This window comes from Melitaea cinxia, chromosome 19 (genome assembly GCF_905220565.1).
Source record: "Melitaea cinxia chromosome 19, ilMelCinx1.1, whole genome shotgun sequence".
NCBI classification, from domain to species: Eukaryota; Metazoa; Arthropoda; class Insecta; order Lepidoptera; family Nymphalidae; genus Melitaea; species Melitaea cinxia.
Genome location: NC_059412.1, coordinates 9,397,696 through 9,469,784, shown reverse-complemented (window position 1 = coordinate 9,469,784; position 72,089 = coordinate 9,397,696). Strand labels below are relative to the sequence as shown.

General features: G+C 34.6%; 1 protein-coding gene across 1 annotated transcript; it reads left to right on the top strand.

Moving 5' to 3' along the window:
- The first annotated feature begins 32,016 nt into the window (after positions 1–32,016).
- On the top strand, positions 32,017–70,537 carry LOC123662730 (protein mini spindles). Its single transcript, XM_045597533.1, has 37 exons — positions 32,017–32,232; positions 33,360–33,573; positions 35,917–36,047; positions 36,437–36,681; positions 37,433–37,593; positions 38,127–38,365; positions 40,000–40,194; positions 42,254–42,434; positions 43,258–43,391; positions 43,589–43,724; positions 43,957–44,088; positions 44,276–44,477; positions 44,716–44,937; positions 45,614–45,851; positions 46,257–46,415; positions 46,819–47,038; positions 47,656–47,835; positions 48,276–48,445; positions 49,295–49,462; positions 53,796–53,913; positions 54,048–54,165; positions 54,934–55,171; positions 55,711–55,846; positions 56,733–56,920; positions 57,535–57,666; positions 58,202–58,287; positions 58,499–58,681; positions 60,626–60,755; positions 61,138–61,317; positions 62,501–62,694; positions 64,169–64,396; positions 65,025–65,148; positions 65,687–65,881; positions 67,011–67,164; positions 67,638–67,702; positions 68,461–68,589; positions 70,184–70,537. The coding sequence occupies exons 2-37, from the start codon at positions 33,372–33,374 to the stop codon at positions 70,277–70,279; spliced, it is 6,009 nt and encodes a 2,002-aa protein (XP_045453489.1). The 5' UTR covers positions 32,017–32,232; positions 33,360–33,371; the 3' UTR covers positions 70,280–70,537.
- The last annotated feature ends 1,552 nt before the right edge of the window (positions 70,538–72,089 follow it).

Genomic DNA, 72,089 nt, shown 5'->3' with positions numbered 1-72,089 from the left:
CAATAGTGGGCTATAAATAGACAGCAGAGACAATGTTAACCACAAAATCTGACTCATAATCTTTATAATTGTTACGGGCGACTTATATAGATATACAGGAATATTAATTAATAAATAACTCTGACTGACCGTTGCGTAATTATTAGTAACATTGCCATTGGCTTCGGAGATATTTATGCTGTAAGTGTATTTCATGGGTTCGAATCCAAACCTCGAGTGTGTGTTTAATAGGTATGAATTTTTATGTGCGTTTATATATATAAAAAATATATTATTAATCTATGTTTACGTCGGCTGTTACCTAAAACACAGACATTAACTTGTTTCCTAACTAACTACCACCCTTAAAAATAGTTTACTGTGTGAAAATAAAAAATATTTCTTAATTGAAATTTTTTATATGACTTTATTTTACATATTCAGACAACGTATGTTACGTTGTCTAACCTATTGTCTTTTTAATAGACAGAGCGTACGGCTCACCTGATGGTAAGCGATTTAGCGTAGCCTATAGATGCCTTCAAAAACAGAAACATCGCAAGCGCGTTGCCGACCCAACTCCCGACGCTCCCCAGGAGCTCCTGGTCGCCTTATTCACCAACAGGAACACAACACTGCTTGAAAGCAGCATTATTTAGCGGTGTACTTCTGTAAGGTGACCCATGCGGGATACCCACCCCAGATTTCCTGCTGTGCCCCCCCTACCTTAGTTAAATATATATAACTCTAAAGAATGGCTCACAAAATCAAACTACTTTTCGCAGTCTAAGGTAGCTTTAAATAAGCCGTTAGGAACAGTACAACTTAAAGTTTATAAAGAGCAGTTGGTTAACAACTATCAGCAGTATTAAGTTACAAGAACAATGTTTCGCAAAGAAAGCTTGGTAGCGAGAAAGTAAAGTGTAAAGTTTCGACGACACAACAGAAACGGGCCAAGTCACTCCCTTTGTCCTTTGTGCCCCCATTCATATTATATTCCGTTATATTAGCGAACACAAGAGGAAACTATTTCAGTGTTTTGTATGTCTAAGTTATTTCATTGTGATGGTTGATAATTTATTTTTATATTAGTACTAGAATAGTAACTGTTTAGGAGCTTTTGTAAAAAACTAGCTAGGTGCTGCTGACCGATAATAGTTAGTCATATATTGTGTTAATTACCCTTAACATACATATTAATATGATAAAAATAAACATGGTACCAGGAAGTTAACACGAAGGCCGCGGGTTCAAATGCAGGCGAACATAATTTATATTTCTTCTCACGCTCGATGGGTAAGGAAAATAATGAGGAAACGTGCTTACATTCATTTGAGTGATTCGAGATTATTGACCAATGTCAAATATACTACATATGATACTATAGATGATTAATTTTTATATATTACATATATAAAAATTAATCATCGAAATGTATGTATGCGCTCAACTTCCGGACTACTGCACCAAACCGGGAAACTCTTTTTGGTTTAAAAAAAACTATATATACTTTTATGAAAAAAAAATATATATATAAGGGTACGAACTTATCCGGGTCAGTGACTTTCAAATACACTTATTTTTTAATATATCTAGATCTCTCTCTAGCTATATATGGCGGTTTGTCGACCTAGTTATATAAAAAAAAAGCAAAATCAAAAATAACTTTATTTAAATAGGCTTCAAAGCACCTTCGAATCGTCATTTTATAAAGGGTCCAGATTTTGAGCAGCATATTTCCTGCTGTGCCTGTGCCTCAGTAAGAAAAAATCTTTATACCTAATGCACTAGCATTTTTATAACCCAAGTGTTAGTTTCCAAATATTTCCTCGTCTTTTTCCGCTATTAGAAAAATGTAAGTCATCGTGAGTGTAACAATTAGTCATTAGAATGTGTTATGTACAAAGAAAATTAACTTTCAGCGTCATTTAAAATTAAATTATTCTAATGTATTTACAGTCCATTATAAATATATTTGTGTGATGTAGTGAGGTTTGGTATACAAAACATGGTGAGTCATTACTAAGGAATATATTATACTGGATAATATATTATACTGGATAATATATTATACTGGATCCCGACTACGGTCCCGATGTTTTGGGACTGAGAGACATTAATGTCGGTAATTAAAAGATGTTGAGCACTAAAATATACTTGGTACTATAATTAGATTAAAAATGTGTTTACGTTTTTATTCGGATATTTGAAAATGCCCAATGAACAAAAAATAATTTACATATAGCTAAAATTATTATATTTACATACGTACTAAAGCTGAATCAATATAACAAATAATTCCGTGTAGCCAAATTATCCAAACGAGAAATAGATTTAAAACGTATTGTTATAATCGTTGTAATATGTAATATCTTCTTAACGAATAAAACAAAAAATTGTAATAAATTCGAGAAAAATTTAATCACGTTTATATTAAATTACTAGCTGTGCTGCGACTTCGTCCGCGTGGAATAGTGACTTTACATGTTCAACGTGATTCTTTAAATTGGCATAACTTTTTTTACTTATGAACCGATTGACACCACATCTACATCGGATAAGCCGTTTTTGAGATTAGCGTGTACAAATTCACAGACAAACAGACAAAAATTTTGACAATCATTGTTTTGGGTGCTTTTTGCGTTGACAAAAGTCCCAATAATATTTTTTCTCAAATATCTTAAATGTACAGACAGCAACGCTTTACATTTTTATTATATGTATTGATATCATATTTCAAGATCCTGTCAAAATCACATAAAAAGAACTAAAATTTGCAGAACCAAATTATTACACATATTTTGAAGAAAATATAGATAAATATATATATATATATATATATATATATATATATATATATATAACAAGGAATTCTCTCTACTACTCGTAACTAGTACTTATCGCTTCATTAAATATAAACAGATTATTTATTGGAAACAATGGCTGAATGTAATCATATTGGCAAAAAAAAAATTGTCTATCGTAATTGTAAAAAAAAAATTGGCGCCATTTATAGATAACGATATAAAACAAAAAAGTGAGTTAAAACCATTGTTAAAGTTATTTTTAATTGAAAAATAACATTAACGGGCTCTAACTTGCGTAAGACTTATAACAAATATAATGGCATTACGTTTATCCTACAAACCATTTATTACTTAAGATATCGACAGTCCTGTGACTGGCTAGTAAAGCTAGGACATGGTCCGACACTGACAGTATTTCTCTATTACGTCCTAATTATTTTTATTACTATCGTTAAGATAGTTTGGTTCAAACCGCTTCACATGACCAATTCATTAGTTACACGAATTTGTAAAATTTCAATATCCTTGTTTACTTACAAAGTTAGCTTTATTTCTAACAAAGAAGACAAGGAATAAATTTTAACACGTAAATGGATTAGCCAATACTGACATTGAGTTGAAGCATACCACTTACTATATTGCAATAGTTAAGTAGTTCCTGCTTTATTGACAACTGATATTTCTGACGCACGCTAAATAGGTGACACGCATTGATCAAAGGGTTTTTATAGATCAATCAAAAAAAAAACGTACGAAAACACAGGCTATACACATAAAGCCTTCCTCGGTAAATGATCTATAAAAAACAAAAAAATAATTTTTAATTTGAACTAGTAATTTCTCGGATTAGCGCATTCAAAGAAACATCATAATATTAGTAACAGACATAGATACATAGAGTAAAATTGTAACTAACCGATGTTTATTCATATATCTAGGTATAATAATAATATAACTCTTTATTGTACACCAAAATAAAGAATCACTTCAGCCTATTGCAGTCAACTGCTGGACATAGGCCTCCACAAGTTCGCGCCAAAAAAATGGCCTGAACTCATGTGTGTTGCCCATAGGCACTACGCTGGGCATGCGGGTTGGTGACCCCAGGGCTGGCTTTGTCGCACCGAAGACGCTGCTGCCCGTCTTCGGCCTGTGTATTTCAAAGCCAGCAGTTGGATGGTTATCCCGCCATCGGTCGGCTTTATAAGTTCCAATTTGATAGTAGAACTGTGTTATGACTTAGTCGCCTCATACGACACCCACGGGAAGAGAGGGGGTGGCCATATTCTTTATTGCCGTAGCCACACAGCTTAAAAAATAAAGAATATAAATTCAAAATTTAAACGCACTTAATTTTGTAATTATTAATTTGTTGGAGATGATGAACCCTGAAACCAAACTGTGTCCTGAATGTAAGTCAATTAACTTTAAATAAAAATAAAAAAAAAATAAACAACAAACAGAGACTTGCTCCATTCAATTTTCTTGGTTTCTCTACCTAGTAACCTCTCTATAATACCTTAATTATTAAAATAAATTTACAATAGATGATTTTATGTAATATGTATACCTAACTGACAACTATCTTTTCAAAGTATTAAATCTAAGTGTAATCATCATAATATCAGTATTTTCATACCACCTTCTGCCTTCTAGAAATATTTATTATACCTTCTAAATTTAAAACCGGGAATAGTTAATGAGTTTATGAGTGCGTTTATTAGTGCATTACTTTACTGCTAAGGAAGTCATAAAACAATATCAATGTCAATAACACGTCAATAAATTGTAAGCACACAAGACATAATAATATATACATAGTTGTACATTATGTTTTAATAATGACGAATATGAACCAATGTTGGACGGTTTACATCCAACATTGGTATGTATGGGGATGTCTAAAACACAGTATATCTTATCTTGTTTTAAATAAAATAGTCCTCGTTTACAAAAATAATATAAATGTTTAGTTTATCATTTACCAGATCATTATAAAACAATACCCTAATTGCTTTATTGCAAACTTTGTATTAAGTAATCAATAAAGATAGTGTTTTAGATACATAATTTTTTGTTCTCAAATATAGAAAACCGATATTAATTTATATCGACAAGTAAACGACACATATGTATTATAAAGTATAAGTCAAAAACTAATCGTTACATCACACTTAAATAATCGCGACAAGTACCATCTTTATAATACAAAAAAAAAAAACATGAAAATCGGTATACCCAGTTTAAAGCTATGAGGCACATACATAAAAATCACAGTCGAATTGAGAACCTTCTTTTTTTGAAGTCGATTGCTTTTTATGTGGTCCCATTTTGACCGAGATAAGACGAGTACTTTTATGAGTTATCAATAAATAATGCGTATTTAATTGATAAATAATCAACTTTCGACTACCTACATCGTATTACTTGTCGGTGTAAATTACTACAATTATTTGAAGTCATTTAAAAATAAATGAAAATATAGTACCTATATGTAATAAAAATATAATACAAATGTAATAAACCTACGTTCGTATCCGTTAAGGAAACAAGCAGGATATAAAGACGATATTATTTGAACTCCAGCGTGACACGCCCTTGTGCATGACATCTACATATTCACAATAAATTCACAAGCACAGTTCAACGAACATAGCTTCCGTATCAACAAGGATCTTCCTCTACAATGTTTACATCATAAAGATGTGTTTAATGTAAAGAGTTTAAAAGATTATAGTGCGATGTACGTACATTTTTTAATTTGTAACGAACCTGTCAAACTATTATAAAGAAATTGTCTGACTGGAATGTTGGCCTTTTTGTCAGTAATGAATCACTCGAACCACGCAGCCACACGGACATAGGCCTCCATAAGTTCGTGCCAAAAATGGCGTGAACACCATGCTGGACAGGCGGGTTGGTGACCGCACAGCTGGCCATGTCGCACCGAAGACGCCGCTGCCTGTGTTCGGCTGTGTATTTCAAAGCCAGCAGTTACCCAACCATCGATCGACTTTTTAAGTTCCGGAACTGTGCTATCCCTTAGTCGCCTCTTACGACACGCACGGGAAGAGAGGGGGAGGCTATATTCTTACTGCCGTAGCCACACAGCGTATTATTATTTGATATACATATAATGTAATATTTATGTATTACCTATACCTAAAGGACGTAATTATCTATACAAAGTACAAACCGCATTCATATACTTATAAATTGGAGTCCTGTGTACGGAAATGAGTAATTAGTCAAAATGTATATTTGTCAAGAATCTGGTGGAGTTTGAATAATAACAACTGTTCAAAACCAGTTTAGTGTGAGTTAAATTTGCAAAGAAAAGATCCCGTACCGCAATACTAATAATAAATAATTTTTAGTTTTATAGGGCAAAAAAATGCAAAAATATTTTTTTTGTACACCTTTCATTCTTGTATTATTTCTGGTAAGTTCAATGAACTTTTTAAGTGTCTATCTATTATTATAGTTACAGATATTTAACACAGAAAAATGGATGACAGCATCTTAATACCAGGGCTCTGTAAGTACCCTATGTACGGAATTCCAAAAATTATAAAGATATTTAATGAATAACAGGAAACCGTTTGATTAATTAAAACGCAAATTGAGTTTTTTCTTAACATCAAGAGATTCGTAGCGGCATTTAAGACTATTTAATTATAAAAATTAAAAGGTAAAAATGTGCTTTTAGTAAAATATAGTGCATAATATGGATATTGTATTACAAATATTTCGGCAGATTCATAAAGTATATAAAAAAGTAAAATAGAGTGCATAATATGGATATTGTATTACAAATATTTCGGCGGATTCATAAAGTATATAAATTAAATTTCAATTAATATAAACATTTTTTTGACATTTTTTTTTTGTGATTTTCGTAGTCGGTTGTGGTGTGCCCGGAAGCCAACTGGTACAAAATATGAAATTGTGAATTTAATTTATGTTCCTCTAATACGTCTTAAAAAATTTAACTATAATTCCAACCATTTAAATTATTATACAGTAGGTTAATATTATTAGTCTTTATAAATAAATTATCTGCTGCCATTGTATCCTTTAAGTAAATAATGGATATCACTAATGTAAAACTTTAATCCCATTAATGATTGATTTTAGGTATCAAAGTTGTAGGTGTTGTTATAGTGTCATGAGGTAGCAGTCATATTTGGATGTACACAGTCCATATCCCAAACGTAGTACTTAAAAAATTAGTGACAAGTTATCTTCATCAACCCGTTTGTACTTTGCTGGATATAGAAATGATAATACTATATAGATGTATAGACAATGATATGCACTGGAGATGTCTCCAGTGTATATCACTGGTTCATCACGTGATGGGCTGCAAATTCATTCGTGCAAGAAGTTATGCCCTGCGATCTGGTGATTCCCTCTGCACAATTTGGTGATTTACTGGCTAATCGTGCTGGATTAAGCTCTGACCCTTTTCCTACATGGGGAAAGAGGCCTATGCCCAGCAGTGGGATATTACAGGCTGAAGCGAGTGCTACTCTAGTCATGAAATACCTTATTCCAACAATATATACAACTCTTTCATGAAATTTTAGCTGAGGTTAGGGCACAGCAGGAATTTCCTGCTCAAAATATGGAGCAGCCCGACTGGGGTAGTACCTCGACTTTACAGAAGACCACAGCTAAATAATACTGTTTTCAAGCAGTATTGTGTTCCTGTTGGTGAGTAAGGTGACCAGAGCTCCTGGGGGGATTGGGGATTAGGTCAGTAGCTCGCTTTCGATGCTTCTGGTATTGTAGGCGTCTATAAGCTACGGCTCTCTTACCATCAGGTGAGCCGTACGCTTGTTTGCCGACCTAGTGATATAAAAAAAAAGAAAAAGAAATAGTCGAACGCAACATAAAGCAATCAATTCTAGCTACTAATAAGGATTAATTATTTTCATACAAAGACATGTTATCTGAATTACATGTTTTCAACAATTATAATTAATATTAAAGCTGCACGTGACATTTATCAAACACATAGTACTTATCGTTTAATCGTCGAATTACGAACAATATGCTTAGGAATTACGTGTCAGCAGTTTTCAAAATGTACTGTGTGGCTACGGTACTAAAGAATTTAGCCACCCCCTCTCTTCCCGTGGGTGTCGTAAGAGGCGACTAAGGGATATCACAGTTTCACTACCACCTTGGAACTTAAAAAGCCGACCGGTGGCGGGATAACCATCCAACTGCTGGCTTTGAAATACACAGGCCGAAGCGGGCAGCAGCGTCTTAGGTGCGACAAAGCCAGTACTGCGGTCACCAACCCGCATGCCCAGCGTGGTGACTATGGGCAAAACACATGAGTTCACGTTATTTTTGGCGTAAACTTGTGGAGGCCTATGTCCAGCAGTGGACTGTATAGGCTGTAATGAGTTTTCAAAATGCATCAGTATCCTTAGGCAAGTCTCGGTATTTTTCGGGATGCTGATCCAAAGGCAACGTTAGATTAGAGAAAAGAATGACATGAGTAGAAGAAAATAGCGATGGTTTACACAGGATGGCTTCTACACAGAAGCTTCTTAGCCTCTATCCGACCATAAACACCAATATCCGCTAGCATGTAGGAATATACAAGAGTGAAGTGGACGCTGGTCCCCATCCTATCTATCAAGAATCATACTTCCGACATCATTCAAAAATAAAATGTGAATTTTACTAATACTCAATTTTGCACACCTACAAACGTCTGCTCTTGTACGTCCTAAGGTTGGCTGGTAGAGAATGCTTTTAGCATAAAGCCCGCCTTTTTTTACAGTTCTCTAATGTATTGTGAGTGCGTCGGTTTTCTGGAAACACACGAACAAGCTCTGACCACCAAATATCAATATAAATCAAACATCATGGTCAATATAAATGTTCGCCATAAACAGAGATTGAACTAGTGAACACCAGGCCACAGCCAGTGCTTGACCTATGACCGCTACGCCAACGCGTCGTCACTATAATAAAGTAACAAAAGTACAAAGTAAGCATTATATATGAAAGTTTACATAACATTTAATGCAGCAGGCAACAATATAGCTACGTGGCAGTACTATCTAGGAGATAGTGTTACATGGTCATAGGTCAGGCAAGTAAACAAAGATAGGGACGTGAGACTATGTCACTGAATTCGATGGGATCACAGGATGTGCTTTACTTGAGAACTAGGATGACGATCATAGACAATAATAGAGACATTTTTTGTTTTAAAGTGATTTTAATTAATTACTAGGACCTTTTTATATTTCCATCAAGAACTTGAACTTTTTTAAAGCGGTTACTAAGGCTCGCAAAGAGACTGTCAAGTATTTGCTATCAGCGTGCGAAGGCGGCCTGACAGCTTAGACAAGCTGATGGTGCTTGGCAAAGTAGAGGGGAAACGACCAAGTGGCCGCTGCCCCACACAGTGGTCGGACCAAGTTACCAACCTCACTGGTCTCCAAGTTATCGCAACCCTGAGGAAGCAGAGGACAGGACGGACTGGAGAAAATTAACAGAGATCGTGACCCAGACCCTGGATCAGAGTGGACACGACCTTCAGCAATGAAGCAAACAACCGAGGAGAGAGAAGGGTGAGAGGAAGGCATCTTTATATCTTTATTCAATAAGCCTTACAAAGTAATCGAGGCCTCAGTGCTTATAGTTACAAACAGTTAATTAAAAACCAGAAATGCTACAATTTTGCTACAAATGAAGAATATTTTATGTATTTACAACTCGGCATACCAAATATACAAAACTGGTTTTTTTTTAGAACACAAAATGCAGAAGTCCACCAATGCACAATGTGCATGGTTACCCCATCTAGAATTGTTTATTGTATAATTATAAAATATTCTTCACACTGTCCTGCTAAACTACAAATAAATAAACTGATTGGATAAGTATAATAATTATATTAATAATGTTGAAGATTCAATCAAAGTTAATCCGAAAAGATTTTGGTCTCATATAAAAAATAGAAACAAGTCTATGCAGATACCTAATGTGCTTCGATATAATGGACAAGAGGTTAATAACGGTGAGACAATATGTAACGCTTTTTCCGATTTTTTCATGTCATCCTTCCTTCATGCGGGAAGTGGATCTCATCGAGTGTCTCGGGAAGCTTCTAACTGCACTTCTTACATCTCGTCTATCACAGTAGATGAGAAGATTATACATGATATTTTGATACGTCTTGATCCTGGTAAGTCAGCGGGGCCCGATAATTTACCAACCTGCTTTCTAATCAATTGCTCTGCATTAATTTCAAAACCAATTGCATTATTATTTAAGCTTTCTCTTTCTCAATGCCGTGTCCCCGATATATGGAAACGGGCATATATCACTCCTGTCCACAAAAAAGGTTCCAAGTCTGAGGTATCAAATTACAGACCTATTTCTAAATTATGTATTATTGCAAAGGTTTTTGAGAAATTGATTTATGGACAGACTTACTCGGCTTTATGTCACTCCATCAGTCTTTCGCAACACGGCTTTATTAAGGGACGTTCAACGGTGTCTAATCTGGTCTTACTTGGTGACTACATTACTAATGCTATGGATGATGGCTGTCAGGTGGACGTAGTTTATACCGATTATAGCAAAGCTTTTGACCGAATACCACATGAAATCCTTTTGGATAAGCTGGAAATGATCGGTATCCACGGTGACTTGTTGCGTTGGTTTGCTTCCTATGTCGAAAATCGTTCTCAGGCAGTAGTTATTAATAATTATATCTCTAGTTGGGTTGAAATCCCTAGTGGCGTGCCACAAGGCTCACTACTTGGCCCACTACTGTTCATTATCTTCGTGAACGACATCGAGAAGTGCTTAAAAACATCTAAACTTCTTTGCTTTGCTGACGACATGAAGATCTTCGCAAGGATACGCACATACGCTGACACCATCTTGTTGCAGGAAGATCTTAATCTACTCCAATCGTATTGTCTTAAAAATAAACTCGACCTGAATCCAGAAAAATGTACAGTAATGTCATTTAGTCGTAGAGTCAACACAATATCGTACGAATACTCACTCCAACAAAGGGTTCTTCGGCGGGTGTGTTCTATGCGTGATCTTGGTGTTACGCACGACTCCAAACTTCTGTTTGACAAGCATGTTGACGGTATAGTGTCCAAAGCATCGAAAGCTCTGGGATTTTTAATTCGTAATACGCAAGATTTCGTTAATGCTAAGACGCTGAAGATATTATATTGTTCACTGGTCCGGAGTGGCTTAGAATATGCCTCACAAGTTTGGAGTCCGAGGTACTCTGTTTATATCGATAGGATCGAAAACATACAAAAAAGATTTTTAAAATACTTATGTTATCGTACTGGAGAAACATATAAGTCCGACCAATACGATCACATTTGTCGGAAGCACCATCTTTTACCGTTGGCATATCGTCGCAAAATAGCCGACACAGCATTCTGGATTAAAATAATTTCTAATGATGTTGATTGCCCCGACCTTCTGTCTCTGTTACAGTTTAATGTTCCTACTGGTAATCTCAGAAATTTTAAACCTATACATGTGCCTTTGGCAAAAAGCAATTATAGGCAGAATTCATTTTTATTAAGAGCTGGTAAACACTTCAATGACTTGTGTATGACTATTGATTTCGATCTGTCCAATGTAAGTCATATCTCTGCAAGACGCAAGCTTTCCAACATCTATTTTGAATTAGAATAAAACCATCCTAGTATTATTATAAGTACATAAATATTTACTTAAATATTTACAAACAGTTACATAAATATTTACTAATATAATGTGTATAAGTTGTTTCTATTGCAAGCTCAACATCTGCCTTAATTACTATTTTATGTCTATCTGTGTGAATTTGTAATTGGTTTCTTTAATTTTCTAATATGTATAAACTATAATTGTGTATTATCATAACTGTAAATTCACCTTAAATAAATAAATAAATAAAAAAAATAAATAAAAAAAATAAATAAAATTTAATACAACGTAATCGCTGTAATCACATATTAATTACTGACATTATGAAAACAGTTAGAATACTCGTAAATTATTCAGAAAAATCCGTACACTAATTTACGTATTTGCTGGTTTTGACGTTTCAAATTGAAATATAAACCTTTGGAAAATTAGAAATTAGAAGGTTATCTAAGCTACCTTCTATATCGACATAGTTTTTAATTTATCCCTACGTTATTAATTGTAAAGCCTTGTAAATCCTTTACCTTGGATAAATCCATGCCAAATGACACCGTATATCATACATAATTAAGATTATAATTACTCAAATATCACCTTGACCGAATTCTATAATAGCCTTTTATTGCCGTCAATTAAAATACTACGCTTAGGAAAATACTGTAAACACGGTAACTTAGGGTAAATTGATATCTTAATTTACCCTAAGTTACCGTGTTTATTTTTAAGGTCGAAACTGCAAATGATTTAAAAATTACTCGACACATTGACAGCTCGACATTTTTTGATGAAAAGAAATTTTTAATTTAAATATTTTTACACTTACTCTGTTTTTTTAAATAATAATTTTAATGAACTTGCTAATTTAGCTTCAAAAATTCTAAAAAGACGGTCGAAAAAATTTATTAAAAGTTACTGTTTACTTTCAACCCTTGTCAAATTTGTGCTTCTAATCTGGTCTGTATGTTGACATGAAAGGTTTTTGGTTATGACATTTTAGAATTTGATAATTAACAGGATTTTAGAACAAGTACTGTAATATATAAAATAAAGGATTAGATTATATTATTTTAACATACACACGTACCCACATACCCATAATGAAATCGACAGATATTAAATGTTTTTTTTTTCATATAAATAATAACCAATAATGCAGTTCATCATTATAACACGCATTACTTTTCATTAGATATAAACGTATGCAAGATGTGTGGTTACGGCAGCAAAGAATATAGCGACCCTCTCTTCCCGTGGGTGTCGTAAAAGGCGACTAAGGGATAACACAATTCCACTATCATCTTGGAACTTAAAAGGCTGAGTGATGGCGGAATATCCATCCAACTGAATGGCTTTGAAATACACAGAACTAAGATGCGCAGCAGCGTCTTCGGTGCGACAAAGCCAGCTCTGCGGTCACCAACCCGCCTACCCAGCGTGGTGACTATGGGCAAAACAAATAAGTTACGCCATTTTTGGCGCGAACTTGTGAAGGCCTATGTCATGCAGTGGACTGCGATGGGCTGATTTGTGTGTGTTGTGTGTAAGGATGTAAACGTCATTTATACGCGTTATATTTGGCGCAGTGGTCACACTGAGCAACTGGCTGATGCGATTCCCTCAAATGACTTTTTTTTCTATAAGCCATATAATTGTCGTGTTCTTGGCATAGATGTTTGAGTTTTTCATGTTTTGCAACCTTCGACAAAGGAATCTCGTATCATCTCTAGTTGTAATCTAGGGATTGTTAGTGTAAAGCACTTGTCGGATCATTTTTACTTATAGATTCATTGATCATTTTAGGATATATTATAGTACTGACCTACGCTTTGAAACGTAGCGAAACATTTGAAACAGTATGAAACATCTATTCCAATAAAAAAATCTTAATATTACAACTAAACATAACCTTTAACAAATAAATTACATACATAATAACAAATACAAAAAATACTGCTTCGATATGGCATCACGTCGTCAATTTATTTTTTATTTTTTTATTTAGTTAAAACATTACACTAAATTGCAACCCTCAGCAAGTTCACGAAACGCAAGGTCAATGAAGGTTATGAGTTAGTATTACATTACATAATGTTATGAACAAAGTATTATGTCACGAAAACATAAATAAAGTCACGTACATAGTGAATGCAATGTCACGAACTCAAACGTGTAGATTTGGGGGTCCGACTCAAGACCGTTAAATTGTAGGTTCGATTGCATCGATGGAATTTTAATACAATCTATTAAAAATAACAGTTAAACAGTAAAATGAGTGCATTGCATTTCAATATAGTACGGTTTCACGCGTACGATATAAAATCTATAATATATATAAAAGCGAAAGGTCACTCACTCATCACGAAATCTCCGAAACTATAACACCTACAAACTTGAAATTTGGCAGGTAGGCTCTTTATAAGACGTAGGCATCCGCTAAGAACGGATTTTACGAAACTCGACCCCTAAGGGGATAAAACGGGGTTTGGAAGTTTGTATGAAAGTCCAATGTTTTTGAAGTAAGAAACTTGAAGTTTAAAATGTGTGCTCTATAGATGGCGAGAAGGTATCCAAATAATGTATCTTTAGAAAGCAACTCCCTTTTGGGGTTAAAACGGGGGATGGTAGATTGATTCACTCATCACGAAATCTCTAGAACTATAATAGCTACAAACTTGAAAAGCAGGTAGGTTCCTTATAGAGCGTAGACATCCGCTAAGAAGAAGAAATTTTATGAAACTCGACCCCTAAGGGGGTAAAACGGGGGTTGCAAGTTTGTATGAAAGTCCTATGGTTTTGAAGTAAGATACTTGAAATTTAAAATGTGTGCTCTATAAATGGTGAGGAGGTGTCCAAATAATGCATTGTAATCTATACATATAAAAGAGAAAGGTCACTGACTCACTCATCACGAGAACTCAAAAACCGCTGGACGGTCCATCCATCCAGGATGTACAAAGATGAAATTTGGCAGGGAGGTAGATTATAGTTAGTCGACGTCCGCTAAGAACGGACTGCGATATTCCACCGCTAAGGTGGTTTAATTGGGGTTGATAGTTTGTATGAAACATATACAGCAGCTATAAGTTCGCCTGATAGGTTATTTATGCTGCAGCCTAAAAATAAAACTAAAAATGTGGTGTATAGAGAGGTATTATAAAATAACTATTAAATTATACTAAATTGTGTCTTTTAAAAAGTTACTCAGTCTGATAAGCATTTCAAGTGACAGAAATAAAAAAATAATTTGCGTTAAGCATCTTAATAGTAATACATATCTTCATAACCACGCGGACGTAGTCGCGGACAACAGTTAGTGTATTATAAAACAAAGTTCCCAAAAGCATTTGTGATCTTTCACCAATGGAGAGAGGGCTTCAAGAGAAAGGTTTACGGAACGGCTAAGCCGATTTTGATGAGAGTTTACTGGAAGTTTTCCGGGAAAACTTTGTGACACACTAAAATTCAACGCGGGCGAAGCCGCGGGCACAGCTAGTTATATATATATGTGTATAATATATAATATTTCATATGTATGATGTGTGGACTCTAAGTCTTCTAACTAATTAGCATTTGTTATTGAAAATTTTATTAGACCTATTTTAAATCAAAGTAAAATTTACCGACTAAAGAGAACTCGAGAAAACTATGAAGAATATTTATTTTTATAGCTTGAAACTTTTACGCGTATTTTAGTAGTTAGAACTTTGTATATAAACAATAAAATGATATATATATATATATATATATATATATATATATATATATATATATATATATAATAAAAATTAACATACTTTGCTTGAATTAAATCGCGTGTTCTTTTAGGGCAATTTTAAGTCATTACGCCAAATGGTTGAAGCTAAAATTAGAAAAATATAAAAACTTAAGAAAAAAATACTGCATGTAATTTTTATTTTTTGTTTGTATTTATACGAACTACAAAAAATATAATGTAATACAATATTTTACAATCATTATTTAGTTATTTTATATACTTTGATGAAAACTGTTACCTTGTGTATCATCTGGTAACCTAATTATAAACTCGTGCACTTTGTTAGATATCTCAAAAATAACTTAAGTTTTGTAACATCACGGGGTTATCCAGTTTTATAAATAATAAGTAATAATGCTTTAAATAATAAGTAATAATGCTTTATTCATAAAAATATTTACATACAATAATGAGTTTCCTGGTTCTTGTGATAGGCAAAGCCTGTGCCATAATGAACCAAGTTACAAAATATATCTTTACCAAAGTTTTCCACTTTTCATTACTTTAGCAACGAATTTCTACTCATTAATATTCATACGAGACGCGTACTAACTCGATAATGTTTCTTATGAATATATAAAACGATTCAAACGTGTAGAAATAAAATTTATTTCCAGTAAAGTCATTAACTGCACCTCACTATCAGCTGAGTTCATTTGATGAGGATTTTAAACTCATTATCATTCGCAATACATATGCAATTGTTTTTGCGATAAGCAATTTCGACGCGATATGTAAATAATCGAATTACCATTGTTTTGTCGAAGTGGTCAGCCTTGCCCTTTGCTGTTCTCGGTTGTCCATGACTGCAGTTATTAACTTAACATGAGGTCATATCGTGTTATTGTTGACTCGTTTTAAGAAAGTGCTTTGTAAAATTACAATGCATCGCATATAAAGAGTTTTATCGAATAGCAAATAATCGCTAAATATTAAATTACTGTAAGATGGGGAATTATTTTATCTACGCTTCAATTCTATTTTAGGCTTTATGCTTTCAGAAGTATTAAGACGTTACAGATAATTTTATCAATGTAGTATCTGGTGGATTACTAATTGATTGTAAATTCTCGATTAAAAATATTACTTACAGTATTAGAGGCATGAAAATATTTCACATGAACGAGTATTTGCGTTTGATTTAATGATTTCATAACAACAACAAATAAAACAAGTTAACAATAATCAAGATAATATAAAAACGCGCTATTCACGATATTTTGCATGTTAGCCAGTCGAGTACAGTATTTAACTGGTTGGTGGCATTTTGTAGAAAACCCAGCCGTGTACGACGAGCTGATTCTGTTTGTCCTTTTTTTTAAACATAGTAAATAAAAGCGTGTTTATTTATTTATTTATTTATTTCATTTGGACAAACAGTAGTTGCTACATTATAATTTTTTACATAAAAACTCTAGGTACTACAATTAAGCTTAAATGAGCAACATTTTAAGTTGTCACAACATGCACAAAAAAATGTAACACTAGTATTATTAAAATATTATATATTGAAATACAGATGAGTATAATTAAAAATAGATTTAGTAAGTTAAAAAACAAACATAAACAGCAAACACAAAAATCACTTATAATTATTTAATCCCTCAGCAGGTAATTTATCATTAAAAACATCCACTTTCTCACATATACTATTATATATCTTCGATATACGGGATATGGCAGAGAATTTTATGTGTTCTTATTTATTATGTTTATATTTTATGTGTTCTTTGTTATACATGATATACCTATTGTAATATATTTATTTATGTAATTAATAATCTGTTCTCGATTGCTAGAATGCAGATATTTGAATTTTTTTAGTAAGATCATTAATGCAATCAATCATTAATTTGCATTATTATTATTTGTTAGGTATTTACTTATTCATACAATAATATTATGTATGAATAAGATTATTATTTCTAAATAGGTTTACTAGTCTATCACACAAAAAATAAATGTTTTCGTTCCTAAAAGCTAGGTACGTTCACCTAGTTTACAATTTCAAAGTAATACGGTCAAGCGTTGTAGATCTGCCAATAATAATTGGCACAAGAGACGAATGAACTGCTTCTAAGGCAGCCGAATGCGAACGTTTTTGATTTGAGACTTGCCATCAGCTGATATACCAGAACTCATGATACAGACCTATATATATATATATGGAAGTCGTAATCGATATGGATAAATATGAGTAGCCGCGATGTATATAATAGACACACGATATCTTAATAATCATTTTTTTACAGAGTTTGTATTAAAATATAGTTTTTGATAAAGTTATAGTATCACGCCAAGGGTATGGGCAAAGGTGTATGAAGGTTCATCTGCAAGAACATTTTTTAAATAGAACAAATGTGGTTGATCACACTCTAAATCTATACTGCTACACCACTGTGTGGTTACGGCAATAAGGAATATAGCCACCACCCTCTCTTTCCGTGGGTGTCGTAAGAGGCGACTAAGGGATAACACAGTTCCATCAGCGTCTTCGGTGCAACAAAGCCAGCCCTTGGGTCACCAACCCTGCCCAGTGTGGTGACTATGGGTTCATGCCATTTTTGGAGCGAACTTATTAGGCCTATGTCCAGCAGTGGACTGCGATATGCTGAAGTGATGAGAGAAATACTGTCAGTGTCGGACTATGTCCTAGCTTTACTAGGCAGTCACAGGACTGTCGTTGTCTTATGTTTGTGACATTAGGCAATTTAGAGCCCGTTAATATTAGCAGTAGCAGAAGGCCAGAAGGCCTATGTATAGCAGGAGACTGCGATAGGCTGAAGTGAAATCTATACTAATATTATTAGGTTGAAAAGTTTATTTGTTTATTTAAACGCGCTAATCTCACGAACTACTCGTTTGTATTGAAAAATTATTTTCGTGTTGGATAGCCTATTTACCGACGAGGGCTATTTTTCCTCAAATTAACGCATGTAAAACCGCAGGTCACAGCTAGTTAAATATAAAAATATATCGTAAAATTTACCGTGTTGTTTACCAAAGGGGAGGGTATAATTTAATAATTTTCATTATTTTACCTTGTCTTGAGCAGATGAACCGTTAATAATGTATTCAAACAGCTAACGTTGAAAATTTCGTCATGTTGTAGGTATAATGTTAGGAGAGTGACATTGCAAAAATTATGTATGTAATATGTTATTGTTTATTTTGCAACACTTATTTATGTTTTAAGTTTAGCTATTTTAATTTTGTGATGTTAAACATAATTACTTTTCAATTTTTATATTTATCTTTAATTTAAAATGTATAAGTCTATGTCTAAATGTTTAAGTCATACTATTTGTATAGTATAGGCATAATTGTCGGTAAATCATAAAAAAAAATACAAAAAAGAAAAAAAAACCTTATTACATTTCTATCTTGAAAATAATTAATTAGTTAGTATATTATATATGTACATATCATCGCATGTGTGTACATATATCTGCTCTATATTTTAGCCGTATGTAAAAATAGAAGCAGTTTATAAACATAGTTCTATATTTAAAATTAGAATAAATAAAAAGGTTTTACTATTTATTTATTTATTTTACGTTTTCCTTTTTTAAGATATTTTCCTTAAATATAAATACAAACCACGTTTTTTTTTTAAATTAATTTTGCACTTTATTAAATCAGCGTTTTATGTAATACCTACGTAACTTAAATTTATTTAAGTTACTGTCAGCAAATTTAAAGCATTTTTTTTTAAATTTATAACATATGTACAAGTTTGAATTCCATAAACTATGTAACTACCAATTTTTTTTTTGTAACCCAGCTGTAAAGTTCACTAAGATTGCCTTTCAAAGTCGTTAGGATTGTAAAGGCAATAAAAAAATTAGGTTAAATACGCTATTAGCGATGTATCTTTATATTTTTATGATCAAATTCTCACTCGTATCTTTAGAGAGATGATTGTAAGAATATGGATTAAAATTATACTTAACCAATCCAATAATAAAAAAAGACTAAATACTAAGCTCCATATGGCACATTAATTTCTGAGTTTTGTGTCTGGTGAGTGCAAAGTTCTTATGATAAACTTGTTTAAGTTTTCTGGAGTGTGTAGTAGTGTAGCAATGAATGTTATAAAGAACAAATGTTTCGGCCACATTACGAGAGCCATAGTCACTGACGTACTCTATACTCATTCACACATATTCTATAATGAATGACAAATATGGTCAATATCCCGTTCTACGTCTTGAAATTACTTACTAAAATAGTATAATTAATCAGGTCGTCGTCGTTTACCAATGTTTAAAATCTTGTATAATAAGTTTAGCCGGTTCTGAGCTTGTAGAATAGTTAGCCTCCAACCTCTTTCAAATTTTGAGTTATTTGCAGCATATCATTTCTAATATCTTCATAAGAGTGTTTTTTTATAATCATTTATTCATACACTAAATACGTCTTACTTGTGTTACATACAAAACTACGAAATAGACAAACAACTCCATACATGTATCATACAAACAAAACCTTGTCTTGTAAACATACACTATATAAGATTTGCGTCAAAAGGCCTCGTAACAGCTTCTAAGTAAATAATAGGTAAACTGTGTCTATTTTTCACAATGCATGTGATAGATGAAAAATCTATAATATGCGACAATGTTGAATGACTGGTATTTTGTATTCAAGGCTTTGGAGCAGGCTGTTTACTGACTATGTCTCCTAAATTACAAATCATGTTTCTGTCATCGTAGTTAGAGCTACTTTGAATTAAGAATTCGATATTAGAAATTCATGTTTGAGAGTATTATATATATATATATATATATATATATATATATATATATAAAATGTGTAGCCTATGAAAAAGTTAGCCCAAAAATTCGTGGGCGACAACTTAAAATTGGCCCAGGGCGGTGATTCTTAAAATACGCCACTGAACGGACCGATTCGGTTAATTTTGTTAGATTGTTTCTACTACGAACATTTGTAGAAAGTTCTATAAGGAATAAAAAAAGTGAGGAAATTGCGCGGTATATCAGAGAAAACTTCAGAATACCTAACAATCATCAAAACTACATTTATTTGGCAGTTCGCAGGACAGTACATTTATTTGTAGAGTCAAGTAGGTAGTATACATATAACGAAATAAACAATTATATATTTTTTATTAATTACTTATATTATTATTATTGTATGATGTTTTTAAGAATCAATTTAATAATCAAGCAAAAAGGTTAGCTGCTACGTCGCGTACGCAAACCGACTTCTGATTTCCTTTTTCGTAATCAACAAGACAATTAAAAAGGTAAAGTATTCTGAGCACGATCACAACAGATACTTAATATGACGCCAGAGTCTTGTATAGTTTATCGATTCCTTTCCGAAAACAAAGAAAACCCTTGTAGTAAACATTTTTTTTCAGTCACTCAATAAAAATAATTTGATCGGTTCATCGAGTTGCAAGAGAAGAATTAATCGAGGTCACTGCACATCAACAATGTTTTACGTACTTACATTCTTTGCGAACTGCGTGCTGTGTGGCTACGGCACTAAAGAATTTAGCCACCCCCTCTCTTCCCGTGGCTGTCGTAAGAGGCGACTAAGGGATAACAAGGTTCCACAACCACCTTGGAACTTAAGAAGCCGACCGATGGCGGGATAACCATCCAACTGCTGGCTTTGAAATACACAGGCCGAAGACGGGCAGCAGCGTCTTCGGTGCGACAAAGCCAAGTACTGCGGTCACCAACCCGCCTGCCCAGCGTGGTGACTAAGGGCAAAACACATGAGTTCACGTTATTTTTGGCGTAAACTTGTGGAGGCCTATGTCCAGCAGTGGACTGTATAGGCTGTAATGATGATTCTTTGTGATGCATTTGAATAATTTTACAAATTTGTCTAAGCATTTGTTAATAGAAAAATCAAGGCGATTGCGTTTGGGAAGATAATTTCATGTTAATATAACAAATGTAAGTTAATATGGATCTTTTTTACTCTTCTATACAAAGCCTATTGAACTGAATACAATAAAACCTGGTCACTAGTAAAGCTGGAGATCTATAGAATAAAGGCTTTTTATCCCGATAGTCCTAGGAGTCCGGAAGTAACACGAGGAGCAGCTTGTAACAAATAACTTTTACGGATTTCAATACTGTTACTATTTTTAACAAGCCCTTAAATCTAAGAACCTATTATACCCCGTTAACACACCGGGTCTTACCGTATCATAACCAAAGGGTTTTATTTAGGGACAACCCTAAAAAAGTTTTAAACGTGACAGTTTTCCGACTACTACACTGATTCCTACCCCCCGTCTTTGATATATTAATAAATCCTCAACATATGGTGATAAAAAAATAAGTAGCTACATGTTATTAGATTTAATCCAACGTGCGGTACCACATGCCGAGTACAAAAATATATTCTATATGTGGGTCATAAACAAAAGATGTGTTCATTGATCTTCCTATAATATAACTGTATTTATGCGTGTTACTAACTCCATAAATGTATTTATTATTTTTCCCACACATGTGTATTTTTTTGGTCGTGATTCTTGTAAGTGGTATGTTTATTACTTCGAATTTGTGGTAGCTTTTTATTGTAGTAATAATTTTTATTTTTATAGTTCCCAATCTGGTGGGAATCTGGGGATAAAGATTATTTTGTGTGTTATTTTGCTAGTTCTTTAGCTATGGTTTTTAACAATAGAAGCCCTTCGCATAATTATACAAAATCAAACGTCCATCAATATCCAGAAACTTTCACATTTTTTTTTTATAAAAGTTTCTTAAATTTCTGCAATTAATGTTTATTTTAAATATTATTGAAGTAGCTCATACTGTTAAGCGAGGTTATGAAAGAACTAGATATGACCAAAATCGAGTCACAAATTTTAGCAACTATCGTGGAACAAAACACAATTATAAAGATAAATCCTCACAACTATACAGCGAACGAACAAAACGAAGACACACTGCACCACACAACCGCTTCGGCTAAGAGCACAGTATAAGCCTATCTTAATATATATAAATTACACGTCACGTTGTTTGTCCGCGATGGACTCCTAAACTACTTAACTGATTTCAATCAGATTTGTACACCGTGCCCAGTTTTATCCAACTTAAAAGTTAGGCTATATTTTATTTTGATATATATTATATTAAGGAAAAAAATAAGGTGGTACCAAGTTCACCATGTCAGCTAGTAAGCTATAAAAAATCACACTAATAGGTACCTATAAGGACAAACAGATAACGGAAATAACTAAATAAAAAAGGAAATTGTGTTAATTTTTATCGAAATAAGAGAAGCAAATTTTCTAATTAATTAAACAACCTTTACCTATTGTATTGACACAACTAATGTCGTTTGGATTCCATTAAATTACTATAAAGTGCATCTTTTGTTCTTTACTGTGCAAATTAACTTCTATTTATATTACGCATCAAAGGCCAGACGCCTACACCATAAAGTGTAGAGGGAAAACCAACACGGAGGTAGCATAGCTTCCGCAAAACCATATCAGTATATTTATAGTCTTTGGTCGAAGAGGCATAGGTTATTTCTTTAAACTTTTTACCTTCGACTATACTTCCTTTGTTTTGTAATTGCTTTAAAGATGAGTTGTTGCGAAAGATAAGGAAATGACTACATATTATTTTATTAAAATAACAAAGACCTTGCAGAACAACTATTTCACCATCTGAATATTTGTTTAAATTTATCGTCATGTTACAAGTTACAAGTTACACGTTAATTAGCCTATCTTTTGATATGACAAATTCTGAGTCTGCAAATAAAAACGTTTGGTCCAAATGTCGCTTTCATCTTTCGAATGGTTATTTAGTCGCTATTGTTCGAATGATTATATATTTATGTTCTTTGTAATTTTGTAAACAAGTAATCCTTGGTTCATTGGTTCACGAGCATTACGGAGATCATATAAGCCCTTTGAATTTCACATCAAAGTTTCGCTCGATTGAAACAGAAATAGGTAAGGTTCTAAAACGTACTAATATTGTTTCTTTGATATAAAACCTCTTTGAGTTCTATTAATGGAGTAATCCTCATGTATGGTACAAAAGTTAAATCTTCATTAATTAAATTCTACGTTTAATTTTTTATTCTGATTTATGCCTACATCTATACTAAGATTATAGTTTATAAAGAGGAAAGATTTGATTGTTTGTTTGTTTGCATTGAATAGGCTCCGCAACTACTGAGCCGATTTGAAAATTCTTTCACTGTTGAAGCTACACTATCCGCGAGTGACATATAGGCTACATTATAATTAAAAAAAAAGTAGGGGAAAAATGTATTTTGGATTTTTTGTCAAATACCCATGCGAAAACGGGGAAGGATGCTAGTAAATAATAAATAAATGCTTCACACTTAACCTCCTAATCTGAGAGGTTTGTTTATTAATCTGAGCTCCTAATAGGAAATGAATACTGTGTCGGGGGCCGAAACAAAAGTCTTACATAACGACGACAAGCATCTGTATGGCCAATACAAACATTTGCCATATGCCTAGTTGTTGTGACCACTAAACAAACCCATCGATTTATTTATCACTTACTGTCTTATTGTTCCTATATGAAACTAGGTAATTATAAAAACAATCAGTCTCAAATTTCATTATAGTATTATTGTGGTCGTTAACCCGTTGATCGGGTACCAATGACCTGTGCGAGATAAATACAAGAAATGGGTTTAATATAACCGTTTATTTGCGTTATCTGCCACTCAACTTTATAGGTTGCATTGCGAAGAAACATACCTAAACATAGCTACGATCGACCTAAATTAAAAAAACGCATCCGTAAGGCTCGTACACATTAAATTTGTGTCGTCATTTTATCACTCAATTTTTCTACCTTATTTTATTCTTTATTTGTCATGACTTTTCATGACTAATGAATTACAAAAGTGAAATTTTTATCTTCTTATCTCTTTATAGTATACATATGTATAAAATAATTACATACATGCAGTTGTCGTGAACCGTGAACGGTATACGTGATTCACAAAAAACAAATCTTTAGGTGTGATTAAACATAAATGATTCATAAATAGGACGATAAGAGTTGACAAGTTGTTCCTTTTTTAAATTATAACGTTATAACTTCAAAATAAATACATACTTAGAAAATATTACTAATTTTCAAGTTATGAAATTCTAGTATTAAAGGCCATTATCGCACTTATACTGAAGCACTAGGCTATTGATAATTCAATTTAAAATAATAAACCATACGTAATAGGTGTAGAATACAATATTAATAATAAGCACTTTATTTACAGCCACTTAACTAATATAATAAGACTTATTGTTACATAAACACATTTCCCGTTTAAGATAATCTCTAAGAATAATAATTGTATTATTTCTCAAGAAAAAAATCGACTTCTCAGATAGAAATAAAAATGAGAACATCATCAACGTAAACAAGGTTAATTTAATAACTTATTAATAATAAGCATTATTAGGGATTACTCAATAATTACTCGTTAAATCTTGATCAAATTTTAATAGAACCAAAAAAAAAAAACGAAATAAAAAAAGAATCATCAAAATTTTTCAGCCAGTAAAAATTTATTAGATAATAAAATCTATCAATTCACTACATCTTACGTACGGTTTTTTATCAAAATACCCACTATAATGAAGTATTCCTTCACAATGTTTTTTATTTAACATAGTTTACAGTAATAATATTTTAATTTAATATCGTAAAACGCACATGTAATCGATGTGTTATTTATTATAACTATGACCATATAACGTAACAAGACTTCAAAACAGCACGTATCTATCATATCTTTCAATACTGCTTTCTAAATTATAAATGTTTTAAAAATATACAACTACATCAATGTTTATTTAGTCATGAATCAATTATGTATATATTTTATTGCGTGTTATGTATTCTATACACACATTCTAATACAAGCTATATATGTATGACTTCCAGTATTGACGCTAGATGTCGCTAACAAATAGTATTGCATAAAATGTCATATAAAAAGAGAATAGGATAGAAATACTCTCAACATGACGAGTTAAATGGGAAGCAATAATATCTATTTATAAGTTACTGTGTCTTAAGTTTTATAGATATCAAAGCTGGTGGTCCATCTTATCATAAATAGTCGTTCCCTTTTTCCTTTAGATAACGATGTACCTACTTAATATTTTTATACACCTACTTATGTATTTTAGTTTATCTGTGTTCGTATTGCGAATGTCGGTATTAGTCTTCTTCTTATCAAAAATAAAATTCTACGCTAGTGTTATATCTTCTAGTCTTGCTTGATCATGTTGTATATTAAAACAAAGGTTAAACCAACTAAAAACACGCTTGGATAGCAAATTGAACTAAACAAGTGGATTATTTCTTTTTGAAGTTATAATTCTTTTGACGCGTTAGGGAAAAATGATGAAAGTTTTTACGATGCGCGCGCACACCGTCACAAAAAACCGACACCTGTAGTTAGCTAGCCAACGAAGAAGTTAGCAAAATGAAGTTAGCTAGCCAATGAAGTATAACTTCTTACGTATACTATAACTACACACATATATACACACTTTTTTTCTGAATATCCGTATCCTTTGTTCGAAAATATTAAATAATTGTATTGTCATCAGCCACCGACCCCTGTGCGATTTTTTTTGTACATTTTATGCAATTTCTTTTACGGTCTATGACCAGCTGTGTGTAACATACAGACAGTATGACATGGGCATAGACCGTAAAAGACATACCGTAACATACTGTCTGTAGGTTACACACAGGGCATAGACCTCTTTCTACATGTAGGAGAAGCGTTTGATAATTTTCGAGTAAATCAGAGTTATTAAAATTGATTTAAATGAAATTTAAAGATGTTGCTTACAGGTAAAACTAATAAAAGCGTGTTAAAATACTCTATTTCTTTGAGACACGTGTATTCAAACTTTTACCAGTAAAACACATCAGAAAATATACCAACCGAATACCTATTATTTGCGAGTGAAAGTATTTGCCTTTCATTCCGTTAATTGGTGTTGCTTTCTACAGAAACTGTTTTTTCGCTACTTGAATTTTTCACTAATTAAATAAAGTAATGATATCGTTATATGAACAAAATGAAAATTACAATAAATGTGAGACAGAACGTAAAGTTACGTTATTATGTCTATAAACATCAGAAGGATAAATAAATTGAGGGTTTATTTTTTTATTTTATATTTGTAAATATCCTCCTGTAGCCATGGTTGCTGTAAAGTATCCGAAACGTCAGGTACCCAAAGAATTGATAAGCCGTGATAAAATCCGAAAAAGTTGTTTCATTATAATGAGTAACATTCGCGTAAACATTAGAAAACAAAAATAAATATTTTAAGATTCAGTAAAAATGGCCAAACACAAAGTGTTACTTGTTTTAGAATTAAGTACTTTAATTTATATTATTTTATTTTATTTTTACAGTTTTTGTAGCAGTCATAGCAATACAAATACTGTAAAAATTTGTAATGATTAGCTATTTAGGTTTTAAGGGTACAACACTGCGACAAAAGGGTGTTGAAGTTTTATTAACACAGTTCATTTATATATTTTAAAAATGTATCCTTTAAAAAATAAATAACTCGCAAGAAGCATGCAGTAAATTATGACCGTTAGCTTTTTTTTTTAAATAGGTTAAAAGTGTAATTAATACAACTTAATACCAAAAATTAAAAGATTAATCACCACGAAACCTTACACCTCGAAAATTCTGGAGATTGTAAGTAATCCAATACTGTTTTGTAAATTCTTAAATTAACAAGCTCTTCAACTTTAGACAAATACAATTATCTGCATGCGGGTAAAAACATGTGGATTTAGAATAATTGAATCAGACTTGAAACCCGACCAGTGCTAACTCACATGTCGTAGCCAACAATCTAATTACTGTGAAAGCTATTAATATATTATGGTACACTTTAAAATATTATGATTTTTTGAGCTTCTTGACAAGTTTTACATTGTTGTACCCTAAGAAGTGTTAGTCAATTTGTTCGATTTTTTAAATTATTTTACAACAATACAACAACTGTAATTAAAGAATGTGTTCAATATACTCGAAACGGTCTACGCCAATGATCTTAGGAAGAAGAAAAAGTATTATTGTATTATTATTAGAAGAAAAAGTAATTATCTTTTTTTTTCTAAAATCATTGGTCTACGCTTACTAACATTAAAGGAGGCAAGTCATTGCCTGTGTTTTAACTTTTTAAGTATCAGCCAATTTTTTGTTATTTTTAACCGACTTCAAAAAAAGGAGGTTACTCAATTCGACCGTATATATATATATATATATATTTTATGTATGTTCGGGGATAACTCCGTCGTTTATGAACCGATTTTGATAATTCTTGTTTCGTTGGAAAGGAAATATCCCTAGTTTGGTACCATGATAAGGAAACCATGATGGAATTTCAGACAAATCGAGTGAAACTCTCGAAAAGCCGCATAACTTTTTACTGGGTTACCGATTTTGATGATTTTTAATTTAATCGAAAGCCAATGTTTATCATGTGGTCACATTTAAATTTCATCGAGATTTGATTATAACTTTTGGAGTAATCTTTGATAATGCGTATTTACTCGACAATTTTTTTGTCTACCTACGTTGTATTACTTGTCGATATAATTGAAGTCGGTTATTTTCGTTTGCCTGCAAACGTAATTATTAATAAATTTACTTATAAATAAATAAGTAAGCTAAGAAGTGCGGGAATCGACCCCACAACCCTGCATAGCAGATCACTGTTATCTACGCCAATTTGTCAGACACGTATATTTCAAGAGCGAATGTTTTATTTAAAGTTCATTGAACATCGTATATATATATTGACATTGATACGAGTAAATATTGCAGATCGCTTTGTTTACTTAGCCTACATATGTTGTGTAAACAAAACGCACTACTTAACGTAAAATCAAAAACATCTTTATTCAAATAGGCTCTAGAAGGTACCTTCAAATCGTCATTTTACAAATTAAAATTTTAATTACTTTTAAAAGTAAAGCGACCACCGGTATATTATTATTTATTAAAATCTGGAGAACTTTAACTGACTGCTTGGTAGATTGATACATTTTTATACAAAACTACCTATTAGTTAATATGCGAAGTAATTATATCAGCAAATTTATAGGCTATTTAGGATGAGCTTATCACTGAGTTGTCCCAGAATGGTAAAAACAGTTTCAGCCAAAACTCTAAGTATTTAAAGACAAAGACCGAAAGGCCATTCGTCTCCAGTGATACAGATATTTCAATATATATGGCCTTTGTGGTACCTAACTTTAATAAAGATTGGTCAAGCACCAGTATAGAGGAAATAAACTTCACAAAACTAAATTCTAATAAAGCAAAAAATTACAAAAAAAAAAAAAAAAAAAACGTTAAAGTAATGATTATTTATTATATGTAATCTTTTTCGTACGGCTAATATTTCATAAAAATTAACCTAGGATATAAGGGTACAATCGACACTATTCACTCTTCGCTCTTTTAGCGATAAGACCGCCTTTTGTACATGTCTATATTTTCTTTTACGGTGTAAAATTTTTCTCTGATAGTGTACAATAAAGAGTATTTGTATTGTATTGTATTGTATTGTATTCATTTGTTTCTGTTGACACAATTCGTTTTCACTAAAAACTGACCCGCGCTATAACATGTTTTAGTTACGGCCCTCATGAGTAGTCTACTTAAACCTACCTATTGAAACATTTATAACAGTTGCATACTTTTACTATACTTAATACCGAATGTGTAAAGTCGCAGAACTTGTTGAAAAGGCATTCCTACTAGATACTCTTACTACTAGATTACAAATCGAGTTCACTATGATTTTTTTTGCACTACTAGGTCGGCAACATACGTATGGTTCACTTGATGGTATGGTCGCTTGCAACACTAGAAGCATTTCTGAACCCTACAGCAAGCGCGTTGACAACCCTACCCCCAATCCCATTCAAGAGTTCTGGCTACCTTACTCACCACAGGAACACAACACTGCTTAAAAGCAGTATTATTTAGCTGTGGTCTTCTTTAAGGTTTAAGGAGCTACTTCCCTGTCGAACTGCTGCGAAATTTCGAGCAAGATATTTTCTGCTGTGGCCTACCTCAGTTATATTTACATTCAAGTATAACTAAACCCAAACTAAACGGTTACACGGTGATTCAACATACTGACACGAAAACAACAAAACGATCGAAACGGTAAAGAAAACTGTCTTCATATAGCGTGTAGTGAACGCATGCGCTTGTGATTCATTCCCAAAGATGGCGAATGCAAACATGGCAGCCGGGGATTGCACCCATATCCGCGCGCTACGTGACAAGAGGCACGATTATTTTCGCAATGTAAAGATAATAGTTTGTAAATATTTTAATTATAGAAAAAAAATTAAAGAAATTAGTCACATTTCATTGTCACACCGCAAGTATTTACACAGTTACACATAAATATACTCGCGGAAACACTACATGACGAAATGAAGGCAGCATGAGTATTTTATTTCCGTCTTCTGCGTGATGGCAAATATTTGAAAGAACTATAAAGAATATAAAGAATACGCTGCGCCATAGTTATTCATATAAATAATATTGTAAAATTATTTATTTCATTATAAGTAAATGCCCGTTCATATGAGACTACTGAAAACCAAAATAAAGTTTAGCTATACTAATATTATAAAGATTAAAAATTTGATTGTTTGTTTGTATTAAATAGGTTCCAAAACTACCGAACCGATTTGTAAAATTCTTTCATTGTTGAGAAACTACACTATCCGCGGTTGACGTGGACTGTATTACATTTCCAAAAAAATTAGGGAAAAATTGAAATTTTTGTTGAATACCTGTGCAAAGCTGGGGCGGGGTGCTAGTATATAATAAAAGTTAAATCGTTGATTTAGTTTTACAGCATATTTTTATCATGATCATCATCATCATTATCATTTCAGCCTAATACAGTCCACTGCTGAACATAGGCCTCCATAAGTTCGCGCCAAAAATGGCGTGAACTCATGTGTTTTGCCCATAGTCACCACGCTGGGCAGGCGGGTTGATGACCGCAGGGCTGGCTTTGCCGCACCGAAGACGCTGCTGCTCGTCTTCGGCCTGTGTATTTCAAAGCCAGCAGTTGGATGGTTATCCACAGCTGTTGGATGGTAACCACACAGCGTATGTGTGTACGTTTTTTGTGATCTGGCGGTTCATGTATGTGTTGTATGACTCCTATGATTTTCGTCCTCCTAAAAACCGTTATATTTGTAGCTTTATATTACAATAAAAACTATTTATAAAATAGTCTTTTCGATGCACATATTTAAACATACATGCTTTTGATTAAAATTTATCATATTGAAGATATCAGTTCAGTCAGTCAGTTCAGCCTATTGTAGTCCACTGCTGGAGCTTCCCAAGTTCGCGCCAGACATCCAAATAAAAATTATGTAATGTTAAATATTATATATACAAAACCGTTTAATGATGATTGTGACTAGCATATAACCGGTTTTTATTTTATTTTAATTTTCGAATCTATGGAAGGTAGACAGAAAAAACATTTAGCATGATTTAATAACGTCAAAAATAACAAGATAAACTAAAAATTTTGTTATCAAATAAAACGAACAAGTTGCCAATTATGTGCATAACTCGTTTATTTATATACACAATTCATTATGTATACATGTATATGCTCGTATATACGCTCACGGATACTACTAAAATAAACAAAAAATATAGGTAACTGGAGGAAAACAGTTAGCTCCGAGTTTGTTTTAATACGTACTTTTGAACGTTTGTTATTAATTTCATAAAAAAAACTGCTTTGTAAAATTTTCATTTAATTTGATCACGAAAATTATTTTAAATTTCGTATTCAATGGTTATTTTAATAGTTTATTATCATACAAACACACCTATATAATAGTTATTAATTAAGTGCGAAGTTAATAATTTGACGAATAAAACTAAAGAAAAAATACCCAAATAAACAAGCTAAGACGACGTGGACAAGATTTTATTTGGTAATATTATTGTTTTTGTGATTTTTTTCAATATTTTAAATTGATAGTATTTTTTAGATATTCAAAAGTCGCGCCGAATGACCATTGAGTTTGAAATATGGTTATTGGAATAAGAATATTATTGGAATAAGAATATAATATAAGAGTTAGGTTTATTTACTTACAATATGAAGCATACTATGCACGAACAGCTGTTGAAAATTCCCTTTGCAGTCAGTCGTAACGAAATCTTACCCCAATAATAAACAAAAACACAACATAACCGTTTGTGTATTAAATCTTATTCACTTTTGCGTAATATATCTACAAACAAAATATAAATTTAAAATGCACAATCAAAATAAAACTACTACAACAAAACGGCTACAAGAACGTCGAACGCACAGTATTTACGCTAAAATCGCGACAAACGTCTCGTTTACGAGCGTTCTCAAAACCATTTAAATGTTTGAATGAAGTAATGAATGGATATTGCACAGTTTGTTAAGAGCGTATGAATGATTTGTTAAAAAACACAACAATGTATTTTATCATAGACAATAGAGACATAAATGAAGAGAACGAATGACAAATTTAAATTATTTTTAATTATATATTTGAATACTTCTTGAATTTAATAAAATTGTCTAAAATATAAGACATAATTACAACTACGATTGCATAATTTTATCATATTTTAGTATTAAAACTAAGAGGTTGATGTGACAGTATCCTATAAGTATGGTACTTTTATGGCAACATTTATTATACGTCCATTTTCTATCAATTGCAAACTTAAAAAAAAACGACGTCGAATAAGAAATTCTTTTTGTCGGTTGAAAATTAGTTTCAGCTTAGATAATGTGAAATATTTATTTATTACATGCGTGCTTCGATTTTAATTTTTCTACTTTAAATATCGTGACATAATAACAACAGCAATATAACGGTAAGTTTCACTAAAATTAATACATTTTGTTTGTATTGTAGAAAGTGACCGTTGTCGGGCGTTTGCTTAATTTGTATATGATCCAGTTTCACATCTCGCATTATATTTGTTACGGTGATTAATGAACCGGTCCCCTAATCAACTGTTTCATAAAATTTGCGAGGTAGCCATTGTGATCAAGGAATACACCGTTGAACGGTTGAATCATCAATTTGGATGATTTACGTCTTTCCCTTATATTCCTATTGCTCTTATAGTGCCAACTACGCATACATAAGCATACTCATAGAATCCGTGTAATCAAATAAAATACATAATTCTGCTAATTATAATAATATTTGTATATGCATAAATTAAGCTATAAATATTTTTTATAATATATTTTTATTTCTAAGATTCAGACAAAAAGTAATTTTACTATATGATGCATATGTACTTCTTACTGCAATAGCATGCTGCATTAAATACCTGCAATCCTTGACCTTGTAAGGGAGGTACAGTAAAGGTCACGCATGATGCATATTTAGTATACAAATTGTTCTCATGGTTAACAAGAATCCTTTTTAACAAGAAATGTGTGATGTATGTGAGAACCTTTTAAGGGCAGTCCTCGGAACATGATAAGGAAACAACCTGCATCTTATTTAAGATCATATTATAATTAGGACTTACAAGATTCAATATTGGTCGTTACCATATTGCTTATTATAAATTTAAATAGGCATTTAATAATAATGTAGTATTTATTATTATTTTTTAATATAAAAGTTGTAGTTATTCCTGTAATGAATTAATAATTTATTGTATTATTGAGGTTGTCAAACCGGTTGTTGTGTAAACATGTAGTTTTTTAAATGAAAACAAGAAACCAACTTGATTTTTGACTAACATAACAGTTACTTCTATTCTTCGATACTTATTGTAAGAATAATTGATAATTTTTATTTGTTTTTTATTGTTGCTTATCCTTGCTTACCAAATCTCCTCTTTGTTATATATTGTATATATAGGTTGTCTAGAAATACTCCCTCTTTACAATACAAATTAGGATTTTACTTAATTCTTAATTTTTATGTGATAGTAAAACGTTTTCAAGAAACGCAAATTTTAATATTTTTCTTTTCCAGTAAACATTGAAAATGGAGGATGAGAATGAGTATAAAAAATTACCAACAGAAGAAAAATGTGTTCATAAACTGTGGAAAGCCAGAGTTGCTGGCTATGAAGAGGCCATAAAGCTATTTAACCAGATAGATGACGAGAAGGCACCAGAATGGAACAAATACTTGGGCCTAATAAAGAAGTTTGTTACCGACAGCAATGCCGTTGCTCAAGAAAAAGGTAATACATTAATAATAATACAGTAATAAGTTAACGGTACCCTTCCTTAAGCTAATAAAATTTTTATGATGGACTGACATAGATTTAACATATTAATAATGTCTGTGAGTTGTGACAATCTGCTTAAAAGAGTCAGCAGAGGCTCTGAGAAGATTGCTGATGATCATAATATTTTTAGTTAATTGGGAGGCATCGGCTATATCCTGCAGTGGACTGCCAGATTAAAAAAAAATTTGAAAATCTAATTTTATTTTTTATTTAAATTAAAAATAATTGTTCATTGTTTTACAAAATATTAGTCATTTTTATATACAGTTAGATAAAACTCCACTTTCACTACACTTCCACCTATTGTCTTAGATATCTCTGGTTCGCTAAATTTTTTAGTGTTTAAAAATTTGAATTTTCACATAAAATTTACTAATGATCCATTAAACTGATGAGGCATTATAAATGTAATGAATAGAAAAGTTTTTGAAAGCATTTCTCAGACTTTCTTTTTAAATTGAATTGTTTTCAGTGAATTGTGTCAGTTTAATGAAATATTAACACTGATTCACAATATTCCATTTATTTATTCTTTTTTTTTAAATTTTATGTCTATCAATTTAATCTAGATTACGAAATATTGAGTATTCTATATTATGCTGCATTTCTTTTGTATGTTATGTAATTTGGCTAACGAATCAAATGCAATCTAGATATATTGGAATCTATTATCATTTAAACTACAAGATATTTAATTCTATCTAAACTTTTTTGGGCATTATACTATGTTATAGGTATGTTATTTTAAATATTATGATATATTTTGATGAGTTCTCTTGTCTTTTTTCTTTTTATTAAAAATAAAAACCATGAAAATGTCTGTTAACCAAGCCAATAAACTTTTTTTGTTTATTTGTATACTGAAATGAAATAACATATAAAATAAATAAATAAAATAACAAAACACATAAACTAATCAAGTTTAAATTATAATAAATAAATAGTAATTAAAAATATTGTTATGCATCATTTACAAAAGAGGCTCTAACTTTTATTTAGCTTTAAACATGATTCTCACTTGTAACTTTCTCTTTCTTTTAAGTGATTTCTAATAAATATCGAGCCTGACTTAATTATGCGTGAAATTGCGTTTTTCCACTCAATTTAAGTATTAGGTCAGTCTCATCGTCATTCACTTTTTAAAAGTTGATATCAAACATTTTCAAAAGTGGTCATCTTTAAATTATTATTTTTTTTAATAACATAATTTTCAAATGCTTTTCTTAGGATTGGAACCAATTTCATTCCTTTTTTAAACAAATCTAAAATTATGTAAAAAACTTAAATTAAGTTTTATATTTTCTTAAAAAATTTATCTCTATTTCACACAAACAACAAGCTTAGTTCCAAAGCTTGTGTTAGATGAATTTGTGAAAAAATGTACTTGATGAGTTTTGAAAATTGTTTACTTCCTGATTTAGACATGTAATCATTAGCTTTAAGCAGCTATCTTGTCTAGAATTCAATTTACTTGGAACTACCACAATAAGGAAGTACTTTGTTGTTTTAAAAGTACCTTATTAGTATGGTTATTGACCTCAAATTGCTTACGAGCGAAAAATTATATTAGTTACAATCTTTTGATAAACTTTAGAGTTAAGAAATTGTAGTCATAATCCGACTAATATTATAAAATGACGACGCGTTAATGCAGTTGTCACAGCACTGGTTTGTGGCTGTTGTGCTGGCGGTTGCGGGTTCGATCCCCGCACATGAAATATACATTTGTATTGGTCATGTTGCGCTGGTGGTTGTGGGTTCGATCCCCGCACATACATATATACATTTGTATTGGTCATACAGATGTTTGCCGTGGTCTGGGTGTTTGTGCAGTCCTTGTGGGTCTCCCCACCGTGCCTCGGAGAGCACGTTAAGCCGTCGATCCCAGTTGTTATCATGTACACCTGATAGCGATCGTTACACATAGTAGGGAATGTATCCACCGACCCGCATTGAATCAGCGTGGTGTATTAAGCTCTGACCCTTCTCCTACATGGAGAAAGTGACCTATCATGACCCAGCAGTGGGATATTACAGGCTGAAGCGTATAAGCTTAATATTAGAAATGCGAAAGTTTTTGAGGATATATGTAAGTTTGTTACTCTTTCACGCAAAAACTACTTTATCAATTTTAATGAAACTAAGTAGATAGCTTGACATCTAGAATAACATATAGGCTCCTTTTTATCCCGAAATTCGTGTAAAAATTTTTTTGTTACTATCATAAATACTTACTTGTTTTTCCTCTAAAAATAATTAATATATTATTATTATTATATATATATATTGTTTTAGGTTTGGAAGCAGCTTTAGTGTTTGTAGAAAATTGTGGTCATGCAGGCAAAACTACGGGAGAAGTGATGTCAGGCATTGTAGCAAAGTGTATAGCTGCACCTAAAACTAAAACAAAGGATCTCGCTCTTCAGGTACTTGTCTAAATTAACTATGCTTTCTTTTTTTTTCAATTAGAGCTTTATGTTATTACTACCGACCCCCGCCGGCATCGCACGGGTGAAAAAACTATTTTGCACCGTTGCGTAGTTTTAAAGATCTAAGCATACAGCGAGCGGGAAGCAACTTTGTTTTAAACTATGTAATAATGTACAAATATACTATCTATATTTTTGGTTAAGATAATACACGACTTCTACTTTTGAATTAGTTTCAATTATTTTACTATTTATTTTATGAAAGATCCGTTGATGTAGTTGACATTGGTTCTTCAGTTTTATTTAGGGTTGTGGGTTCAATTCCTGCTCGACGAATAAAATTACCCCAAGATTTTTTTTTAATAATTTTTAAATTTTAATTTAAGGTAACCTTAATGTATATCGAAATCGAAAAACATGAAATAGTAGAAGAGGAGCTTCTCAAAGGCATGGAACAAAAGAATCCCAAAGTAGTGGCAGCCTGTATATCTGCATTAAACACGGCATTGAAGCAGTTTGGCAACAAAGTGATAGCGATTAAGCCCATGGTTAAGAAGATACCTATACTACTGGCTGATAGGGACAAGGGCGTGAGAGATGAGATGAAGGCACTAGTTATAGAAATGCACAGGTATTTATTTCTGGAACATTTTGTATACCTACATAATGCCATGCTTAGGTATAAGGTAGTAACATTCTTTTACTGCTTTTGTGGTTTTACTGTTTTTTTTTTATACATCTAGGTCGGAAAAAAAGCATACGGCTCAACTGATGGTAAGTAATTAGCTTATAACACCAGAAGTATCGCAAGCATGTTGCTGACCCTACTCTTAATTCCTCCTCAGTAACTCTGGTCACCTTACTACAGGAACACAAACACTGCTTGAAGGCAGTATAATTTAGCTGTGATCTTCTGCAAGGTTGAGGTACTTCCATAGTCGGCTGTTCTACGTTTTGAGCAGGATATTTCCTACTATGCCCTACCTCAGTTGCATTTTGCAATGATGCATTTCTTTACGATTTACATTTATAACATATTATTAAAAAAAACATTTCTTTAGTTCTAACAAATCCAAAGTTTTGAATACAATTTTCTTAGATTTAGTATTTTATACTATTCTTACTGCTTTTTGTAGTTTTGATTGTGTTATTAACTTTTTTCTTTAAAAATTTTAAGAAAGAAAGATATAGATTATGTTTTTATAATAACTCAGTGAGTTATTTTTGTGCATATTTAGTAGGCCTAAGAATAGGTAGTAGGCTATATATATATATATATATATATATATATATATATATATATATATAGCCTACTACCTATTCTTGTTCTACCTATTCTATGTTTGGCAGGTCAGTTAGTATTAATATAAAAATATTTACAGATGGATAGGTGCTGCCATAGAGCCACACATCGCATCCCTCCAAGCAGTCGTACAGCAGGAGTTGAGAGAGTCATTCAGTTCAGGAGGTGCCTCGCCTACGAGATATCTGAGATCACAACAGCATCGAGTGCGAGATACTCCAGCCGCTGATTGCACGGATGGTGAGTTTTATTAGCATTTTTAATATATAAAAAAAAACGTATTAAAATATTACATAATAGCCTATAAGCCTTTTTTGGTAAATGGACTATCTAACTCAAAAAGAATTTTTCAATTTTCAACAAAGTTCAAACTCACAAACTCTTCAGTTTTATAACACTTGCATTTATTTAAAAATGTGTGATTCTTGAAGTCAATAAAAAAAAATGTAACCAATTTATTCTGAGGATTTTTTGGATATAATGTAGCCTTACAACTAAAATAGACATAGGTAATGAAAATTTAAGTAGTATTACTTACTCAGTGCTCTGTTGCAGCAGTCAAATAGTAGTAACTGTTTAAGAATGCTTTCTATACAATCTATGAAAGAAGTAAAACAAATGTGTAAGATTCATGAACATAAGATTATGATATTTTTGAAAACATTAAATGTTACTTGCAACTCGTATTATGACACAAAGTCTGCGCTTAACAATAAAACATTTAAAGATGTTTAATAATTATAATAAAATAATAATTATTTTAAATTTCACAGGTGGCGCTGATGATGAGGATGCGGAGACCGGCGGTGGTGATTCCGCAGATATAGATCCATATGACTTACTGGACCCAGTGGAAATATTATCCAAACTACCAAAAGACTTTTACGACAAACTTGAAGCCAAGAAGTGGCAAGAAAGAAAGGAAGCTCTTGATTCACTGGATAATTTGTTGAAAAATGCGCCCAAATTAGAGCCTGGAGATTATGCTGATTTAGTCAGAGCTTTGAAAAAGGTAAAGTTTTAAATTTAGATTGATAAAGAGTATATTTTGCACTTTGTTGTACAGCTCTTACTAAGATTACATTGTTGTTAAAGTTCTGACAGTCTGTATTTCTAAATTATTAACTTTTGAGAGAGCAAAAAAAGAATGTTGTACTATTTAATATAGAGACAGTTATATTCATTGTCATGTTGTACTTTTTTTATGTCACTAGGTCGGCAAACAAGCGTATGGCTCACCTGATGGTAAGCGATTACCGTAGCTTATAGACGCCTGCAACACTAGAAGTATCGCAAGTGCGTTGCCGACCCAATCCCCAATCCCCCCAAGAGCTCTGGTCACCTTACTCACCAACAGGAACACAATACTGCTTGAAAACATTTGCTGTGATCTTCTGTAAGGTCGAGGTACTACCCCAGTCGGGCTGCTCCATATTTTGAGCAGGAAATCCCTGCTGTGCCCTACCTCAGTTACTTATTTTTACAGATGATAATAAGTCAGGCTGTCATTTTTTTAGTTATATAAAAATGTCAACACTCCCGAAAAATTATTAAAATGGTGTAAAAACTCCAACAATAATATGTAGTTTAAAAGTATTAAAGTTTTAAAATCAGCACTTAGCTAGAACTAATGCACACAACATATAAACATTATATAAATTAAATAATTCTTAAAAGGGATACCATTTATGGTAGTGCAATACTTGAATAAAGTAGGATATTTTTTAGTCGCATGTGACTAATATATGACACATGATGATATAACTAATATATGTATAAAGTATATACTTCCACGCAACATGTTTTGATTTCATTTCAACAATGATTTTATTAACCTTGAGGCAGGAATTAATGGCATAATGGTTTGCATATGTATTATTATTATTATTATTATTCTTGAAATGGCTCCCTTGCGGATTTGCCAATATCAGAGTATTTAAACTTTGCTTTATTTGGAGTTATAGTGGGAGTACAAGTTCGGTTCCAATTCCCGCACAAGTTTACCTGAAAGAAAAGTTAACTTGCCTAAGACAAAAACACACAAAGATATATAAAAATACAATAGTAAATATATACTTGGAATAGTTAACTTTTGTTAGATATCTCCATCCCGTTATAGTTTTATATTGTTAGTTTCAATGAAAGTGCATAAAGAAGTAATAAACGGGGAGAAAACACACATTAATAAGGATTTTAGGTCAGTAGGACGTGGAATCTCAGGGGGAAGAGCATCATACAAAGAGAATCGTAATTTAGGACAAGAAAAAAATATATGTTCTGGGGAAAAAATATATGTACTTGCCATGTACTACAACATCTGTATTTTTTTAATTATTTAAAGTGTTAAATTTTATTTATCGACATAATTTTTTAAAATGATTTAGAAATGAACTGTCAATATCCGAAGTATAATTTTGTATACCAAAATACATATATAATATGAAATATTTATTTCATGAAACTGTCATTTTTTGGTATAAGGATTAAGTTGTACTACCACATATTTTATTGCAGTATTTATGTTTCTAGGTAAAGTGGCAGATTAAGTTACGAGTAGCAACAAAAATTACACTGTTTATTTTTTACCTGTTACACAGACATAATACGCGATAGTTTCAGCTAGTCAATAACGTTGTATGTTCTCAGGTGATAACAAAAGACACAAACGTGATGCTGGTGGCCCTGGGCGGCAGGCTGCTGGGCGCGCTGGCCAGCGGACTGCGCGCTCGCTTCTCGCCCTACGCCTGCGCCTGCGTGCAGGCCGCCCTCGAGAAGTTTAAGGAGCGCAAGCCCGCTGTAGTGGCGGCGCTGAGAGAGGCCGTCGACGCGATATACCCCTGCGTGAGTGTGGCGCTTGTCTAGTGATGCTTGTCAAATGACTGGTCTGTACATGTGTGTGCGCACGCGTGCGTGCTTGCGAGCGTCCGTGCGTGCATGCGTGCGTGCGTGCGTGCGTGCGTGCGTGCGTGCGTGCGTGCGTGCGTGCGTGCGTGCGTGCGTGCGTGCGTGCGTGCGTGCGTGCGTGCGTGCGTGCGTGCGTGCATATTAGTTATTGTTTTTAAATTATAGTAAATACTATTAAAATACATTCTGGAATAATTTAATGTCAGTCTATTTTAACGAGAAATAATTATAATAGTAGACATTGGATTGACTGATTCATTTAAAACTTATAACTATAATAATTGCATTATAATATGACCTTATTTTTTATAGAAAATTAAATATCATAAGAAGTCCACTCTCTTAAAGACTTACGTATAATTGTATTTAATGATTAGCTAACTTTCTTACTACACTTATTAAAAAGGCTTCTAAGTAATTACGTTCATTTGCAAAGAAAAAAATTAAGCCCTAGACTAAAGTTATGTATGCAACTGTTTCTATAATAAGCATAAATAGCAGAGATAACTTTAGACTAAAATATGATGATGTATACACTCTAGAGAAACGTAGACTTCTACTGCTTCTAAGTCTTACTTATAGAATAACGCTTATTTAATAGTCATATAAATTTTGTGCAGTTATAATTTTCCTTTACCCTGGTAATTTCATAGAGGGATAACTATTTCACAGTCTACATTATACAATTCCATACGTAGCTCATGGCGTAGATTAGGGGACAGCCATTAATTACGTGACTTCAGAATGGCAGGGAGGGGCACATTAAATCTCACCAAATCTCATTTAAACCGAGGGGGGGATAATCGAAAATCTCACCTCAACTTCAAAAAATATAAAATATTACACGAAAAAGTACACAAGCCATGCATTGAGTAATCATTAAAAAAAAATCTTTTTTTTGTTTGTAGAAGAGTCTCTGGTCTTTAGCGATTATGTCAGCCAAAAGAAGTCTTGTTTTTATCCGTTTTTGCTTTGAATTTTATTTATACCTAAATGGTTTATTATGTTCCCGAATAATAAAAATAAATTTAGTTATTAAAATTTTTTAGGGTTAATCTTACGTAATAGTCTCACTAAATCTCACCTAAGGGGAGGGGTCAATAGCTCACGTAATTAATGGATGCCCCCTTACTCAATGCTTGCAGTGCAACAATTGATTCTCCTGAGGTCCACCCTGTTATTTTCTAAAGTTCTATTGGTTTATTTCTACGTTAGTAGGATTTACCTGTTTATTAATGAACTAAACTTAACATACTTTCTCTATAAGTTAATGTTATATTTGAATTTATATAATTGTGCTATTGTTTAACAGTTTATTTTGGTATGTATGCATATTGTAATAACTGCTGGTAACAAAATTTATAAAAAAAGTTCAATGTAAATATGAAACATATTGAGTATTGAATAATAAGTGCCATAATATCATTATGTCAATTAGATTACTTTCTATAGCAAGTTGTTGTCAGTGATGGCAATAAGATTACCGTCACTACAACTTATCCCATTAACTGAACACTGAATCCCATTTAAACATGGCATTTTAATTTAATGTTTTCTAGAAAACATTAAATGTAAAAATATAGCTTAACGTAATTAGTACTAATTAAGTATCCGTATCCATCAAATTTAGATTATTTTTATTGGTACCAATTTCGTTATAAGTAAAAATTTAAGGTCCAATAAAATTTATACCTAATGTGTAACGAAGTAAAGTAACGAGAAATATGTTTTGTGCGGAATGCGATTGACCAATCAGTGTACAACAATATTAACTTGTTCATGTGGTTCACTTTATACAATCAAAGAGACCCAAAATTAATTTCTGTGTATGTTGAAAATCAGCACTCAAGGTCCGTGCCTATAACTACAATATATAGGAATCCAAAAAATTGTCTTCAGCGCTGTAAATTTTTTGTGTTCTAACCTTAATTGTTTCCACTCTTCTAGGACATCAAACCAGTCAGCTGGGATTGTAATAAGTATTTGTTTATTACAGACAAACTTGGAAGCCATTATGGAAGATATGCTGGCAGCTTTTGAAAACAAAAATCCTTCAATAAAAGCAGAAAGTGCTTTGTTTTTAGCTCGCGCATTATGTCACACCCAACCGGCGGCATTCAACAAGAAACTTATTAAAGCCTATGTGGCTGGACTGCTAAAATTACTTGAAAGCGCTGGTACGTATTTTCATATATCTGCTATCTGCGTGGTTAGGTAGTAATTTTTATTAAACAGATTTTTAACATCCTTACAGTTATTTTAGGCTTATTTCCTGGAAATAGCTTAAAAAAAATATGTGGTGTCACGGGACACCAGGTAGGAACGAAGTTCCTTCGGATAGGATAGAAGTAACACAATTTGAAAAAAAAATGTTGAATTTTATATATATTTTATAGTTCTTGGATTTTTTTTTTTTAATTTTGTTGATTGGTTTTTAATTAAGTACATAAAAGTATTTAGGAAATTTAGTATTTTGGAAAGTAACAAATACCGTAAAATAAAATAAATCAAACAAAATAATAATAATCATTCAAACTATTAAGTGAAATATAAAAACATGTGTCTTTATTTATTTTTGTCGACAGTATAAAATTACATAAATAAGTTTAAAAAAAGTTTACTAATAATATTTTAGTTTTACAAACGTCATATTATACAGTCGTGTGACTGATATTACGTCACTTCCGTTATATATTTTTCTTACGGTTTTAGTATAATATTTTTTTAGTTCGGTCACCCAGCCAAATGTTAAGCCTGCCGTAAGGAACTTCGTCCCAATATAAATAAGATCATATTTTATAATAATCTTTTTTGTTTTCGAATTATATTTTCGGTGATTAAGTCGTATCTGCAAATTATAATAAAATATTAAATTTAGAACTTGTGTACGGTTGAAATTAAGTTGATTCTTAATTGTCGGTTTTTCCGTGTTTTTGTCACTACTCTCAAAATAACGTACAATTTATCTATGTTTGTAAACTTTGAAATTTTTGTTTATAGATCCTGTCGTGCGTGACGCTGCTGCAGAAGCTTTAGGTACGGCAACAAAATTAGTCGGCGAGAAGAACATTGCACCGCACATAGGAAAATTAGACAATTTAAAAGAGCAAAAAATAAAAGAATTTGCAGAAAAGGTATGTTAATGTTTTTTTGTTATAAGCTAATGAATAGTACTTAACTTTTGTTAATGTTTTACTTTATTTTGTCACATATTTATTTCCTTAAATAGTAATAATTATTTTAAAGTAAAATAATTCGAAATTATAAATGTACTAAAATAATGGGTGATAATCATGAAATTACTACTAACTAACTTGTTATTTCATTACAGGCTGAAATAAAAGTAAAGGTAGCCGCACCTAAAAAAGATACTAAACCGAAAACTGCTCCACCTGGAACTGGCAAAGGCGATGCAAAGCCAAATGCAGGCTCTACACAACCCAAACCTGTTAAGAGACCAGCATCTGGTTAGCTTGAATGTTTATTACTTTGCTTTTTTATTCCTAAAAAATTACATAAAAACCAACTTTTTTGATTATGCTACCCACAAGTTCCGATTAAAAGGCTCAAAAATCTATGTACAGATATTGTTTTTTTTATTTTTTTTACTACCACAAGTCTGGTTAAGGACATAAATTATAAATATGAACCGGTCTGTCATACGAATACACTAACTTGTATCTATCATCTTCATTGCAGCTAAGAAACCAGTAGGTGGAACTAAGAAGGCACCAACAAGAGGTCAGCCAAGTCCCCCTCGGGAACAAGAGATGTCTCCTGAGGAGGTTGACGCTAAAGCTGAACAGATCTTTCCTCCTGACGTTCTTAATGGTAAAATTTTAGATCCTGTTTTTTCTCTATTATATCATCAAAGTCAAATCCACTGCTTTACTTAATCACATTGTAGTTAACTGGTTGAGGCTTAAGTGCTGAATAGTTTTCTAAGGAATTCATAGGGGTATGATTCATATCTATATTAAAGTATTGATCCCCATACTAACTGTTCAGTCTCATGCAGGACTCGCAGACACCAATTGGAAGACTCGCCTGGCAGCCGTGCAAAGTTTCCAGGCGGCTCTGCCAGGAGCCGAGTCTACCGGGTCTCAGTTGTTGTACCGAGTCCTGGCCCGCAAGCCGGGCCTGCGCGACACCAACGTGCAGGTGCTGCGCGCGCGCCTCGAGGCCTGCAAGTACATCACCGACAACTACCCCGTCTCCACGTGAGTGTCCTGTGTGGGTATACTGTGGTGTACAGGTACCGCTGTGCGCCGCAAGCCTGGCCTGAGTGCCGTGCTACACAAAAATAATTTTTATTGTCCAAACTCAAATTCCATTAATATAAGAACTCTATAACTAAACTGTACAAATATTCATTATTAAGTATCAAATTAGTATAAAAAAGCAAAAGCCATTCATTTATTAAGTTATAATTATATTCATATAATTTTATTAACTTAGGACTGCAGCAGATTTTGTTCTGCAAGATATAGTCACAAAGCTTGGAGAAACTTCGTGTTCGGCTATATGTGCAGATTGTTTGACTTCACTAGCAGAAAGCTGTGGATTAGAACACGTCCTCAACGAAAGCTTAGCATTCGCAATGGACTCTCAAAAGAACCCCAAAGTCCAGTCTGAATTATTTAATTGGATGACCACAGCTATTAAGGAGTTTGGTTTTACGTGAGTATTTACATTTTTTTATTTTATTTCTCGCTTCAGCCTGTAATAACCCACTACTGGGCATATGCCTCTTTCCCATATAGGAGAAGGATCAGCTAAATCCACCACGCTGCTCCAATGCGAGTTGGCGGATATATTCCTACTATGAGTAACGATCGCTATCAGGTGTACATGATAACAACCGGGACCGACAGCTTAACGTGCTGTCCGAAGAACGGTGGGGAGATCCATAAAGACTGCACAAACACCCAGACCACGGCAAATACCTGTATAGCTAATACAAATGTTTGTCATGTGCGGGGATCGAACCCGCGACCGCCAACACAACAAGCACAATCCATAGCTGTAGCCGTTTCGCCAATTTTATTTCTAGTATTAAAAAATACACATAACCGAATTGAATTTGTACAACTAAAGGATAAAATATTAACAGTTAATAAGACACTTTATTGATTTTGACATTATTTTCCTTTCTAACTTAAGACTTGGCATTGAGATTGATTATTGAAAGGGATAAAAAAATTATTAACTGGCAAATTATTAATTGGCAAAATTCACCATGTTGAAATTTACACCGTAATAGATTTGCTTTTTTTTAGAATATGTCATCTTCTCACTTTATAATTATAATGTGAGCAAAAAATATATCTTAATATTTATAAGTATATCATTACAGAATGAATGTGAAATCAATAGTAGTTCACTCAAAGAAGGCTCTATCAGCAACGAATCCAAATGTACGGACATCGACAATAAACTTCCTTGGAGTACTGTCGCTATATGTGGGACCATCGTTAATCAATCACTTCGACAGCGAAAAACCTGCCACAAAGCAATTGATCAGTTTGGAAATCGATAAATACGCAAACAGCACTCCTCCGACGCCTACAAGACAGTTGGGAACAGTAAGCAAGGTAATAAATGTGTCCCTTTATAATCCCAAATTATTCCATTAATTATTGACATTATAATGTTAATATGTGTTGTTTTTTGTGTGATTCTTGTTAGTTTGTGAGATAATAAAACTGTATTTCTAAATATATTTTATTTATTATATGTACATCAAATGTCTTAAAACAAAATGTATTGGTAATATAAATCCAGCTTGAAGGACTAAACTGTTGACATCAAATGAAAGTCTATTTATAGATCTTAGAATCCATTTTTTGTTCAGTTGTATTTATAAATTAAAGACTATTAAGTTATATTTTTTATTAATCTATATAGACAATATGTTTTATTTTAAAACCCATATTTCCTGATATGTCGTAAGATATCCCCTTAAAAATTCATAATATTTTTTATAATGTTTATTGTAGTCTGCTAGCAAAGGTTCGATGGGTGATGACATTGATGAGGCGTATGAAGAAGGCGCAGAGGACGAGCCCGCTGTGCAAGAAGACAACCGCCCGAGGACTGACATCGCACCGCTCATTACTGACTCGCTCATTGCTGAGATTAACGACAAGAACTGGAAGGTAAGAGCTTTATGGTATTATATGGTCTTCCTAATTTTTATTTCCTTGATATTATGGCCAGAGGCTATTAGCGACCTATAGTAAACACCAGCAATCTCCAGTAAAAGTAAAAAGGTTGGTATTGAATCATTTAATATAAATTCCAACAAAATATCATTCAAAAATTTTCTGTTGGTATTGGAGATTATTAAGTCTTTATTGCTGAATCGTTAGTTTGGGTTATGTTAAGAATCATTGAGATGTAGTTGTATCTGACAGTAAAAAAATTGTTTTTTTTTTATCAGTATTTTGAAAGCTTTTAGTAAAAAGCTATTTTACGCCAATAAACAGATATAAATATCAGTTTGATATATTTGCATAAAAATGTTATCACTGTCTATAAATTATTAAATTCATGTTACAGGTTCGCAATGAAGGTCTGGACAAAGTGAAGGCTATAATCACAAACTCATCGCCAATCAAGCCGTCGCTCGGCGAGCTACCTGCCGCGCTAGTGGCGCGCCTGCTTGATTCTAACTCGAAGTTAGCTCAGAGCGCGTTGCAAATATGTGAGCTACTAGCGTCAGCCATGGGATCCAAGTGCAAGCAGCACGTTAGGACGTTCTTCCCGGCGTTTTTCCAAGGTATAATATGATTTTAAATTCGGCTAGTTGTAATGTTTTGTATGCGACTATTGTTAGGGTAGTCAGTAATCTTTTACCTGAAAGTTTGAATATATCCTATTGTTTTTACTGTGAGATGAATCTTTTTTATTTTATAAACAACATCCATGGGCTCTAATTTGCACATGCCATTTTTACTACATAAAATATTTGTTACTATACGGTGTGCTTTTTTTCTTGATGGAGATTAATCTCAATAATAAGTTTTTTTTTCAAACCTTTTGTACAATATTTTTTTCATACTTATGAAAATTGCATATCATAATAAAACTTCTTGATAGAATATTTTGTGTCTACTTATATCTGGTACTGTGCAAGAATATTCCCAATGTAGTATATACAAAGTGTTCTTGTCGGTTTTTTTTTTTTTTTTTTATAAGAAATTATTACTATTTATTTATATTTAATAAATAGATGTAACTTTTTTTTGTTTTTGTTAATACAGTCAATTGTTAATACAGGAAATGAGCAACATCTATTAGAATATTTTTATATTTTTATCAAATTACTATCGTACGGAAAAAATCGAATAGACAAATACGAGTATGTCTATATGTGATAGTTTCGTTTGTGCGCAGCGTTCGGCGACAGCAAGGCGTGGATCCGCGCGGCGGCGGTGGCGTGCGTGGAGGCGTGGTGCCGCGCGGCGGGCGCGGGCGCGGCGCTGGACGGCGAGATGCTGCTGGACGCGCTGCGCGCCGGCTCGCCCGTGCTGCGCGCCGCGCTGCTGGCCTGGCTGGCCGACAGGCTGCCCGCCGGTACGGCTGCGCCATTCACTTGCTTACTTTACGAACGGATCGTCGTTTAATGTACTGTGAACTTGGATAATCACTGTACTACCGTACTGAACTTGTCATTATCAGTCGGAGTCTGTGCCTGTGCCGTGGTGGTTAGACCGAGGACCCAAATGCTGGTTCAATAAGCGAACTGTATTTTTTAACTTATTCGTATATTCACGTCAGGCGCCTCCGTGTCCTTAACACTATCACTTAGGGTAGCTAAACCCTTCATCAAATAAATCGCTCTTGATTGAAATAAGTCCTCCAAATGACGTGGGTAAATGTTTTATGCGTCACCATTTACTTAAAACGAGTAGAATAAAAATTATGAAAATTTATTTTATGACTAAATATACACTGTAAACTTACGTCGTAAAAATACAAATGTAGAGAAGATTTTAAAAGCGTGTATGTGGCAGTGCCGGCGAAGTCATTCCCGCGCGAGGAGCTGGCGGGCTGCGTGCCGCTGCTGTTCGCGTGCCTGGAGGACCGCGCGGCCGACGTGCGCAAGGCGGCGGCCGACTGCGTGCTGCCCTTCATGCTGCACCTCGGGTACGAGCCCATGCACAAGCAGCTCGACAAGCTCAAGGTGACACGCGACTCTACCTCCGACTCTATACCACTAGTAGTGTATCACGTGCGCAAGGCGGCGGCCGACTGCGTGCTGCCCTTCATGCTGCACCTCGGGTACGAGCCCATGCACAAGCAGCTCGACAAGCTCAAGGTGACACGCGACTCTACCTCCGACTCTATACCACTAGTAGTGTATCACGTGCGCAAGGCGGCGGCCGACTGCGTGCTGCCCTTCATGCTGCACCTCGGGTACGAGCCCATGCACAAGCAGCTCGACAAGCTCAAGGTGACACGCGACTCTACCTCCGACTCTATACCACTAGTAGTGTATCACGTGCGCAAGGCGGCGGCCGACTGCGTGCTGCCCTTCATGCTGCACCTCGGGTACGAGCCCATGCACAAGCAGCTCGACAAGCTCAAGGTGACACGCGACTCTACCTCCGACTCTATACCACTAGTAGTGTATCACGTGCGCAAGGCGGCGGCCGACTGCGTGCTGCCCTTCATGCTGCACCTCGGGTACGAGCCTATGCACAAGCAGCTCGACAAGCTCAAGGTGACACGCGACTCTACCTCCGACTCTATACCACTAGTAGTGTATATGTATCACGTGCGAAAGGCGGCGGCCGACTGCGTGCTGCCCTTCATGCTGCACCTCGGGTACGAGCCCATGCACAAGCAGCTCGACAAGCTCAAGGTGACACGCGACTCTACCTCCGACTCTATACCACTAGTAGTGTATCACGTGCGCAAGGCGGCGGCCGACTTGTAACTAAATTCATATTTTTAATTTTATTTACAAGTAAACGAATTTGCCACTAATGAAAATACTTTTAGTAATTACTAATTATTATTTTCTCCTCAGCCGGGCTCCAAATCTGTGGTACAAGCGGCCTTAGACAAAGCTCGACCGAACCTACCTGTACAACCGCTGCCTGCAAAAGGCAAGAAAGAAGAACCTAAGACTGTTAAATCAGCTGGTGCAATGAAAAAAGAGGCTGAGAAAAAGACTGGACAATCTGCAAAATCAAAGGTATGATATATTGTTTTTTTTTTTTTTTTTTCTTTATTAAAACAAAGAAATATCTTTATGATATCAATGAAATGGACTTTATCAGATAAAAACCACATGTCAGCAAGATTAATGCAACCTAAAATCTATTTCACATAGGATGGGTATGGTGACATTTGATATGTTGGAACATACACGCTCACTATTTTCAACAAATCGGATAAATATACATTTTTAAAAATCACCAATTAGTTTCCAAAGCAAATAATAATGCTTGATTAGATTGAAATTGTATTTATATATGCGTTTTTACATTTTAAACAAAATAAAAAAGGTATAGAAAAAATGATAACTTAAAATTACAGGCATGAAACGAAACGTTTAATGATAGGGATTGACACGTAGTAATCGGCTAAAATAAATAATCGTAACGGCCATCTTGTCACTGACTCGAGATATCTCAATCAGTACTTTCTGTCTCTTGTATGCTTCCCGTGTTTTGGTTTTGCTAGTTGCTATAGTTGTATTTGTTGCTGTTTTATTGTTGTTAAGTTCTATTATTATTATTTTTTAGTTATTCATTTTGTGTGTGTGTTCTGTTTTGTAAAATGCCGAAAAGAACAAAAGAAGACCGTTTCAAACAGTCAATTGGTTGTCCGCTTTCGGGAATACTTTGAACGGGAGTGAGAAAATAGCGGTCCATTATTATCTGTCAACCACATAGTGGATCGAGTTGCACAGGCACTTGAAATTAGGCGTAATACAGTGTGAAGAAAGAGAAGAAGAAGAAGAGAAGACGGTAAGAGAAGTACGGGAAGAGAAGACGGTAAGAGAAGTACGGGAAGAGACGCTGGTGGCTATATTCTTTATTGCCGTAGCCACACAGCTTAGTGTCAAAAATAACTAAATAAAAGTATGGTGACACCAATGTGGAAGATAATAAGTTATCGACTTCCAAAAAGAGGCAAAGGAAATAAATGTTTGGTCGTTGAGGTTGAATATGATTATTAGCGGAGAAATGAGTTGCCCACAGTTTTACTATAATTAATGTCTTTGAAAGGTGTTAAATTATTTAATGGAAGTGTGACATCGTTATGGCGAATTTTAAATAAAATTGGATTTCCATAAAATAAAAAAAAGTAAACAAACGGAAAAGTGCGTGAAAACTTTGTGACATTCTTAGAAAAGGCGAAAAACATTACGAATTGGAACAACGTAGTATTCCGTACATGGTTGAACGCCAATCATACTGTTGGTTTGTCGATAACTCATTTCTCGCGTTTAACACCACCCTTAAAATATTATATATTCACTATAGCGATGATTAATTTTTAATAAGCAGTTAAAAAAATTTTTTTTATATAATCGATTAAAGGTTAACGGCATTTGTACTCGATAATCGAATTACATCAATTAATTATGCATGGTCACCTCACTATAGAGTTAATTTGACATGTGTCACCGTACCCATCCTACGTGAAATAGACTATAATTGAGATACGAAACTAATCATGTCCCTATACCTCTCACTATTGACCGTAACAGTCAAACTATACCTTATAAAACATAGCTTGATCTCTGCGACATTTGTTAAACTGACATTCCTAGGGTTGTATGATACAGAAAAAAATATCGATATTAATTTTCGGCGTTTCTTACTTATCGATGCCATAATTATAATGGGTACTTAATAAAATGAAACAAATATTTTAAAACATACATTTATTTATTCCAAAGGAGTACACCCCAAATCAATTTCCGAATCACTTTCAAAATCGCTAGAGCAATCTTTTAAATTTATAATGAACTCTTGGTCGCAAATATTATCAAATCGAACGTCCCGCTCCCAATCTTCTTCCATTAATTTTCTGCATTTGGTAACTACCTTTTTCCAATCTTCTGCAGATACATTTTCAACCGCAGTGTTTAGTAACTGCAGCATTTTATTTGCCGTAAAAGGTGGTGTTGTGTTAGATCTAGCAGCGTAACCTTAAAAGAAAAACATATTTTAATATCATAAATTATACAGGAGTTAATACATATAGAACATGTCTAACTGAAATCCGAGCAAACAAACCTTTTACTTGGGCCCAGATAAGCTCGATCGGATTATACTGGCAGTGATATGGAGGCAGTCTTATGACGTTATGACCCTTTTCTTGGGCTATGTCATCTAAGACATACGTTGGTGTGCTGGGTTTGTGCAGACCAACGAGTCTCAATAATTCGTTTTTAAGCATTGTTTCATTGGCCTCTATTCCTTTTTCTTGAAGCCATGCAATTATTTCTAACTTCCTGTTTGCCGAAGTTGGTGGTTTGTGCTTTTGGACCGAGTGATATGGGGCGTTATCCATAATTATATAATGTGGCTCCTTCAAATTATCTAATAATTTTAAAAACCACTCTTTAAATTTTTCAAAATTCATTTCTTCATGGTATTCATTGGTCTTCGTAGATTTGAATGCCAATAGGCAATTAGGCACAAAACCAGATGACGTCCCAGCATGAGTTATTATTAGTCTTTGACCTTTGCCTTCAGGTACTTTGGTGGTCGATTGTGTCGTACCATCGGTCCAAGCTTTGGATACGGTATGATTGGCGTTTAGCCATGTCTCGTCTAGAAAGACAACTTTGTCCCAATTTGTAATTTTTTTGACTTTCCGGAGAAAATTCACTCGAGCAAGAGCAACGTCGGTTCGTTCCATTATAATTTTTCTTTTGTCACTTTTTTTATAGGAAAATCCAATATTTTTCAAAATTTTCGATAGTGACGGCAAGCTTCCTTTAAACAAGTCTGCGTCTTTTAGGGACACCGCCAGTTTTTTTAATGTAGGTAATTCGCCCCGTGTATAATAACCATATACATGATTGCGAATCGCAACGGCGTCAAAGTCGTCAATTTTTGTGACAGGAGCAGCCTTTCTTCTTTTTTTATTTGGCGTTGAAAGCTTTTTTTCCTCGTCTTCAATCAATACTGCGGTTGAAGTTTCGCCATATTTTTCTTTACTGATGCGAATTACTGTCGCAAGTCCAATGCCAAGAGCATCTGCAACTCTGTCACAAACTTTTGCCATGGGTAATAGCGGTCCACCATTTTGGTTTTCTCGCTCAAAATATTCACGTAAGCGAATTACAAGCTCACGACTTTGACTGTTCAAAACAGTTTTCTTCGTTCTCTTTGGCATTATGCCAACAAACCTCCACAAAAACTAACAATAACAACAAAGAAACTAACAAAAATAACTAAAGTTAACAAATTAACAGCAATAGTAACAAAAACAAAGTGATGAGAACGGAAAACACGTAGCGTATACAAGGCGTTAGCACTCGTACTGAGGAGAATGGCCGAATGGGTCATATCAAACAATATGGCGGTGCGTTGGCGCCATCTTTTTGAAGAAGACACGCCGCGACCAAACTTCTCTCGAACCCCAAAGTTGTCGGAAGGAATATTACGAGTAGGTTAGAATTTAGATTTTATTTACTCACTATTGTAAATAATGTTATTTTTTTTTTAAATATTCAATAATATTATTTTTTTCAATTAAATGATAAATTAATTTTGAATTAAGTTTTATACAAAATATCGATAGTTTATAGTCTGTGGTCACGATGATTAATCGCTTATCATTAATTAGCTCAGCATGCCCATAAAGTATGACATTGACTGGTACGATTGTTTGCACTGTTAAATTCTGAACTTCATAGGCGCGATTTTACTGACAGCTGTCCCAGAGATCAAGCTATGTTTTATAAATTATAATGTCACATACAAAACAGTAATTTTTTGTGGATGTAATGGTACCCATTAACCAAAAATGGGCACTATGGGAGAGCAAAATTTTGAATGAAAATGCAATATCAATTTAATCAATATCAATTAAGTTTGGTTTTAATTCCTGTACAAGTTGAATCTTGAAAGTTTTTAATCCAAGATCCTTTCCAAAGTGGAAGGACATAATCCCAGTTGTTGAGAACGGCGACGAATTGATTGATTCGGATCTTCTTCAAATTTCACACAGCTTCCTCAGTGCGCACTGTTCTGTGTCTTACGTGATGCACATGATCATTAAGAGTAAACGTCCAAAAACGATCCATTGTTATTCGAATTTGCCGCTCTGGTAGATGATTACGCACGCCATAAAGTGGACTAAGTGTACGATAAGTTTGACGAACAGAACCATTATTTTGTAAAAAACTTCAATAATTTGCAAGCGTTGCTGTGATGTAAGTCTATTCATAATGAAATGTCAAGTCAAGCTAAACAGAAAGCAACTATAAGCTGCTAAAAGCAAATAAAGCTATGTTGCTAACTCAAAGTTGTAAACCTCTACAAAAAAAATGTTTTTAACAGGTTGTCAAGCCTGCATCTGCCTCTAGCCGCGGTAAAAAAGAAGATGAAGATTGTACACCATTGCTACCAAATAACAACGCCAAAAATCAACGTATTATTGACGATCAAAAACTAAAGGGTAAGCTTTCCATTACGCTATATTATGGTTAAGATAAATTAAGCAGTTATAATTATATGGGCAAAGGAGTAATTGTATTCTTTTTATTGTTGATAGAGTTAAAAAATTGTGTAAACAATTAATTTATTTTTCAGTTCTTAAATGGAACTTTACGACACCTCGTGAAGAATTCTTTGAATTGTTAAAAGAACAGATGAACAGCGCAGGCCTGAACAAACAGCTTGTGGTAAACATGTTCCATAGTGATTTTAGGTGAGAATCATACTTGGTTTATTAGCTTAGGCCTACAGTCCGCCTGATGGTATAGGAATACTGTAGCCTATTGAGGCCTGCCTTGTTGTCAACTCTAGTCATGACACTCACCAGAATATCTTCGCTGGAATACAACGCTACTTGAGTATTTAGCTGTCATCTTCTGTAAGAAGGTACTTTCCCAGTAGGGCTGCTCTAAATTTTGAGCAAAATATTCTCTGCTGCGGCCTACCTCAGTATTATAAGCAATTAGTTAAATTAAATGAAAGTTAAGAAAAAAACTAACTTTGTTAGGAACCCCTTTTTCATTCAAAAGGTTATCATGAGAAATAAACCTACCTACCTATGTTTATATTTATATATAAACTATGATTTAATAATGACGCCGCGTTGGCGCAACGCTCACAGCCATGGATTGTATGTGCCTTTTGCGCTGGCGGTTGCGGGTTCGATCCCCGCACATGACAAACATTTGTATTTGCCATACAGGTGTTTGCCGTGTTCTGTGCTGTTAGCTGTGTTTGTACAGTCCTTGTGGGTCTCCCCACCGTGCCTCGGAGAACACGTTAAGCCGTCGGTCCCGGTTGTTATCATGTACACTTGATAGCGATCGTTACTCATGGTACGGAATATATCCGCCAACCCGCATTGGAGCAGCGTGGTGGATTAAGCTCTGATCCTTCTCCTACATGGAGAAAGAGACCCCATATGCCCAGTAGTGGGATATTACAGGCTGAAGCGTTATATGATTTAATAATATTTTCACAGATACCATTTGAAAGCCATTGAAGCCTTATCAGAGGATCTACATGAGAATGGCTCAGCTCTTGTCGCTAATCTGGATTTAGTACTCAAGTGGCTGACACTGAGGTTCTTTGATACAAACCCCTCCGTCATTCTTAAGGGCTTGGAGTATTTGACCATGGTGTTCCAGTATCTCACCGAATGTGACTACACCATGGCTGAGTATGAAGCTAATTGCTTTATACCATACTTAGTTCTAAAGGTAATTTTTCTAATTACTAATAATTATGTAAAAAAAATATCAATGACCAGAATCGCGGTTCTTTGAGTACCAGGATTTCCTGGTTCTGAAACATATTTACTGTTTTAATTTTAATAAATTGTTAAAATTACATCAAATTTCGCTTAGAGTAGCAATCAATTCGATAGATCTGTCTTATAATGAATCTCGTATATTTTTAAACAGACTTCCAAATAAGGAGGATGCTCAATGCGATTGTATTTTTTTATGTATGTTACCTTAGAACTTTTGACTGGGTATACCGATTTTGATGATTCTTTTTTTAAACGAAAGCTGATGCTTGTCTTGTGGTACCATTTAAATATGATCGAGATCTGAAAACTACTTTTTGAGTGATCTTTGATAATGCATAATACTTGACTATTTTTTTGTATACCTACGTTGTGTTACTTGTCGTTGTAATTAAAGTCGTTTTTTTTTTTTTTCATTTGCTAGCTTATTTTCTAATAAATAATTAATTTTTTAATATTGTATTGTGTGTAAAATATCTATCATTTCAGGTGGGTGATCCAAAAGACACAGTCCGCAATGGTGTCAAAGCTCTTTTCAAACAGATCTGCGTTGTATACTCGGTTACGAAACTGTTTGGATATTTGATGGAGGGATTAAAATCGAAGAATGCACGACAAAGAACTGGTAAGTGCAATTCTATTTATTTAAATACCATTAAATTTAATTTAATAACAGTAATTTCGTATTTTTACAGACATACCTACAAGTCATTTTCCAACAAAAAAAAAAAAAATTACCGTAAAAAAAATTAACCGCCTTACTGTTGTTCTACATGCAAAGCGAGGATATTGTATCTATAATTTTAGCTGGAATTACTGCTTTGTCACTTACATTTCAGCTGTAGTCAGTTATTTTACATTTCAGCTGTAGTCAGTTATTTTACATTTAAGCTCTGTCACAGAATATACACTTTATACTCGTGGGCGAGACTATTGTTTAATCGCGTTTAGACAGAAATGACTTACTTTGGATGGTCGACTTAAACACGGTTCTTTAATTATTTACGATTTAATTGGTCAAGTGGTGGGGCTAAGCTTAAGGTACAGTGAGGACTCACTATTTTCTCAACACGAATAGACTATAAGCTCTATAGTAAATCGAACTCCGCTCATTGTATTTTTACTCGTTATTTTGCGAACTTTCTTACCTTTCCTAATAATAATATTTCTTTAACTAATTCATACATACTCCTCTAGTCAGTGATGTGTACTACGGTAAGACTAAGTAAGTTTAACTGCTTGACATGGAAAGATTCTCAACCTTACATGGGATCGTATCTAATTAATACTGCTTTCAAACAGTGTTGTGTACCTGTGGTGAGTAAGGAGACCAGAGCTCCTGGAGGATTGGGGGTAGGGTCGGCAACGCGCTTGCGATGCTTCTGGTGCAATAACCACATAATAATAAATAAAGGCTTCACCCTCACCGGCCCCCCAGTAGAAGTTCTCCCGTGTGGGGGGGGGGTCGGGCAGCACACAATACGCTCGTCAGTGCCGTGCGGCCGTTGCAGAGTGCCTGGAGTGCATCAACCACCTGCTGGACACGTACGGCTCGTCGGCGCTGGCGGGCGGCGCGGCGCTGCGCGAGCTGGCGCGCCACATCGGCGACCGCGACAACGCCGTGCGCTCCGCCGCGCTCAACTGCGTCGCCAGCGCCTACTTCCTGGAAGGCGAGCGCGTCTACAAGATGATCGGCCAGGTGCGAACCGTCCGCACATACAACTACCGCACATACACCTACCGCACATACACCTACCGCACATACACCTACCGCACATACACCTACGCAAAAAATAACATCATTACAGCCTATACAGTCCACTGCTGGACGTAGACCTCCACAAGTTTACGCCAAAAATAACGTGAACTCATGTGTTTTGCCCATAGTCACCACGCTAGGCAGGCGGGTTAATGACCGCAGTACTGTCTTTGTCGCACCGAAGACGCTGCTGCCCGTCTTCAGCCTGTGTATTTCAAAGCCAGCAGTTGGATGGTTATCCCGCCACCGGTCGGCTTTTTAAGTTCCAGGGTGATAGTGGAACTGTGTTATCCCTTAGTCGCCTCTTACGACACCCACGGGAAGAGGGGGGGTGGCTATATTCTTTAGTACCGTAGCCACACAGTACAAAAAAAACATAATGAAAAAAATTTAAAAGAAGAAAGTAAAAAGGCACCTGATTACTTATTAGCGATGTCTTTCCGACGACCTCTGAACGCAAATGAAATAATAAATGGGATAAAGATATTTCGTGTTGAGATACTTTTATTTACTATTTAGAAAGAGATTAATAATATTTTATGTTTTTCCCTTAGATATCAGACAAAGATTTATCCTTACTGGAAGAGCGCATCAAGCGCGCAAGCAAAAGTAGAAGCGCAGAAGAGCGCAGATCGATGGTAGTGCCATTGTCCGCTGATGGACGACCCATACTACAAGTACCTGAGGTAAGTTAGAAAACAGTAAGCCATATCTTGTGACATAATAATACATATTTGTGTAAATTCCGTTTATAAACTTTATTTAATCTTTGGCAAGCACAATAAAATTGTCTAATTTTGAAACTTACAGAAACTATAGAGCTATTAATAGTAAAGAGTAAATGTAGTTTTCTTAATTTTCTCTAATTTAAGATAAGATATCTATACAAATAAATAAAATTGGAGTGTCTGTTTGTGATATTAACATAACTGCTTTTTACTAAGTGCATATGGACGGTACATATACCAAAATGACATTTTTTACGATTTTTGTCTGTCTGTCTGTCATCGGCTGCACCGATTTTGACGGGAATTTCACTGGCAGATAGCTGATGTAGTAAGGAGCAACTTCGGCTACTTTTATTTTAGAAATTCATTTATTTTTTAACTCTGCAAACTGAACAATAACTTTTTTGTTAAATTCCACGCGAACGAAATCGCGGGCACAGTGTTATAGTAATTTGTATAATTTCTTGGGTTTAAAGTGTAATTTCGTTAATAGGATGACCACACCATGGTAGAAGATCAACCGCCGGCTGTAGAATACGAGGAAGAAGAAATTGAGGAAACGCCCCCACCTCCACAACCGTACGTTGTTTTTAGTCATTTGATTTAAAAAAAAAATTAGTTTTAAGCAAACTTAGTTTTTTTTTATCATACTTGTCTCTTTTTTTCGTCGATTATTAATCAATATTGTCAATCAATTTTTTTCAAACAAACTGATGATACTACTAAACTACGATGATTTAAATGTTTTTTTATTGTCAATCCACTATAATATGAAATTTTATTCTTACAGCGTAGTGCCAGAACCCAAAGTGATAACAGGTCCATTCGGTTTGGACCCAGACCTCATAGCAAAGTTAGATGCAGCTGTACCAGTATTACGTAAACCAGATTTGCCAGAATTAGATCTCAAGTTTCTCGATGAGCCTGTCCCAGCGTCCACTGTTAGAAATGTCTCTGCACCTGTTAGACCTAGGTAATATTATAGAGATTTTTTTTTTTCAATTTATTCAAGTAATGGTAAATCAAATAACTTTGTGTGAGGTAGGGCACAGCAGAAACTTTCCAGATTAACATCTAGAGTAGTTCCACTTGACAAGTTCCTCAACCTTACAAAAGATCACAACTAAATAACATTGCTCCAAACATAGATCAAGTAAAAAAAGGTAGATAACACACCTAGAACAGAAAACTGAAGCCACTTTTTTAAAGATGTGTGAGTGAGTGAAGTGTTGACACCTTTTAAAAAAAGTCCCTAAAATTTTTATTAAACAATTAATTTAATATAGGTAAAATGGGTATGTGACAATAAAAACCTGTTTATAGTTTTAAATAAATTTACTAAAAATAAAACAAAAAATAGATAGAATAATAAAAAAATATATTCGTAAGATAATCGTATGAATGGACACTTCCTATCCCCTCTGTTTATTTCTTTTCAGTTTGCAGTCGGTTTTTTTTAACTATTTTTCTTAAACCTAGAATCCTTTATGTTGTATAAGTTTTTTAAATTTTTGTCGCTTAGAACTCAGAGTCATCGTCATTGTTTGCATTTTACTAATATGATGTAGTCTTATGTTCAAATATTTTTCAATCACTAATCGTATTAAATTGACTTTATGCGCATGGCCAGCATAATCGTGGTCCTTTTCTCAGTCTTACAGCCGCTACCCATTCACCTCTTATTAAAATATTCGTTGGAAACCTAAAACCATGAAATTTGATAGTAAAATATGGGTACCTAGTTTACTCAAAAATTGTAAAAAGTTAAAACATAAAACAAACGAATTAATAATCTATAATATAAAAATGAGTCGCTGAATGTGTTGCTAAGCGCAAAACTCGAGAACGGTTAGACCGATTTCGCTAATTCTTTTTTTAAAATATTCCTTGAAGTACGAGGATGGTTCTTACGGAGAGAAATATTCTAAAAAAAATTTATAAAATTAAAGAATCGACTGTTAGGCGATACGAAGTTCGCCGGGTCAGCTAGTTCATAAATATATTTTGATTTTTTTATTTTAAATTTATGTAACATAAAATAACACGAGAAAAAAAAACAATAACTATGTCTACTTTTTACTTCATTATTTTTCTGATTGCGTACAATTTACTTACCCACATTTTGGGGTATTGAAAAAAAGAACTACTGGCAACACTCCCGTGGTACGTCATTTCGTGACATTAAATTATAAGTTCCGAATAACCTCAATATTATTTTGGAATAACAATAAATTTAAAGTTTTATATGTACTTACGTGTGAAACGATATTCCTTCAGATTTTTTGTTTACTTTGGTATTGTTTTTGCACCATGCACCAGCAAAGTTACTGTATGAAGCCTCGTGACATACTAACGAAAATGAGCGTAGTTTGATGCATATGTGTGCGTGAGCGCGTGTATTTACTTGAAGGAGCCGAGTTTTGTGGCTTCACTAACAACAAAGGCCGCGCATTATCTACTTTTTTTTACTATATCTATGGCTCCAAATGGTTTTATTCCTTGTGGTGAAAAAGGTAGCCAAAGCTGCTTCTAGTGTTGCAGGCGTCTATAAGCGGAATACACAGTAATCCCTTGTCATCGTCACTTCCCGTTAATAAGTTATATAATAAAAGTTGTTAATTAAGCTCCTCGGCGTACGCTCTTGAGAGTACCGTGTGACGTCATATTGCACATTCTTGTCTCTTTACGTTCAATCTTAAAGCGTGAAAGGTTCATAATGTTTTGTTTAAATCACTTAAAAATATTTTTTCCCTTTTTTCTTGTTATTAGCCGTAACTTGACATTTTATAACCAAGTATAGTTATTAAAAGTTTATACAAGGTGTTAAAAAGTAAAATAACGAATTGATAAATTTCAATATAAATTCGTTGAAACAAAGTAAATTTCGCCTTACCATAATAAAAAATATTCCTCACAGTATGGTGACGATGTCCCCCCCGAGGCACGTCTCGCCACACAGCCTCCCGCAGCCGGCCGGCAACAAACCCAGTGTTGACGACGCGCAGCTAGCGGACACCATACACTCCATCTCCAGTCCAGACCTCAATGTAAGTCTTTATTTAACATAACTTCAGAAAATATGATTTGCATGATACATAGGTACAAAGGTGCCGAAATGGCTACTTTACACCAACAACAAGGGTTGGTAGGTCTTCCATTTATTGGACAGATGATACTAAGTGATTGCTCTCTGCCTATATAAGATAGTTTATTTTTGAAAATAAAATAGGGATACGATACTTACTGTGGATGATCTTTTTCCTTTTTTCACTACGATTTTTCACCATCACAATTACGACACAATTAAAAACAGCCGTAAACATAGTATTCATCTTAGTAGCTATTTGGTACTTGCTTCTTTAAAAGTACTACTTACAGTCGATTTTATAAAATTCCCTCTGTATTATACCGATGTGTTGCCGACCGCAGGCGGCGATACGAGCGTTGTCGCTGATCTCCGGCGCGCTCGTGTCGGGGCGTGGCGCAGCGCTGGGGCAGCACGAGGCGCGCCTGGTGGCCGCCGTGGCGGCGCAGCTGCGGAGGCTGCGCACCGCGCCCGCGCACCACGCGCTGCCCGCCTACAAGTACCTCGCGGGCGCGCTCACCACCGTGCGTACCGCCCCCCACCACACTCTATACATATATTATGATCTCCGGCGCAGCTGCGGAGGCTGCGCACCGCGCCCGCGCACCACGCGCTGCCCGCCTACAAGTACCTCGCGGGCGCGCTCACCACCGTGCGTACCGCCCCCCACCACACTCTATACATATATTATGATCTCCGGCGCAGCTGCGGAGGCTGCGCACCGCGCCCGCGCACCACGCGCTGCCCGCCTACAAGTACCTCGCGGGCGCGCTCACCACCGTGCGTACCGCCCCCCACCACACTCTATACATATATTATGATCTCCGGCGCAGCTGCGGAGGCTGCGCACCGCGCCCGCGCACCACGCGCTGCCCGCCTACAAGTACCTCGCGGGCGCGCTCACCACCGTGCGTACCGCCCCCCACCACACTCTATACATATATTATGATCTCCGGCGCAGCTGCGGAGGCTGCGCACCGCGCCCGCGCACCACGCGCTGCCCGCCTACAAGTACCTCGCGGGCGCGCTCACCACCGTGCGTACCGCCCCCCACCACACTCTATACATATATTATGATCTCCGGCGCAGCTGCGGAGGCTGCGCACCGCGCCCGCGCACCACGCGCTGCCCGCCTACAAGTACCTCGCGGGCGCGCTCACCACCGTGCGTACCGCCCCCCACCACACTCTATACATATATTATGATCTCCGGCGCAGCTGCGGAGGCTGCGCACCGCGCCCGCGCACCACGCGCTGCCCGCCTACAAGTACCTCGCGGGCGCGCTCACCACCGTGCGTACCGCCCCCCACCACACTCTATACATATATTATGATCTCCGGCGCAGCTGCGGAGGCTGCGCACCGCGCCCGCGCACCACGCGCTGCCCGCCTACAAGTACCTCGCGGGCGCGCTCACCACCGTGCGTACCGCCCCCCACCACACTCTATACATATATTATGATCTCCGGCGCAGCTGCGGAGGCTGCGCACCGCGCCCGCGCACCACGCGCTGCCCGCCTACAAGTACCTCGCGGGCGCGCTCACCACCGTGCGTACCGCCCCCCACCACACTCTATACATATATATTTATATATATCACTACAAACGATCAAGCCGTTTTACGTGCTAGCTATCATAATGTGTGATAACTATTTTCTTATTGGTAATATTAATATTGACTTTCTTATAAAAAAATGTTTCATTACAGTTTTACGAAACGGCTGGCTGCGGTAGACAAGTGGGCGAAAGTGCACTGAGGTCACTGCTCGGTGAACTGTTGCTCGTGCTTGGAGCTGCGCCCACCACGCCTCCACCCGCTGCAGATGCTGAACGTCTCGTGCGCATACTAAATAACGTTTGCGTACGTGTGTTGGAGCACTCACCCCGTACAGCTTTATTGTGGTAAGTTAGGATTTTTATAGTATTATCAAAAATAAACTTATTATGTACGATTTTTATTTTTGTGTACCCACACATTAGGAATTCTAAACATTTTTGAATATCATATCAAAAATTGACCACTCCAGCGGGATTCGAACCCGCGTCTCCGACTGACCGTGTCGGCGCTCTAGCCAATTAAGCTATGGAACGATGTACCGAGCGAAACCTTTGATATGATGATTTTTTCGCTTAAGCCGAAAATAAAAAATCATCATATCAAAGGTTTCGCTCTAGCGGGTACATCGTTCCATAGCTTAATTGGCTAGAGCGCCGACACGGTCAGTCGGAGACGCGGGTTCGAATCCCGCTGGAGCGGTCAATTTTTGATATGATATTCAAAAATAAACTTATTTTTTTATAGTAGTATTGACACAAACGCGTTAGCTTATCCTGGTGGTAAGCATGAACCATAGACTTATATATAATAGCCTATATATATATATATAAAACTACTAGGTGGGTAAACAAGCGTATGGATCACGCGTCGCAACACCAGAAGCAACGCTAACACGTTGCCGACCCTATGCCCTATTCCTCCCAGGAGCTCTAGTCATCTAACTCACCACAGGAACACAACACTACTTGAAAACAGTATTATTTAGCTATGATCTTCTGTAAGGTTGAGGTACTTTCCCAAAAGCGCTGTTCCGTATTTTGAGCAGGAAATTTTCTGCTGTGTCCTACCTCAGTTAAAAGCCTATTAATGCCTCCACACACCGCACTTTAAGAACCTTTTCCCCATACTCTACAATATTCTGAACTATGTGAAGTATCATTCTATATGTAAAGTACACATAACACATAAGACATATTTCACAGTAGTTTTAGCGCATATAGAAAATTAGTCAAACATTTTAAAGCTCGTAACTTAACCTAAAAAATGATTCTCTAAACTTATCCTATAATTATTATTCTCTCGCCTTCATTATTTGACTTAAAATGAGGAAGCTGTGTTTGCCTGTAATTGGATCTACATCCTAACATGACGATTTTTATATACTGTACTCTTAATACTCTATTTGATGTATATCTGTTGGTAAACCATTAAATAAAATAAATAAATAAATCACTTACAATAAGTGGTTGTGAGCTCTGGCTTTTTTTGGTGAGCTGTCGACAATTTTTACAGCTCGTTGAGCCATGTCAACAGGCCCAAGTTCATATCTAGGTACGCGAGCTTAGGATTTCTATAACCTCAATTTTTGCCCTGGCGCTAACTGAATTGCTGAATTGAGGTCCAACGGCAGTACTCTATGTAAAGACAGACTTTGAATTTATACAACCTTTTTTTGCCCTGGGGTGAAGAACTGCGTTGCTCAATTGATCATTCTAAGATTTGAAACTCTAACCTTATGTTTCTCATTTAAGTAACGTCTGAACTGTGCCGGTATACTGTTGTATGTACATATTTACATTATTTTTATCTCTTCAACAGTGCAATAGTGTCTCTTCTCCACGACTCCATAGTAGAATCTGACCCTGCATACCCTCGTTACCAAGATCTACTCCTCAAGTGTTTCTGGAAAACTTTGAAAATGATATCGACGTGGGATGTCAATTCTATAGATTATGATGCAGTATTATACAAGATTCATCTCTTCTACAAGGCCTATCCGAACAGTTATTGGAAGAAGAATCCAGAAATTAGCGATACACCTTACAGGTGAGACTTGGTATTTTAAAAGATAAATAAATTTAATTAATAGACTAAAAGAGAATTATTTAAAAGCGCGTGATCCGACACACGACTGGAGTTTACCCCTTAACAACGATTATTACCATGATATTAAAAAATATATAAATATCGTAGACATCTTTATTCTAATTATCGTCGGATATCGTGTGGGTGAATAATGGAATAATCGAGCAAAGACCTACATCGTCAATGCCATAATCGTTGTTTCAAGGATTTTTACAAATTGCTTCTCAATAAAATTGTGCGACGCATCGACGTCTTGTCATCTTAACCGCTTAGCGCGACAGTGCTGCCAACCTCCCGACAGTGTTGGCATCCTCAGGACGCCGCGCCAAATTTTCTTTTTCGTTCTGAATGACTATCTTTGAAATACATTACTTACTCCCAAAAACGCTACTCGGTCAATCTCTAGACAGGTCAGAGTTAATGAATTTCGTTTTTTCGTTTCGTTTTTAAAAAGTAAACTCCGGAAATCTTAGAGAAAAAGGTTTAAAAAGTATGTTATTTGTTTCATCGAGGTAAAAAAAAAGTATGTGATATGTATTATGAAACTTTTGTAAAAGCGAAGTTTTTCAATGTGTTTGTGTGTTTATAGAACTGTCAAGACGCTCGTCCACACGCTAGTCAAGATGAAGGGCGCCTCCATCACAAATCACCTCACTCAAATACCAGATGTTAACGAATCCGATCTCTATCCTTATTTACATAAAGTTCTTAAGGTATGTACATTTTTATGTACTACTAACTATAATAAAAAAGTTTTATATATAAATTGATTGACCTGTAATATTTCTCTGTGAAGTAAAGTTCTCTTTCTCTATCAATGAGAATAGTTTGAGCTTTATATTTATATCCTTAGGGCCTATTTCACCGGCTATAGATAAAAGTTTATCCTGCACATAAGCTATGAATACACTTTAAGAGCAGAAGGTAGAATAGGTCAGCTAGGCCTGTTTCTCCTCAATTAATAAGCAATGTTTAGATTTATATTTGTGAAAAGAAATATGCTAGAAACATATTGGAATTCGATTGTAAAAAGAATTATAAAGTGTAAAAAGAATTTAAAACTTTTGTCTGTTTGATACCGTCATCTGGCAAATAGCATTATCTTCAACTGGCGAATCAGGTCCTTAATTTTTTATTTCGGACGCGATTCTGCAATTGCTCATACTATACAATCATTTAACTTCCTTTTTTATACTTGCTATAATGTATTGTACACCAATATACCTTTTAATATATATTATCTGTACCCAGCAACTAAAACTCGACGAGCGTAAAGACAACCCCCCAGAGCTAAACGGCAGCCTACCGAGCGCGGTGGCAACAAACGCGTCTCTATCGGCAGGTCGACTGCCGCGGGGAGTTCACGAGGAACTGGCGCTCATACTCAAACGCATCGGATCCAAGGAGACTAATCGGGACGCTCTGTCTCAGCTCTACGACCTGAGGGTGAGTCTAGCTGTTTTATTCTTATAATACACACTGGCAACCAACGCGTCTCTATCAGCGGGCTTCAGTTCAGGAGAAAATAGCGCTCATCCTCAATCGCATTGGATCTAAAGAGATCAATCGGAATTCTCTGACCCGGCTATACGACCTGAGGTTCAAACTGGCGAACTCCCTTTTGTTGTTTTTTTTTTTTGTTTGTTTTATTTCTTAGAATATTCTACAGTTATTCATACTTAGACAAGTTTTTTTGCTGTCATCACGTAAAATCTAATTTTTATAATTATGGTAGCATTTTATTATCTTTATAGTCTTCATAGTCTTCTATTTGTGTACCATATAATTACGCCGTAAGCTATGAATTTTCTTTATTAAAATTGTAACCAGATCCAAAATCATACTACCGTCATGATACGGACCAGCCGATTTCCCACCTGAGCTATTACAACTTTATAGACAAATGCGAAATTTACCTTCGTATTCTAATGATATTGTAGCCACTTTTTCAATGCCTAAAAACAGGGATAAAAAGATATTTTCTAAAAATGAATCCTAGTTAGATCGATTTATCGCCCCCAAGATTCCCTGCATACTAAATTTTATGAAAATCGTTGGACCCGTTTCGAAGAAGTGCCTATTGTAACTAACATTGTGACACGTGAATTTTATATATAAGATTTTTCATTGAATTTTTTGTTCAATTACAATAAAATAGCCTATGTCACTCCTGTATAGTGTAGCTTTCTGTTAGTGAAAGAATCTTCGGATCAGTATTTGCGAAGATTACCCCCTACAAACAAACAAAGTTAAAAATTTACCTCCCAATTTTTATGAAATTTTGTATGCATATCGGTTAAGTCTGAGAATTGGCCAACATCTATTTTTCATACCCCTAATAATAAGGTTAAGGATTAAGGGGGTTAATAACATACATGGCAAAACAACGTTTGCGGGGTCAGCTAGCTTTATACATGAATTACTCGTTTAAAGATATTATAGATAGATAATATGTCTTACTACGTAATTACGACCCGTTATTAGACAACACATGACTGCAATACATTTGTTCTATAAATATTATACATTGCTATTTATCTCTAAACCAAATATTATAAAAATATAATTTTTACAGGAACGTCATCCGGAAGTAGACATTTGGACGTTTATGCAAGGCTCGTCGTTTTATTTCCGCAACTACGTAGAACGAGGACTGAGAGAGGTGGCAGAGCAACGTAAAATGGCCTCCATGCCTATGTACAAAAGCGACTATAAAACTGAAAATATCGGTGAGTTTTTCTGTCTAAAAACACTCTAGCTACTCTCTAAAGAAAATTCTAGTGTATAATTGTGCTCTACCATTGCATGCTACATATACACTGCGTGCGTAGTAAATTTGAACACACGTCTGATGGGCTTACTTCCAACTAGTCAACATGACAACAGGATTCTAAGTTAATTTAATCTAATTGATAAAGAAGGTGGCTATGTGGAGTGACAATGAAAAGTCCTAATTTTCCCCTAGTGAATAGACTATAGTGAGATATAAGGTTAAATAATGGTTTATCATTGTCTGTTATTAATTTATAATAAAAAATGAATATTATTAAATAATTTAAGTTGAATAAATAGGTATATATATATATAAGTTGGTGTAGTAATTTAGAAGTAGGTGTTACATGAGTGTAATATTTTTTACTACTAAAAAAAGAAGATAAAAATGAGTTGTATCTATTTGACAATTGAATTTTCTTTATTTCAGATATGAGCAACGAAAATGATGAAAAATCACACGTTATTTTCTTAGAGAGGCTAAGAGCATTACAGGTATTTTTATTTTCATTATTTTTTGTATTCTAATACCTCTTTATCCTAAAATCCGCAAGTGTCTTTAATATCTATGTACTGTAATTTGGTTGCTGACATACGGATTATAGCGCCACCTACTGGGTCCAACTGTTGTGAAATGATCCATGAACTTATTGAAATGTATACACAAAAATTCAACGAACTCGGTCCAACCGTTTATGCATAGTTAGGTGACAAACACACTTACAGATCAATTACAGTGCCATACGATTAAGGACATCATCATTACCTAGGTATATCAAACGGTACCCTACGACCTATTCTTAGTATTATTATCCTTTAAATCAGTCAAGCCGCTTCGGAAGAATTCGGTAACAAAAACTGTGACACGAGATTTTTGTATGATGGAGGAAATTTATAATTATAAAAATAATTAGTTGGTTTGTTTGATTGTACGCACCAATATCAGTAAGTATTGGTTCAATTAAAGGCTGTATACCATTTTAGCACGTTTTTCCCTCAAATTAATTAAGTTTTTTTTTTCACTTTATCACAAATGCGCTTATGAGTCCCGCGATAACATCTTCTCTCACCACCATGGGTAGACTGGTAGAGATCTCTTACAGAGATAAGTTCGCCCTTACCAACATTTTTTGTAAAAATGACTTGTAATTATGTTTTTTTTTTTTTAAAGTGCAATAAAGAATATATATTAACGCGGATTAAACCGCGGGGCAGGGTTAAACGGCTATTTCGAAGAAAAAATCTGTTTGCAGGCCAAAGCTGGTCTGAAAACGGAGTCGAGCCCGTCGTCGCAGCCGCGCACGCCCGTGAGCGACAACCGCGCGCTCGGGGACTCCCTCGGCGAGCTGCCGCGCGCGCACAGCATCGACCCGCAGCTGGAGGTACTACCACACTTACTACACTACCGCACTACCCTCTATACTGCACACTACGCACTCGACAGTACATACTACAACTGAGGTAGGCCACAGCAGGAGTTTCTTGCTCAAAATATGGAGCAGCCCGACTGGGGAAGTACCTCGACCTTACAGAAGATCACAGCTGAATAATACTGCTTTCAAGCAGTCTTGTGTTCCTGTTGGTGAGTAAGGTGACCAGAGCTCCTGGGGGGGATCGGGTCGGCAACGCGCTTACGATGCTTCTGGTGTTGCAGGCGTCTATAAGCTACGGTAATCTCTTACCATCAGGTGAGCCGTACGGTTGTTTGCCGAACTAGTGATATAAAAAAACTACACCTTACATACTATTCTATAATTATATTTATCTACACTAATGTTGTAACATTCTACTTATGTTTCCAATACTTGACTTATAATTACTACTGTTATAGCGCAGACAACAAAACACTCAATTTAAGCAATTTCACATGATGGTATAATATCCACATCGATATCGTAAAATCTCATTATAACATCGCGCGCATGCGCGCAGCTGCGCTCTCATTGGTTAGATTTTAATGGCGGCAAAATCACTGTGACAATACACGTACGCGTGAATTTAATTTAATAAATTAAAAGTTAAAAATGGATAGCGACGATGATATTTGTACGCCTCCGGATATTCTAGAATTGGCAACAAAATTAACTCACAATCTTTTGCCAGAAAAATCTAGAAAATTATATGAAAAAGAATATAATAACTTATTCCGACTCCGTCTACGAGCTCTACTGCTTGCCCCGCGACCGCTACAGCTGCTGGATCAATAATTAACATTAACTTTCAAAATTGTACCATCCAAAATTTGAACAATTATTATAAATAAACTATTGTCAGCTTTTACTCTTGTTGTTTGATTAATTGCATTAGTGAAGATAAAGTAGTGTATGCAACTGCATATAACACGGGTATTAAAACACTCGTTACTATTATAAACTCACACTCGTGTTTTAATACCCTTCATTATATGACAGTTGCATAAACTACTATTGTTGTGGAATACTTATTCTAATAATGGTTTGTTCTCAATTTTCAAATGAAAAATTCATCATAAAAATCATCATATCAAAAATTTCGCTCGAGCGGGTACATCGTTCCATAGCTTAATTGGCTAGAGCGCCGACACGGTCAGTCGGAGACGCGGGTTCGAATCCCGCTGGAGCGGTCAATTTTTGATATGATATTCAAAAATGTTTAGAATTCCTAATGTGTGGGTAACACAAAAATAAAATCGTACATATGAAAAATTCAATTAAAATACAACGATAACTATAGTACAATATACATTATTAGGGATAACAAACTACTCGTTTGATCTCGCTTAAATTTGAAAAGGATCACACGATAAACACCAGCTTTCGATTAAAAAGAGGCATCAAAATCGGTATAACCAGTAAGAAGTTATGATGTAGCAAAAAAATCTGTCAAATTCAGAACATTCTTTTTTTATACCTTGCGCCATAGCAAGTAAAGTTTCTGAGTACAGTAATAAATTGTTACTTTCATATTTAAATATTATTTATTGTGTATCTTTTCTAGCTTCACACAACACAAGCGGTCTCTCAGAAAAACGAAGCAGCGGTGGACGCCTTACGTCTCAAACTCCAGCAGATCAAGAGCTCTTCCAAGAGATAGGCCATCTCGATCGTCTCGACGGAAAATAGCATCGCTCTCACTCTATCATGACAGTAGCGGTACACGCCGAACTATTATTATCTGACACACGAAAGTTGAACTGCTGAACAAAATCCAAAACTTTTGTTGGGAGTTAATTCTTTAAAGATTATTTTGCATATTTGTGGCCATATTAGTACAAAATTTTACTGTCTCTTGCGATTTAAAAGATACAGCATAATGACAAATGTAAAGGCAGCTGAGTTTACTATTATATTCTATTTGGCTATGGATAATATTAATATTATCAGTATAATATACTACATTATTGATGTAGGTTATATCATAGCGTTTAAATACTTTAAAAGTAATGTTAATTAAAAAAATAATAATTTTGATAATACTGAAAAAAGCAATGTATGTACATAAAATTTAATTAATTAATTCAGTAATTGTATGTGGCTGTTACCATACATAAAGTAAAGCTCAACTTTCGTGTTTCAGACTGAACCTTTGTGATATAACCTTCGAAATGTCCATGTTATATAGAAGGAACCCCTAAATCTCATTTCACTGCTTTTCACTATTCATTTAGTTCCTAGAATTGTTTGTTCTAGTAAGTCTAGTACTAGTGAATCACCGTGTTACAGTTTTATAGGATTAAAAGCGTCCTAGGTCCCTTGCTTTGCATAATACATGACAATATGTAAACAGTATCGTTAAGCAGGGTATACATATGAAATTTCAGTGACTTAGTAAGGGGCCGTTTGTAATGGGAATGTATGTTTTATTAGAATGTGACTCTTGCCATTTGGAAAAGATTATACATCTATTTGACACGGATTTTCTGAATAGAGTGCACGTGTGGCGATTATTCGTTGTGAAATTTTACTGCCCCATTAGATATAGAACATACTTTAAAAAACTTTTCTATACTTTTGTTGCAAGTTCGAAAAAACGTTCCCATGTTAGCTAGACGCTATTAAATATTACTTCAGCCAGTGATCTTATAATGAATAACGAAAAAAAAAATAATATTTTAATATTCTGTGTATCCTAGAAAATTGCTGGTGACTAGAAAAAAATAAACATTAAAATATATAAATAGTCCAGTAGTGAAATCAATTTTTTTCATTTATGCATAATCAATGTAGTCTTCATTGTAATTGAAAACTACAATTGATATGTAATCCCGTTTTGTTGTATTTCATTTAGTGTGTAAATGTTTGTATACGGACATTTTTAAAGATTGCACTCGCTATAAACAACCTAAGTTAAACTACTCAATGTTAAAAGTTGTGAACATGCAAGCTTTAAAAGTGTCTGGAATGATATTATTGATTATATATTTTGTATTGGTTTGTTCTGATGAGTTTTAAGACTGTTCTCGCGTTGAGTCTTGCGAGGAATACTCAGTGTTACGGTGTGTTTGATGTTTTGAATTGTTTGCAATCATCCAGTAGGTTTGTAGAAAACTTTTATAGCTGCGATGAGGCCGTTATATCATTATTTAACCTCCATTTCACTAACTAAATTATAAATACATTCCCTTGAGTATTGGTTATGTGTACAAATTTTATTCAATTTACACTTTTCTTTCGGACCATTAACACTTTTTTGTGTTTCTTATTTGAATCTTGCTCGTATACATTGAATTTAGGTTTATAATTAGGAAATATTTACAAAAGTCTCAAAATTTTTTAAATGTAGTCTGCTATAGAGAATAATAATGTAAGTAAACTACATATTAAAACAATAGTATAATTTGTGACTTCGCAATATATTAAATATTTTACAGTAACTTAGTAAATTTGTATGTGAATATTAAAAA

Coding starts and splice junctions, on each gene's coding strand:
- LOC123662730 (XM_045597533.1), top strand. CDS start 33,372: ATGGAGGATGAGAATGAGTATAAAAAATTACCAACAGAAGAAAAATGT. Junction 64,397..65,024: donor ATTAGCGATACACCTTACAG/GTGAGACTTGGT, acceptor GTGTGTTTATAG/AACTGTCAAGACGCTCGTCC. Junction 68,590..70,183: donor GCATCGACCCGCAGCTGGAG/GTACTACCACAC, acceptor TATCTTTTCTAG/CTTCACACAACACAAGCGGT.